Below are 57,255 nucleotides of genomic sequence, written 5' to 3'. Positions count from 1 at the left end.
AACCTTTCTGCATCTTAGGCACAGTGGGCTACCGGGTCACGAATTGTCCTCGCCTGAATCCCTGGTCCACGGAACATACACACTCAGCAACCATCTCAGGGATGTGCTCGTGGTCTGAATCCGATGCTGGACAGGCTTATAAGAAGCAGTTCTCTGTTGCTTGAATCAGGCCTGCTCAAAGGCTTCTCCAGGCTGGTGTCTAGTTCTGGGATAAGTTGCAAGTCTTCTTACTGACTCTGGAAAAGCCTTCCTTCTGGGGGCTTCCTTTTATAGAAAGGATAAAAACGGGCTAGGAAAATTACCCAAAGGAAACGAGCTTTGTAAGATCCTAAGAATTTTCTCATTTAATTACCCTAATAATTCTTAGGGGTTAATATTTTTCCTTCCTTCCTTCCTTCCTTCCCTCCCTCCCAGTTTCCTCCTGGAAAGGTGCTTGACCAATGTAGCCATACTAACTTAAACTGCCTCCACCTGAAAAATCTAGGAACTGTCTTTTTTAATTTTTTTATTTTGGTCCTGTGGCTGGAATCTAGGAGCATTCTACCTCTGAACTATGACCCTGAGCCCTTTGTATCTTTTCTTTTGAAACAGGGTCTTCCTAAATTGCTGAGGCTGTCCTTGAACTTGCCATCCTCCTGTCCCAGCCTCCCAAGTACTGGGATTATAGGCGTGTACACTGTGCCTGGCAATCTAGGAGCTTTCTTTCAGAAGCTAACACCTAGGAACTAGAAGACACCTACGTCCACCTTCAGCAATCAGAATTACCCAAAACTTCAGGACAGAGTCATGGTTTGGTAGAGCCCTTCTACTTCTGCCCGAGCGTCCTCCCATCCACCCCCTGCCTCACCCTGCCTCTGGCACAGAGTGCTCAATGGATGTTGCCTACTGGGGCAGATGCACCCTTGTTCCCTGCGCTTCCTCCCTCTTCTCTGCCACACCACCTGCTGAGCCGCTGGCACCTGTAGGATCTGGATCACCTTGCCGCCAGCTGGTTTTTTTTTTTCTTATTGTGCTTAACAGAAGGAAGTTCTTCCACGTGATCTTTTGCAGTACTCAGAAAGGGCGGGTTCAGCGTGTCCTGTGGTGAAAAGCTCCTGAAGGAGGAACACACGTTGTCCCCCCACATTAATGATATTCCTATTTAAGAACCCCACTTCCCACAAATGCCTCGAAATATTTTATGTGGGATTACAGTCTATGCAACAACGAGGTGGCCTTGAATAGCTCCTGAGCGCGTAGCACACCTGAAATCTTTTTCAAAAGGCCTTAGAAGAATTACTATTTAGTGTAGGTAGCCCCCCCCACCCCCCGGAAACATTCACATCTGCCTAGACCAGATTTTTTAGTATTCTTGCTTGGAAGCACTTTGAAACATAAAGGCACATTAAAAGCAATTGCTATGGCGACTGCACCGCCGCTCTGCACGTCTCCGAGTTCTTTTCCTGGGGTGCTCCAGCATCCACCCGGTGTCCTGGGCCTGCGGCTCTGGGGAAGGTGGGGGGCTGCCGTGCCGGCAGGGGGATGGGCATTTGGGACCAGAACTGCAAGCTGGGGTGGGCCCCCGAGGTAGGCTGCAGCCGCGGGCGGGTGGTCCTCGGGGTGCGCAGCCTCCCCCACCCGGGCTCGGCGGCCGGTGCAGAGACCACGTGCGGGAGCTGCGCGGGGAGGGGGCGCCTGGCGTCCCAGGCCCGGAGCTCAGGGCCCCGGTGCGAGTCCGGGGGGGCGGGCGGGGGGCGGGCGTGCACACGTGCGGCCTCGCCCGGGGCCCGCGCCGGGAGCGCGCCCGTGCGGGTGTGAGTGTGTGCGAGTGTGACAGCGTGTCAGGTGACTCGGGTCACGCAGCCTCTCCCTCTCGCTCCTCGGGGAGCCTCCGCCGCGCTCCGCTCGCTGCTCCGCCGGCGGGCGAGGGCGCCGCGAGCCCCCCGCAGACCCCCCCGGGAAGGCGGGCCGGGCGGCTGGCCGCGCCCGGGACCCCCGCCCGGGACGGCGGCCGCGGGCGCGATGAGCCAGGTGCTGGGGAAGCCGCCGCCGCAGGACGGGGACGACGGCGACGACGAGGAGGAGGATGAGCTGGTGGGGCTGGCGGACTACGGCGCGGGGCCCGACTCCTCGGACGCCGAGCCCGACAGCGGGGCGGAGGAGGGAGGTGAGCCCGGCCCGCGCCGCGGGGGAGGGCTGGGGGCGGGGGCGCGGCGCTGCGGGCCCAGGTGCCGGGGGTGGGGGCCAGGCGGGGCGCCCCGGCCCCCCACTCCGCCGCCCCGGACCCCCACTCCGCCGCCCCGGACCCCCACTCCGCCGCCCCGGACCCCCACTCCGCCGCCCCCGGGAGGCGAGGCTGCGGCCGCCGCGCCCCGACCCCTCCCCGGATCGCGGCTCCTGCAGCGGGGTCAGATGTCGAGGCTAAAAAAAGGCCGGCGGCGGCAGCTGCGGGCGGCAGTCTGGCCCCGCGCGGCCGCGGGGGGGTCGGGCCGCCGGCTCTGCGTGGGGGCCCCGCGGCCCGGGTGGTGGTCCCGGCGGCCCCGAGGGGGGGCGCCTCACCTGCGCTCAGGGCGCCCCCCGCCCGCAGGGCCTGCCCGGGCCGCGCGGGCTCGGGGATTCTTTGCCGCCGAAGCTAACTCTTTCCACTTCAAGAAGCGAGTTCTTAGCAGCCCTTCAGCCTGTGGGGGGCCTCCTGCCTTTTATTCTCGAGCTCCAAGGAAATCGAGCGCTTTTTAGGATTCCAGAAGGAATAGTATTCTTCAGTTTCCTCAAAAGCAAGCAGAAGGTCCTGGGTTGTAAGGTCATTTGTTAAGGTCAGGAGATCGAGGCTGTTTAACGTGACATTCTGATGAGTCTAAGTTCATCCCAGAGAAGGAACCGACTTCTTTAGTGGGACACGCCGGGGAGATTGTTCGAGGGGTAAAAGCAGCTTTGTGACTTGATGTTTAAGAACTTTCATGGATAGTCCACTTATTTAAAATTGTGCGTGCAAAGCCCTTCTCCGAGGACAGTTTTGACGATTCTACATCTGGTAGGCACTGCTTTCTTTCAATGACTCAGAAAGGGAAGAAAGTTAACTTAAGCCTGGGGCCTGGCCGACGGGAAAGCAGCTTTCCCAGTCACCCCTTTCCTAGCTCTTCTCTCCGGGGAGGATTTGTGCTCATTCCCCGTTTGCTTAAACTGGTGTGTGCACCCGTGGGCTTTTCTCTTTTGCACTGCTAATTGGCCCCGGAGTGGATCACATTTGTGTAGGTAAAGGCTTTCCATCCTTTTATTGGAGTCTCTAGGGCTACCTTTCATAATTAAATTGTTCAGTCGCCTCATTATTATTCAAATTGCATTTGTTAGCTCCTCCCAGATTCCTGGAGTCTCCGGGGAGAGGCTGAATGGGGTTGTGTTTGCAAGGTATTTAAAATGGTAGATCCACAATTGGGTGCAGGTGTGCTAAGTTTAAAAAAGAAAAGCGGGACCTAATCTGGGAGCGGAAAAAAAAAACAAACCAGTAATTTGATACTGTCCTGGGGGCCAGAGAGATTTCTGGAAAAGTACCAGACCTGTTTGTTTATTCTGTAGTTCTTTCAGGGGGAACTTTAAAAGTTTGATCTGGGGACTTGAAAATCAAGTGAAGTTAAAGCCTTGTCTGAGGGGTGGGATTCCCTAACAAAGATTTCCAGCGGGAGCCCAGGGAGCTGCTAACCTCCCTGTAGCTGATGTTTAGATGACCTCAGTAATAAAACCCTCCCTTGTGAGATCTTGGGGACTGTCTGGATTCTTACTGTAGAAGGACTGAGTATGTTAGCACACTAATTAGCCTTGGCATACACAGCTGAAGCTGACCTGGCTCTCTGGGGCCTGCTCTGGGGAGGTGGTCCGCCTCACAGGACTGCCTCCGTTATCTTTTGGCCTCTGTTCTTTTCAGGTTTCCCTGGCTTTGATTTAGAGGCCGTGGTGGGGAATCTCCATCAGGACATTTGTTTCCCTGTTTTCTACCGTAGCAGATTGGCCCCTCAGCCAGGGTTCTAGCAAGGCTGTCTCTGAAGACTGGCATTCCAACTGATACCGGCCTGGATGAGGTTGGGGTCGGGAGCCGTGGAGACAAAGGAGCTGTGACTTTTCCTGTGTTCTGTACAGGGCTGTTTGACCTGTTGCATTAGAATTCTGTTTTATTTTCTATGAAAGCTACATTTATTCATTCTTAAATGGAGCTGAGAAAAGATGGATATGGTACACTCCCTCCCTCACCCCCCCCCCTTGTAGTGCTGGGGATTTAAACCAAGGGGCATTCTACCTCTGAGCTATACTCCCAGCCAGTCCTTAAAAAAGAATTTTCTTTTGTTATCTGAGTAGGGTGGCACATGCTTGTAATATCAGTACATGGGAGGCTGAGACAGGAGGATTGCAGGTTTACGGCCAGCCTCGGCAACTTAGTGAGAACCTGTTTCAAAATAAAAAATCAATGTGAGACCTGGGTGTGGTGGCACACACTTATAATCCCAGCATTTGGGAGCCTGAGACAGGAGGATCAAGGTTCATGGACAGCCTCAGTTAGTTACTTAGGCCGTTTGCAACGTAGTGAGATCCTGTTTCAAAATAAAGAATAAAAAATAGGGCTGGGTGTATAGCTCAGAGGTAGAATGTCCCTGGGTTTCATCCCCAGTACCATAAAAGAAAAAAAAAGTTTGTTTTGTTTTGAGACAGCTTCATTGGTTTGCTGAGCCTACATTGCTGAGACTGATCTCAAACATGCATTTCTCCAGTCTTAGCCTCCCAAGTACTAGGATTACAGGCGTGCGTTCCCATGCCTGCCTGGTTTATAGTACACTTTGAACCATGAGCAAAGCATTTCTCTAGTGAACCTATCTCTCCCTTCCCTTTCATAACAGATTAGTTTAGTGCCTGTATCTAGCAGAGACCTGAGACATTCCCCATGAGGTTTAGAAATCTACCCTGGCAAGTGGGCTCCTGGGAGGGGGGTGCAGGAGCACTAGCATGACCAGTTAGTTGAAGGCAGTTTGTCAAGAGCCTTGCAAAAGAATGTGGACTCAGGAGGGTAATACAGTTTGCATTTCCCTTGTCTGTAAGACCTTTAAAGGAATCTCTCATCTCATTTTAAACGAGTGCCTTGTAAGTTTTACCACACTGCGCACTGAAAATGTTGTGCAGCTGAGGTGAGACTTAAGTTGCACTTTTCTGGCTTTGACTCCATATTTTATTCATGAATAGCAGGAGTGTTCTCTGGCACTTGAGTTCTGTTAAGGACAGATCTGAGCACTTCTTAGCCCTTCTTTTATTGTAGTTAATTACAGATAAGGGGACTCTCTTCAACCCCAATACCCTGGCAGTGATTAAGCCATTAAAAACAATTGCACAGCATGTGGGGCGTAGCTCAGTGGTAGAGCAATGAGCTGGAGGCTCTGGGTTCAGTCTCCAGCACCATCCTCCCCCAAAAACCCAACCTAATTATATCAGAATCAATATTTTTAGACATTTAGGAACAAGGAAAGCAGTTAAAAGGTCTTATTCAAGCATGTGCAAAGCTCTGGGTTCAATTCCCAGTATCCCTCCAATCATCTAATCAGACAATGAAATTATGTTCCCCCCCAAAGTCCTTCCCAGATTTTAAAGGGAAACTTGGCTAAGACAGACGCTTGCATTGGTTCGGCTAAATCTAGTCTATGTTTTTGTTTGTGTGTGGTACTGGAGATTGAGCCCAAGGGCATTCTACCTTTGAGCTACACTCGCAGTCTAGTTTTTACTTTTATTTTGAAGCAGAGTCTTGCTAGGTTGATGAGCATCTCACTACTTGCTGAAGTTGTCCTGGAACCTGTGATCCTTCTGTCTCTGCCTCCCAGGTACTGGGATAATGATGTGTTCTACCACGCCCGGCTAGTCCAGTCTGCTTTTCCTAGCAGCCTGTGTGACTTCTTCGAATCTGAGAAAGTGACAGGTTAAATTGTTCCTTGGAGGCACAAAAGACCAGGATCAGTAGGTGATCATTCTACGAAGGCTATACATATGTGAATCCATCATTTCCCATCTACCAATCAGTAGTGTTAGATTTCTTTTTTAAATAATAAATTATTGTTTGTGGTTCTGGGAACTGAACTAAGACCTCACACATGCTAGGCAAGTGCTCTAGCACTGAGCTATACCTCCGACCCAATCTCAAAATAACTAAAAATTTCCACTGAGCTTTATCTTCAGTCCTATTTTTGAAATAATTTTTTTTTCAGTACTGGGGATAGAACCTGGGGTATTCTACTGCCAAACTACACCCCCAGCCCTATTTTTTATTCTTTAGTTTTTGAAACAGGGTCTCACTGAGTTGCGATGGGCCTCACTGAGTAGCTGAGGCTGTCCACGAACCCAGACCCTCCTGTCTTGGCCTCCTGAATGCTGGGATTATAAGCGTGCACCACCATGCCCGGCTGGCAAGGGACTTTTCTGAGGCCATATCATGAGCTACAAGGGAATGAGGTTTAGAAGAAGGTCAAGGGCTGGAGACATACCTTTGGTAGAGCTCTTGCCTATCATTCCCTAGGCCCTGGATTCAATCTCTAGTACTGACAAGAAAAAAAAAAAAAAAAAGACACATAGAAGAGGTTCAAGTGTGGAAATATAAGCCCCTTTCCTTGAAATTGTCTTATCCTAAAAGGGTTGGGTTGACTATAGTCCTGGCTATAGCTAATCTCTGGCCATAAAATGATGTGATCATGTGATCAGTGCTTACTTCAGTAGCACATATACTAAAATTGGAATGATGCAGAGAAGATTGTCACAGTCCCTGAACAAAGATGACATGCAAATTCATGCCGGGCGTGGTGGTGCAGCTTGTAATCCCCTTGCTTGGGAGGCAGAGACAGGAGGATTGCGCAGGTTCGAAGCCAGCTGCATGTGCTCTGGCTTAAGAGACCCTGTTTCCAAAAATAAAAAAGTATAAAATAGGTCTGGGAGGGTAGCCTGGAGGTAGAAGGGTTTCCAGGAACCCCAGTACCACCCCCCTCCCAAAAAAGTGAGCTGGGTGTGGTGGCACATGGTTGTAATCCCAGCATTTGAGAGGCTGAGACAGCAGGATCCGGGATCGGGGCCAGCCTCAGCTACTTAGTGAGGCCCTCCACAACTCAGTGAGACCCTGTTTCCAAATAAAGAATAAAAAATCGGGTTAGGGGTGTAGCTCGAAGTAGAATGCCTCTGGGTTCCATCCCCAGTACTGCAAATTAAAAAAAAAAATGTGACCAAAGTCACATCTTAGTTAAGTCTTGCTCTAATACCTCAATGTAGCCACCAGTGTGATGGCACACCTGTAATACCAGTACTTGGGAGTCTGAGTGGGGAGGATAATGGGTCCAAGGCCTGCCTCAACAATGTGGTGAGGCTCTCTGCAACTTAGACACTGTTTCAAAATAAAATACATGATAGGGTTGAGGGGTGTGGCTTAGAGGTAGAACATCCTCGAGTTCAACCCCCCCAGTACTAAAACACACAAACACACACACACACACACATCAGATATGCTCCTTGTATATAGAGAGCATATTCTTACATCAAATGTTTAGTAAATGCGTGTCAGCGATTCAGAGTATCATAAAAATTTGGTTTTCTCCTTTTAGTAGAAATCTCTCTCATTTTAACATTAGACCTGACATAGGGTATTCTAATGGAAATGTGAGTCAAGAACAGCAGGTTCTGGATAAGAGATGGCCCAGAGTGTGAAAGATCCTCTTGTCTTTCAAAGATAATCGCACCTGCTCCAGAGTTTACCTCCACTTCATTCCTTCCTTCCCGAGCCCATAGCAATACGACAGTTTCCCTCCTACAATAGCCACTGCTTTCCTGCTCATTTTTCTCTGTCTTCTCTGCCTCTTTGTTCTTTTTATATCTTTTACATCTTTATCCTCCCTCCTGCCAAAGCCTCGAGCTCTGTGGTGACAGTGGCTCTGCCTAGTTGCTGTGTGCTCACATGGGCTTTCTACGCCCAGCTTAAAGTGTCCAGGTTGCTGGCTGCTTTTCTCCTTTTGCAGACCTCTGAGAACAGCTGCCCTTCCATTCTCGGGCTGTGAAAGGGGACTACATATAAGCAGCCTGGAGTCCTCAGAGCAGTTGCTAACAGATTTCTAAGAACACTTTTCCCTTTTTGTAGGAGCATTGGTAATGTCTTGGTCTACATTCTCGCTGCTAGAACCCCAAACAACTGACCACACAGCTGAGACAAAGGAAGATTTATTTGCTCACAGTTTTTTTTTTTTAGATTTCTGGGTTTAGTTCATATGAGTCTGGGGTCTATGGAGCTCAGGGTGTAGTAGTGGGAAGCAGAGAGGGAGAAAGGGAGAGTTCTGCTCTCACATCACGGAGGCCTGAAGCAAGAGAGTGCAAGCTAGGGGAATCAAAGACCAAAGCCCTGAAGGCCACACACCCCAGGGACACACCTTCCCCAGCCATACCCCAGGCCTAGCTTCCACCTAGTAGATCCATTACAATGGATTAACCCCATTGATTTAATTATATCAACTCTGAACATTAATTCACGGGCCCTTCAGGGGCCATGTTATATCTAATCATAACAGTAAATCATAACACATTAGAAATGTCATTGAATGCATGTGTCAGGGAAATATTTGTATATGGCATCACGGTTTTTTGTTTTGTTTTGTTTTGTTGTGCGGTACTAGGGATGGAACCCAGGGGCATTCTACCTCTGAGCTGTACCCCCTATTTTTTAGTCTTTTTTATTTTTGAAACGGTCTCACTGAGTTGGGAAGGGCCTCGCTAAATAGCCAAGGCTGTCCGCGAACCGTGATCCTTTTGTCTCAGTCTCCCAAAATGCTGGGATTACAAGTGTGTGCCACCACGCCCGGCTGGTATCATGTTTTTAGTTGCCTACCAGTGTTGATTTGAAAGAATTTCATTTAGAAAGATTTGGTCTTCACATATAAATAAAAAATCAAGCCAGGCATGGTGGTGCATGCCTATATTTAAGGCAATTGGGAGGCTGAGACGGGAGGATTGAAGATTCAAGACCAGGGAGAACCTTGCTTCAAAATAAAAATTATAATAGGGCTGGGGGTATAGCTCAGAGGTATAATACCTCTGAGTTCAATTCCCAGTTCTGGGGAAAAAAATCACATTCATGCCTTTGAAAAAATAAGTGATAGCCAGGCATGGTGGTGCACACTTATAATCTGAGTACTTGGGAGGCTGAGACAGGAGGATCACAGGTTTTTAGCCAGCCTCAGCTACTTAGTGAGCCCTCTGCAACTTAGTGAGACTGTGCTTCAAAATAAGGAATAAAAATAGGGGTGGAAATATAGTTTGGAGGTAGAATGTTCCTGGATTCAATCTCCCAAAACTACAAAAGAAAATTAAAAATAGAAAAGCTAAGTTCTGTTTTTAGTTTTTTTTTTTTTTGTTTTGTTTTTTTGTTTTTTGGTGGTACTGGGGGTAGAACCCAGAGGCTTTCTACCTCCGGGCTATACTCCCAGACCTATTTTTTTTTTAATATTTTATTTGGAAACAGGGTCTCACTAAGTTGCCGAGAGCCTCACTAAGTAGCTGAGGCTGGCTTCGAACCTGTGCGATCCTCCTGTCTCAGCCTCTCAAGCGCAGGGATTACAGGCATGCGCCACCACACCCGGCTAAGTTCTGTTTTTATTTCATTCTTTTTCTAAGTAGTTCATCAAATGGACATTAAGTCTTCATGGTTGTATATTCTCTTCCTAGTAATGCTGTTGTTATCACATGATTCATTCCCTTTTGGGTTGGACTTTCTTACTGAAGTTCTGAATATGTAAGTAGTTCTATTGATCAGCCCGTATCCAGAAGTGTAAAGGAACCACAGATAGTGTTGCAAATAGCAACAAACTAGAAGCTTCTTCCTAAAAACAGAAGTGTGCAGACCCAGCCCTCTGTTGACTCCACAGAATACTAATCACGAAGACATTCTGACTTCCTCTTAAAGTTGAGTGAGCCTCTTGCTGGAGTGACATTCCACAAAAGACCCTCTTGTTGCCTAGGCTGGGGGGAGGGAGAAACCAGCGCTGGGCACACAGGCACACACAGATTGAGACCGTGGAGGGGAAGTGAAGGCTGCTGGCCAGGGCACTCAACGGCCCAGGGGACTTGGACCCAGGCCCGGCACCAGTTCAGCTAACCCACTGCCACCACCTTATACGAATTCTTTCATTAAATCTTTGTTTTATTTTCTTTTGGGGGTCTGTTCTGGCTCTCTCAGAGAACTGTTTTTTCTTTTCTTTCTTTCTTTCTTTTTTTGTTTCTTTCTTTCTTTTTTTTTTTTTTTTTTTGGTGCTGAGGATTGAACCCAGGAGCATTCTACCTCTGAGCTACACTCACCAGCCCTATTTTTTAATTCTATTATTAATTATTATTATTATTATTATTATTATTATTATTATTTTGGTGGCACCAGGGCTACTGGAAACCCTTTTACCTCTGGGCTACACTCTCAGACCTATTTTATATTTTTTTTTATTTGGAAACAGCGTCTCATAAGCCAGTGAGGCTGGCTTCCTGCGCGATCCTCCTGTCTCTGCCTCCCAAGCATGAGGATTACAAGCATGCGCCACCAAGCCCAGCTTTTTACTCTTTGTTTTGAAACAGGGTCTAAGTTGCAAAAGGCCTCACTAAGTTGCTGAGGCTGGCTTCTAATCTGTAATCCTCCTGTTTTAGCCTCCCAAGTACTGGGATTCCAAGTATGTGCCACCATGTCTGAATAACTTAATTATAAGAGCTTTCCGTTATAATATGCCAAAATTTGTGAAGTACATTTTATACAATATCTCATTTTCCCAGAGAGACCCCTTGAGCTCAGGAAGGCAGGGCGTTTCCTGTTAAGAGCTCCATAAGAAGCCAGGCACAGTATGGCATGCTTGTAATCCCGGTACCTGGGAGGGAGAGGCAGGAAGATCCCAGGTTGGAGACCAGCCTCAGCACTTCAGTGAAGCTCTCAGCAACTTAGCAAGGCCCTATTTCAAAATAAAAAATAAAAATCGAGCTGGGGTTGTCACTTAGAGGTAGAATGCCCCCTGGGCTCAGTCCCCATAACACAACATATAAAGAGCTTCATAGGGAGGTGCACGTTGCTTTTCAATTCCCTTTTCCCCCTGACTTCTGTTTCCGCCTTTGTTGTGAGCAGTTTCCCACCCACAAAGCAGCCAGGCACATCTGCGAGGCAGCTCTGTGCTCCAGGTGATCATCTTTCTCTTTTCCTTCTTCTTTTACAAGGCTTGTTGGTTTTTGACAGGTTCTGCTGGTTACTGGATAATTCCAGATTAAGTAATTAGCCCGCAGGTGTTAGGAAGGGATGGCGGCCCAGTGAGAAGCCCCTCCCCCTGTTGCTGTACCCTGGGTGATTGTGTCCTCCTGGGTCTTCAGCGGTCTAGTTCCACCCTGGGGCCACTGTGGCGATTTGTCTACTGTCAGCAAGTGGAAGGTGGCAAGGTCTATTCAGTGCCCCTGGCCACAGTGGGGAAATTTTACACAGGCATGAAGCTAACCCCCGTGGTATCCAGTTCCATGTGCTGGTGTGGGCCAAAGTCAGGCATGAAGTTTCTTTTTAAACCTTTGGCTAATTTAGCTGCAAATTCTGTTTAGTTACTCATTTTAATTGTCCAACCAACATATGTCTATTAAGTGTTTATTATAGAAAGCACTGAGGCCTCAGTTTGTTTTTACAACAATTTTAATTGTATTTAGCTACAAATTGTTTGAAAAAGCAAACAGTGGTAATCTATACTTTTTGGTACACAGGCATTAGATCTACATTTTAGATCAAAGGGAAAAAAGACCTCATTTTTTTTTTTGGTAGTGTAGATTGAACTCATGAGTGTTCTACCACTGAACTGTGTTTCTGTTCTCCCTCTTAAATTTTGAGAGACAGGGTCCTGTTGAGTTGGCCAGGCTGGTCTCAAATTTTTGATCTTCCTGCCTCAGCCTCCCACGTCTCTGGGATTTCAGGTATGTGCCAATGTGACACTGTACCTGGCCAAAAAAAAAAAAAAAAAAAAAAAAAAAGCTTTCTTTAGGAGTGGCAGTAGTTCAGTGGTAGAGCTCTTGCTTAGCGTGTGTTGAGTCCCTGAGTTCTCGGCAGCATCACAGAAGAAGAAAGAGGAGGAGGAAAAATTATTAAAGATTTGCAGACAGGCAGAAGTCACCACACATTTCTCATCTCCCTTCAAATGACCGCCTTTTTCATTCTTCACATGTATGTGTAATAGCCCTATGTTAGTCTGCTTAACAGAGTGCCTGACAATAGGTACTTTTTTTTTTTTTGCGGGTCTGGGGATGGAACCCAGAGGCATTTGACCTCCGAGCCACACCCCCTGCCCTATTTTTATTCTTTATTTTGAAACAGGGTCTCACTGAGTTGCAGAGGGCTTCACTAAGTAGCTGAGGCTGTCCGTGAACCGCGATCCTCCGGTCTCAGCCTCCCAAATGCTGGGATTACAAGCGTGCGCCACCACACCCGGCCAGTAGGTACTTTATAAAGAAAAGAAGCTTACTTAACTCACAGGAGGCTGCAAGCCCAAGGTCAGACAGCCCCATCTGCTGGGCTTCTGATGAGGGCTCTGCTGGTTGTATAGCAGTAGGGCAGAAAAGTAGAAAAGGACATGGCACCAAGGATGTGGGGTGGCCTTGCTTGATAAAAACCCACCCTCTTGAGAGTTAACTTGCTCCATCAGACCAGCATTAATCTCTCCTGGGAATGGCCTTTCCAGTGTCCTAACCACCTTCCCCGAGGACGAGGGCCTGCTCTTGAAGGTTCCACCACCTCAACATCACCACACCGGGGACCAGGTTTCCAGTACATGAACCCTTGTAGGGACACACTCAGACCATCTCGAAACCTTAGCAAATGCCTTGAAAAAATGTCAGAAGGTGACGTTGACATTCGCAAAAGAGAGAGAGGAAATAACAGTTAAAATCAGTAAGGGTTAATAAAATCAGTTAGATATATTTTGGACCACATGATCTGTTGTCCAAAATGTACATATACATATACATTTGTCCCAGGTAAGACCTACTTTGTTGCCCTATATAGCTTTCTGCAAACATGAAGGTTTAATACCCGGAAATACCATAAGTATTTTGTGATTGGTTTATTTGTCCTCCTGTTTACCGCTTGATGATTTTAAAAAACGTTTACTGTTTACCAGGCATGGTGGCGCACACTTGTGATTCTAGTACTTGGGAGGCTGAGACAGGAGCACAGGCTCAAGGACAGCCTCAGCAAAGAGTGAAACTGTCATCAACCTAGTGAGACCTTGTTTCAAAATAAAAAATAGGCTGGGGGTGTAGCTTGGAGGTAAAATGCTTCTGGACTCAAATCCCCAGTACCTCAAAAAAAAAAAAAAAAAGGTTTATTATGATAAAAACATCTAGCATGAGATTCCCCTGTTGATCCTTTTTATTTTTATTTTTATTTTTTTTTTGCGGTCCTGGAGATGGAACCCAGGGGCATTCTACCTCTGAGCTATACCTCCAGCCCTATTTTAATTCTTTATTTTGAAACGGGGTCTCACTGAGTTGCAGAGGGCTTCACTAATGTTTAAGCAGAGAGCGCATTATTGCTGACTGTGGTCCAGCGTGGCACAGCAGATCTCTAGAGCCTACTTGTCTTGTTTGACTGAAACTTTTTTTTTTTTGGTGGGTCTGGAGATGAAACCCAGGGGCATTCGACCTCCGAGCGACACCTCCTGCCCTGTTTTTATTTCTTTTTTTTTTTTTTGGTGGTACTGGGGTTCCTGGAAGCCCTTCTACCTCCGGGCTACGCTCCCAGACCTATTTTATATTTTTGAAACAGGGTCTCTTACGCCAGCGCGGCTGGCTTCGAACCTGCACGATCCTCCTGTCTCCGCCTCCCAAGCGCGGGGATTACAAGCGTGCGCCACCACGCCCGGCTTTTATTTCTTTTTTTATTCTTTATTTTGAAACAGGGTCTCACTAAGTCGCGGAGGGCCTCACTAAGTAGCTGAGGCTGTCCGTGAACCGCGATCCTCCGGTCTCAGCCTCCCGAATGCTGGGATTACAAGTGTGCGCCACACGCCTGGCTTGAAACTTGTCGATTAATTAATGTTTGGATGGGAGGACCTTATGTTTATTTCTGTAAAGGACCAACGTAACTAACTGAGGGGTAAAGATGCTGTGTAGGTGGTCACTACATGGTAACTGCTGGTGAGTGATAGGTTGAAGTGGGTTAGTTTGAACTGTTTCACTGTGGCCAATGCTAGAACTCCTCAAATATGCCCTCACCTTCAGCTAACCAAATGGGGGAAGGACCAGCAGGCACGGCTGACCTCAGCAACCTCCATTTGTGCCTTAGGCCTGGGCATCCACACCTCTTATGCCCGCCCCCCAGGCCCCATCCTTTCCTCACAAGCACAGACCCTCAGGCACCTCCCACTCAACCAGTCCAGACACCTGCCCGCATCGCATCTTCCCCTCCACCATGTTGGTGAAGGTGGCGGCCAAGTCAGGGACCCAGGGCTGCTTCTCCCTTGTTCCCCTCATCCCCGTGGCCACGGTTGAGTGGCTCGTAGACCCACACATTCTGCCTCTTTGCACAGCCTGTGCCTTGCTCCCGGATTTCACATTTATGTTCTAGCACGACCTTCCAGCGCCTCCGCACCGAGCCTCCTGACGTTGCCTGTTTCTGGAAGGCGTCTCCTGAAATGTAAATCTGATCGTGTTAGCCTGCCCTTACAATTCTTAGTGCTCTTGTCATGGCTTTTGGATTAAACTCCAGACTTCCTAGTGTTGCATTTGTGAGCTAGGGTGTTAACCACCGTCAGCTAATTCATTCAATGTATTTACTGAATTTCAGCTACATGCTACATTATGTTTTGCCTGTGAGAGAGACAATACATAAGCAAACAAGACAAAACATACAAAAGGAAAAGAAAAAGATAATTGTGAAGTGATCAGGATATTGATGGATTGATTGATTGATTGATTGTGGTACTAGGGATCGAACCCCGGGGCGTTCTGCCTCTGAGCCACGCCCCTGACCCTATTTGAAACGGGGATGGGGGGCTTGCTAGGTTGCGAGAGTCTTGCTTCATTGTCGAGGCTGTCCTCTTGGCTGCAGTCCTCCTGTCTCAGCCTTCCAGGTACTGGGATTACATGTGTTTGCCACCATACCTGGCTATTTTCTTCTTATACTGGGGCCTGAACCCAGGGATGCTCTACTGTTGGGGTGAGTTCTCGGCTCAGGAACTCGGGGTCTGCAGGCTAACGTGACGGAAAAGAATTTCAGCACGCGCCAGTTAGAGACACAGAGGTTTATTGGGGAAAAGGAAGGAAATACACATTCAAGAGAGACTGAATGCAGGCCCCTCAAGATGAGGAAGGCATATTGGAAAATTCAGGGTTCTCTTCTTATAGGGGACTTTCGTGAGGGGTGGGCTAGAGACGGTATGCGAGGATGAGCTCAGTCCGGTAGTCCCAAGGCGGTTTATGGTGGGCAGGTGGTCTGGTCGGCCTTAGGGTGGATGATCTCAGTCCAGTAGTCCTGAGGCGCTTCCTGATGGTCTGTGGTCTGGTCAGCCTTAGGGTGGATGATCTTGGGTTGATTGGGGTCCTCATTAGTTGATTGGCGGATAAGCTATGATATCCTAAATTATAGGTTTTCTCAGAGATACTGTTAACTCTAGGATCTACAGGTTTCCCAAGAATTTATGGTAGAGTCAGCCTGGGAAAGAGAACTGGTTTGTGGACTAGAGGCTGAAGCACTTCAGCTCCAGGTTCTTATATCAAAGTTATATTTTTTACTTTTCCTTCCTGTCTGTCTCCTTTCTACCTACTTATTCCTTCTATCCTACATCACTACTATTGAGGTGCATCCCTGCTCCTTTATTTTACTTTGAGACAGTCTTGCTAAGCTGACCAGGCTGGCCTCCAAACTTGCCATCCTCCTGCCTCAGCTTCCCAAGTAGCTAGCGGATTACAGATGTGCACCACTGTGCTTAGATGTGCTTGGGACTTATTTAAAAAAGACAGAGTCGCTAGGAGCAGTGGCTCACACCTGTAACCCCAGTACTTGGGAGGCTTAGACAGTAGGAGCACAGGTTTGAGGCCAGGCTCTGCAACTGAATGAGACAGTTTCAAAATAAAATAGGACGGGACTTGTAGCTCAGAGGTAGAATAATGCCCTTGAGTTCAATCCTCAGCACCAAAACAAACAAACAAACAAACAAACAAAACAAAAAAACAGAGCCAGGTGCAGTTGGACACACCTGTAAGCTACTCTGAAGACTGAGGCAGGAAGGCTCCCAGGTAGAAGGAGAGCAAGTCAAAATCCTGAGTGACTGGAAGAGAAGGAAGGGGGCCAGGTGTGAGCAGGAGGCGGCCCTGTGACCCCCTGGGGAGAGGAAGGTCACATGGGGTTTGAACAGTGTTACCCTTTCTTGACTTCAACCTGTGTTCCTGAATGTCCACTTCCCTTACCTTGCCAAGATGTGTTTCTGGGACCTTTCTCTTCTTTTATGCCTCCTCCTCCTCAAGAGTCAGATACTCTGGTGCCCAGAACCTGGGCTTCACTGTGCGGGTCACGCTTCCCCTCTGATTGTGAGGGGTGCCCCATTTTCCTTTGTGTCTGCAGCCCCCGCTTGGCAGGTGGTCAGGGAGCCTTGAGAACTGAGAACAGACCCCCCTCTTAGGAATTTCACTTCAGCAATACCCAAGCCTCCTGGGCATTCTTTTTTTTTCTTTTTTTTTTTCCCCCCAGTACTGGGGATGGAACCCAGGGGCATTCAACCTCTGAGCTACACCCCCTGCCCTATTTTTTTATTCTTTATTTTGAAACAGGGTCTCACTAAGTTGCAAAGGGCCTCACTAAGTAACTGAGGCTGTCTGGAAACTCCGATCCTCCTGTCTCAGCCTCTCAAATGCTGGGATTACAAGCGTGTGCCACCACGCCCAGCCTCTCCTGGGCATTCTTAGAGCCCAAGTCCTTGTGTAGCTGGTTTCTGATTTCTTTTTTATTTTCTTCCAGTACTGAGGATGGAACCCAAAGGCATTCAACCTCCGAGCTCTACCCCTGCCCTATTTTTTATTCATTATTTTGAAACAGGGTCTCACTGAGTTGCAAAGGGCCTCACTAAGTAGCTGAGGCTGTCCACAAACCATGATCCTCCTGTCTCAGCCTCCCAAAAGCTGAGATTACAAGCGTGCACCGTGACACCCGGCTTGATTTTATATTTTCAAAGCCCCACCCTTGATTGCCCCTTTCAAAGCAGCTTCATGCTTTATTCTCCTTAACAGTTCCACCTTTCCTGGCTGCTCTGACTAAGCCCGATACTGCAGACCCTCTCAGGAGGTGTTGGTGGACATGTCCAACCTCCTCCAGGAGGCCGAGAGGCTGAGGCCCTTCCTGGTCAGAGCTTTCAACCTCTGCCAGGCCCACCATGGAGTGCAACCCTTTGGGGAATGCAGAGCTGCACTCTGGGCACCTGGACAGGTACTTGAACCACAGAACCTCAGGTGAGAAGTCTTAGGGCTCTACTGCTGGGCTGCCCAAGCTCTGTGGCCCTTTTCTTTTAAATTGGAGGTTGAACCCAGGGGCATTCTACCTCCAAAGTATACCCCAAACTCTTTTTAATTTTTTATAATTAATTAGTTAATTAATTAATTTGTGTTACTGGGGGTTGAACCCAGGGGCTTTTCTACCTCCGGGCTATACTCCCAGACCTATTTTATACTTTATTTGGAAACAGGGTCTCACTAAGTTGCTGAGAGCCTCACTGCGTAGCTGAGGCTGGCTTCGAACCTGTGTGATCCTCCTGTCTCAGCCCCCCAAGCACTGGGATTATGAGCGTGCACCACTATGCCCGGCGAACCCAGGGGCATTCTGTCTTCTGTGTTTTTATTAAGTTGCTGAGGGCCTCATTAGGTTGCTGAGGATCACCTCATTATTTTTACTTTTTGAAACAGGGTCTCAGTAGGTTATAAAGGCTGACCTCAAGCCTGTGATCCTCCTGCCTCAGCCTCAGCCCCCCAAGTTTTACTCGCATTACAGGCGAGTGCCACCATGCCTGGCTTCTGTTGCATTTCTTAAGCAGAGACACTTGAGGACAGGTAGGAGGATTAGAGGGGTGGTCTGTGTGAGCAGTATTTCTGTGATGTAAAAGAAACTTAATCTATTGCAGAGGGCTAGTGTACACACACACACACACACACACACACACACTACTAGAGATTGACTTGAGGGCCTTGCACATGTTAGGCAAACACTATTCCACTGGGCTATATCCCCAGTCTTTTTTTTTTTTTTATGGTACTGGGGATGGAACCAGCGGCATTCCACCTTCGCACTACACCCCCAGCCATATTTTTATTCTTTATTTTGAAACAGGGTTTCACTGAGTTGCAGAGGGCCTCACTAAGTAGCTGAGGCTGCCATGAACTGCGATCCTCCTGTCTCAGCTTCCCAAATGCTGGGATTACAATACCTGGCCCCAGTCCTTTTTAAAAATATTAAGGTATTGATGAGCTGCTGAGGTTGGCCTTGAACTTAGGATCCTCTTACCTCAGCCTCCCAAGTAGCTAGGGTTATAGTCATGGGCCTTACAGATTTGTATGACTGTGGTCCACGTAACAAACATTGTTATGAACCAGTACCCACATGTGTGTAAATAAACCTGAGTTTCACTAGACAGTATTACTCTTGCCATGAACAATGTTCTCTATTTTCTAGTTTCTTTGTTTAATACTTATTTGTTCTTGTTTAATGTTGTTACTATTTATTTTTTTATTATTTATTTATTTAATTTTTGGTGGTACTAGGGGTGGAACCCAGAGGCTTCCTACCTCTGGGCTATACTCCCAGACCTATTTATTTATTTATTTATTTATTTATTTATTTATTTATTATTTGAAAACAGGGTCTCACTAAGTTGCTGAGAGCCTCACTAAGTAGCTGAGGCTGGCTTCGAACCTGTGCGATCCTCCTGTCTCAGCCTCCCAAGTGCGGGGATTACAAGCGTGCGCCACCACGCCCGGCTATTGTTGCTACTATTTAAAGGCCACTAATTGATTTTGTTTTCATAGATGTGTTCTGACTTAAGGTTTGGAAATCATAGACAGGATGGAAATCATGGATATATATATATATATATATATATATATATTATAGATTGGCTATTTGAAGTTAGAAGCTTCTACAGCTGAAATGAAGCTACTTTGTAGAACAACTCAAAGGAAAGTCCAGTGTAAATTTCAACGAATGACATATGCAAATAGACTGTATGTAAAGTGACAGAGCTGACTGGTGGCTCCGGCCCTGGGCAAGCATCTGGCCACATACCAACCAGCTCTGTGACCTTGGGCAGGTTTCTTCCCCTAGATTCCTCAGGTGTGAAGCTGAGTCACCTCCTTACTGGTGAGGTGAAGTTTGTAGAAGTGTTCAGGCGGTCCCTGGCTCCCAGCCAAATGTGATCAAATGCGCCTGCAGGAGCCTCAGGGTCCCCCCCAGTTGCTGGCACCCTTGCCGCTCTGGCCAGCAGTTTCCGTGCTGTTGGCAGTTGGCCTTGCCCGAGTGTGGTAGGCAGGGAAAAGGAAATATTTCCAGCTATATTTACAGCTATACGTGTATTTCACCTCCCAGCCACTCTCTTTTCATGATGGGTCCTTCAATTCTGGGTCCTCAGTGAGGGCACCTCTGCAGCAAACCAGCGTTGATGATCATGTGTAAGAGACTTGCAGACTCCACCAAAGAGAAGTCAGACTTCTCCCCACAGTCTGACAGCGCAGACTGGGAAAAGAATATTCATGCATGTGAGTGTTCTTGGACTTAGATGTAATTCCACATGGAGCTTGCCTCTCATTAAGGGAAGCAGTGTCACACATCAGAAAGAATGTGCGGCCTTTGGTTGGGCCAGGGCTGGTGTGAATGTCACTTGACACTCCTGAGCTGGAGTAGTCCCCTGTGGAGTGGAGAGAATGATACCTACTCTTGAAGGAGTGCGAGTGGGGTGGAGTGAGGACTACGTGGAGGAGCGGCTGCCCATGGAGGCCCCTTCATACACGATCGCTGTGTGTTTTAATCGCAGGCGTTTTTCTGCTCCACCAGAGCTATTCTGCCTTTGTTTACATTTACTTTCCACTCTTGGGTGGCTCTGCCCCCTCCTTCTCTCAACCCCATCCAAATTCTGCAACACTGTAAGTCTCCATTCATAGCAGGGTAATCATAGCTGATTTCCACCCAGCTCTATAGGCTGGCCTGCAGGGTCGCCTCTGCTCTGCATTGATCCAACACTTGCTATTTGAGAAGTGATTAAGAAGCAACTAGGGCTTTTTAGGTTTTAATTTTTGTCCTTAAGTTTTTTGGTTTTTTTCTAGTATTGGGAATGGAACCCAGGGGCATTCTACTTCGAGCTACACCCCTAGCCCTATTTTTTATTTTTTATTTTGAAACAGGGTCTCACTGAGTTGCAGAGGGCCTAAGTAGCTGAAGCTGTCCGCGAACCGTGATCCTCCTGTCTCAGCCTCCTAACTGCTGGGGTTACAAGTGTGTGCCACCACGCCCAGCTACTTTTTGAGACAGGGTCTCGCTGTGTTGCACAGATTGGCCTTGAACCTCTGAGCTCAAGCAGTTCTCCTGCCTCAAGTAGTGGGACTAAAGGCATATGCCACCGTGGTCTACTAAACTGAATTTTATTGAAATAAAAATTTCTAGCTTATCATGGTGGCTCACTTCTGTAGACTCAACTGTACAGGAGGCTGAGGCAGGAGTATTGCTTGAGCCCAGGGGTTTGAGGTCAGCCTGTGCAACATAGTGAGACCCTGTCTCAAAAGAAAAAGGGCTGGGTGCCGGGTGCATCGGCACATACCTGTAATCTCAGTACTTGGGAGGCTGAGACGGGAGGATCGCAGGTTTGTGGCCAGCCTCAGCAACCTTGTGAGGCCCTCTGCAACTTAGTGAGACCCTGTTTCAAAGGAAAGAATAAAAAATAGGGCTGGAGGTGTAGCTCGGAGGTAGAATGCCCTGGGGTTCAATCCCTAGTACCACACAAAGGGAAGGAAGGAGGGAGGAAAGAAGGAAAGAAAGAAGAGAAAGAAGAAAAAGAAAAAAAGGGTTGCAGCTCACTGGTAGAGTGCCCCCCTTCAATGTCCAGTCAGTCTGCAATCAATCAATCAATCAATCAGGTCATATTTTTATAAGAAGTTCCTGTTCTTTACATTTAGGCCTATGATAGATTTTAATTTTTATATATGGTATAAGATCTAGATTGAAATCTTTCCTTCTTGCCTCTTTCTTTCTCTTTCCCACTTTCTTTCTTTCTGTTCCATTTCTTTCTGTCTGTCCCTCCCTTTCTTTTTCCTCCTCTTCTCAAGGGCATTCTACTTGCAAGATACACCCCAGCCCTTTTAAAACATTTTTTAAATTTTGAAACAGGGTCTTGCTAAGTTGCTGAGGCTGGCCTCAAACCTAAGATTCTCTTCTCTCAGCCTTCCAAGTACTGGGATTGCAGGTGTGAGCAATCCCGCCCATCCACTGGTTCTAGTGCTGTTTGGTTAAAATGACCTTCCTTTCCCTATGAAGTTGGCTTTCTCTTTGTTGAACTCAGTATCCAGGTATGTGTTTGTTTCTGAGCCCCTTGTTCTGTCTCAGTGATCTCTTTGTATCTGTGACTCCACATCCATTGTTTACACTAGATTTTTAAGTTTCTCCAAGATGAGTATGTCCAATGAACATTTACCAAAGCAATTATTTTGGGAACATTAGCCAATTTATTTATTGTATCCATAAAACAGAAATCTTAAGACAATCATTTAAAGAGAAAATGTAGAATTGAAATTGCAATGTGAGGAGTATTTATGTGCTGAAAATTTTGTGTTTGGCATACAAAGTCAGAAGGAATTATCAAAGGCTCTGTGTGTGTGTGTGTGTGTGGTACTGGGGTTCCTGGAAACCCTTCTACCTCCGGGCTACACTCCCAGTCCTATTTTTATATTTTTATTTGGAAACAGGGTCTCTGGCTGGCTTCGAACCTGTGGGATCCTCCTGTTTCCGCCTCCCAAGTGCGGGAATTAAAAGCATGCGCCGCCACGCCTGGCTTCAAGGGTTTTCAGTAAGCGCACACATCTTTGGAATTTGACTTATAGGCTGGAGCCTTGTAAAGGAAAACGTGAAACAGTGCATCTATTGTCTCTCATGTTTCTCCTTTCTGTGGCCTCTTGGCTCCTTATAAATTAAATTAAAAAACTTTTTTCTTTCCTTTTCTTTTTCTTTTTCTTTCTTTTTCTTTCTTTCTTTTTTTTTTTTTTTTTTTTTGGTGGTACTGGGGTTCCTGGAAGCCCTTCTTACTCCGGGCTACACTCCCAGACCTATTTTTACATTTTTATTTGGAAACAGGGTCTCTTAAGCCAGCGCACGCGGCTTTGAACCAGCGCGATCCTCCTGTCTCCGCCTCCCAAGCAAGCGCAGGGATTACAAGCGTGCGCCACCACGCCCGGCTTCTTTCCTTTTCAAAACCAGTTTTAATTATATATTTGTGTGAATATATTTTGTTTTTTAAATTAAAACCAAATTCCCTTTCACATCTCCCTGAAATCCCTCTTCCACCCACACTACTATTTACTGTATAACATTCTGGACTCTTCAAATACATTTTTTTTTTTTTGCACAAATTGATATTCTTTTCTGGTTTCAAGTATCCTTAAAACAAAATTAATAGTTAGCTATGCTTTTTTGTGGGGCTGGGGTTAAACCCAGGGTGTTATAATGCAGGGGCTCTTCCCGCAGCCCACACTCTGCATTGCTCAGTGTTTTCTTACTTACCTCTGCCTTAACCAATCTTTCATGTCTACAGTGACAGCGTCTATAATTTTAGATTCTAGTTTTTAGTAAAAAATTTTAATTAGTACTTACTTAAATTAATAGTTTTTACTAAGAAACCTTTGTTTCCCATTGCTTACTGCATGGCAGTGCATGCTGGGTGGATTTTTCTTTCAGGACTTCCTCCGTGAGTATGCTTTCAAAGAGCGTAAGTAGACAATAAATTGAGTGCTTCGCCGTCTGTGAACATCTTCACCCCACTCTCACACTGAAAAATAGTATAACTGGCATATAAATCTGAACCAAAAGGTATTTTCCTTCAATCTTTGAAGATACTGTTCTTTTCTCTTCTTACCTCTGTATTATAATTCTGATGTCTTTCTATTCCTTTGTAGGTAATTGCTATACCCTTCTTGGTGTTTTAAAGTTGTGCTCTTATTTTTTCAGGTGTGGCTTGCTGTTTTAGTTTACATTTCTCCTTTTTATCTGGCAGGCTTGTTTATTTTGAGTTTCCTCCTTCCTTAACTTGGGACAGGCTTTATCTATTATTTGGTTGAATAGTGTCCATCTTTCACATTCTGCATTCTTTCCTCTTTGGAACTTCTTTGGCTGGATAATGGAACTTTTGAATTTTATTCCTGATTTCACTAACATCTATTTTATACTTTCCAGTGCTGTATTTCTTTGTACTACGATCTGAGGGAATTTGCTAGTTTCTCTTTTTCTTCCTCATCTGCTTTCTTCTTCTTCTTCTTCTTTTTTTTTTTTTTTTTTTTTTTTTTTTTGGTGGTACTGGGGTTCCTGGAAACCCTTCTACCTCCGGGCTACACTCCCAGACACCTATTTTATACTTTTTTATTTGGAAACAGGGTCTCCCAAGCCAGCACGGATGGCTTCAAACCTGCGCGATCCTCCTGTCTCCGCCTCTCAAGCCGGGGATTACAAGCGTGCGCCACCACGCCCGGCACCTCATCTGCTTTTCATTCCATACATCTTCTCTCCACACTTAGATTTTTATTTCCAAGGTCTCTCTGGTCCTTTCTCATGACTGCTCCTGCTCTGAAACTTTCTGTTCTTGTTTCATGAATGTCCTATTTTCTCCTATGTCTTGAATACTTTATTTTTAAATTTTTTTTATTTTTATTTTTTGTGGTACTAGGAGGTGGAACCCAGGGGCTTTCTACCTCTGGACTATACCCCAGCCCTATTTCTATAATTTATTTGGAAACAGGGTTTCACTAAGTTGCTGAGAGCCTCACTAAGTAGCTGAGGCTGGCTTCAAACCTGTGTGATCCTCCTGTCTCAGTCTCCCAGGTGCTGGAATTACAAGCGTGCACCACCACACCTGGTGCCCAATACTTTAAGCTTGGAAGTTTGCTATGATTCTTCTATGAATTCTGTTTCTTCAGGTGTATATTTACCCATCTGTTGAGTATGTGTTTTTCTGTTTGTTTGTTTTTGTGGTACTAGAGATTGAGCCCAAAGGCATTCTTCCCTTGAGCTATACCCCCAGCCCTAGATCTCACTAAGTTGCTGAGGTCCTCACTAAATTGCTGAGGCTGGCCTCAAACCTGTGATCCTCCTGCCTCAGCCTCCTAAGTATTGGGATTACAGGCAAGTATCACTGTGCCCTGCTGCATATGTATTTTCTTAGAAATTAAGTGGTTGTCTAGGACTAAAGAATATTGTGGAACTGTGTAGTTCTAACACAAGAAAAGAGGGAGCCTTATAGGATTTTGAACTTTTACACCTACTCCTACTTTTATCCAGTAATGTTAATCCCTCTAGGGTTCTTGGCAGAGGTTTTCAGGATTAAACTATTGTTATCAAGAATTAAAGTAGCCGGGCATGGTGGCGCACACTTGTAATCCCAGCATTCAGGAGGCTGAGACCTGGAGGATCACGGTTCGCGGACAGCCTCAGCTACTTAGTGAGGCCCTTTGCAACTCAGCGAGACCTGGTTTCAAAATAAAGAATAAAAAAAAAAAAAATAGGGCAGGGGGTGTAGCTCCGAGGTTGAATGCCCCTGGGTTCCATCCCCAGACCCGCAAAAAAAAAAAAAAAAGAATTAAAGTAACACTGACCTATAGCACTTTCTTGGGTGATAATAATGTTCTGTGTCCATATTGTATAATATGTTAGCCACTTACCAGGTGTGGCTGTTGAGCTCTTGCAGGGGTAATGAAACTGAGGAGCTATTTTTTTTTTTAGTGTGGCAACATATGCATAATATACTATTTCTCATTTTAAACAATTTTTTTTGGTACTTGGGATTGAACCCAGGGGCATTCTACCTCCAAGCTGTACCCCCATTCTAATTTTATATCTTATATGGAAACAGAATCTCATTAGGTTGCTGAGAGCCTTGCTAAGTTGCTGAGGCCAGCTTTGAACCTGGGATCCTCCTGTCTCAGTCTCCCAGATACTAGGATTACAAGTGTGCACCGCCACACCTGGCTCATTTAAACCATTTTTGAGTGCACAGTTTCCTGGCAGTCAGTATGTTCACACTGTTTTGTGCCCATCCTCGCCATCCATTTCTAGAACTCCTTCAATTCCCCCAGCTGAAGCTCTGTACCAGGCAAACACCGACTCCTCATTTCTCTCTTCTCCCGGGCTCTGGAGATCACCGTTCTATTTTCTGTGTCTATGCATTTGACTACTCTGGGAACTTTATAGACGGAGGATATGAATTCCTAATTTTAATTCACTTAGCTCTAAATAGCTACAGGTGGTTAGGGGCTACCTTATTCCATGGTGCGGGCTAGAGGCAGGGCCGGCCTGGGAGGATGCGCTCTGATGCATCTGAATCCTGGACATGTCTGCACCCTCATTTTCTAACCTCTGTGGCTGAGGGAGCGCTGACATGGGATGTGGGAGAGGTGTAAGTCACGCAAACAAGCATCTCCAGCACAGGGAGACCGCTGATGGTGCAGAGCCGGCCTCCCCCGCGATGCTAAGACCTGGACCCTTTCCAAGGACTGTCTGCTGTGCGACCTCTTGCTTCTTCACATTCCAGAGTCCCAGCTCGGAGTGAAGAACTGCATGTCCAAGTGTCTGTCTGTCTGTCTGTCTGAGATGGCGTGAGGTCCTGGGACGGCATTCTTTGGTATTTTGCACCCCCCCCCCCCCGAGAGGGGTGCTGTTCTTAGCGCCATCTGAGAGTCATAAATCACATTGGAGTGGAAGTGAAACCTCTAATTAGTCACTCCTTAACCGCGGTGAAGTGGCTCACCCTCCCCCTTGTTTTGTGGTTTCTCCAGTTCTGGACTTCAGCGACCCCTTCAGCACCGAGGTGAAGCCGAGGATCCTGCTCATGGGCCTGCGGAGAAGCGGCAAGTCCTCTATTCAGAAAGTTGTGTTTCACAAGATGTCTCCCAACGAGACCCTGTTCTTGGAAAGTACCAACAAGATCTGCCGGGAGGACGTTTCCAACAGCTCCTTTGTCAATTTTCAGATTTGGGATTTCCCGGGACAGATTGACTTTTTTGACCCTACGTTTGACTACGAGATGATCTTCCGGGGGACAGGGGCGCTGATATTTGTCATCGACTCTCAGGTACAGCTGAGCTCCTAGTGTGATGGGCCTGCGGCACTTCCCTCCGCTCCTTTGTGAAGGTGTCTGTTTGGTTTTTAAAATTGAGAATAGGAACCAGATGCCGTGGCACCTGCCTGTAATCCCAGTGCTTGGGAGGCTGAGACTGGAGGATCACAGATCGAGGCCAGCTTCAATAACCTAGTGAGGGTGTTAGCAACTTAGCCAAGACCCTGTTTTTAAATTAAAAAAATTTAAAGGACTAGGAGTGTAACTCAGAGGTAGAATGCCTGTGTCCATTCCCCAGTAACTAACACACACACACACACACACACCCCTATAAGAGGCCTTTGTACCAAACAGGGGTTGCTTAGTTAGCACTCTCAGATTTTTCAAAGGAGAAAAGGCTCCCTCCACCCAGCTCCAGCCTAGAAGACCAATAACCAACCTACCCACCTTTAGGAGCCAAGGACAGCAAATAGGTGTCAAGCCCCCCACCCCCTTCCCCTGGGCGGACGTCCACGCCATCACTTGGCAGAGATCACAGATTCTCTACAACAAAAATCTGATTATAAACTCACATTTTAAAATGTTTATTATTAGCTGGGCGTGCTGGCACACACTTGTAATCCCAGCATTTGGGAGGCCGGGACAGGAGGATCCCGGTTCGCAGCCAACCTCAGCTACTTAGTGAGGCTCTCTGCAACTTAGTGAGACCTTGTTTCAAAATAAAGAATAAAAAATAGGGCTGGGGGTGTAGCTTGGAGGTAGAATGCCCCTGGGTTCTATCTCTAGTACCGCAAAAAAAAAAAAAAAAAAAAAAAAGTTTATTATTTCCAATGAAGATAAAGCTTGAAGTGAACATTTTTCTTCTGCATCAAATTATTGCAATTATTACTAACATGCAACTAATGAATGCAACATAACTATTTTACAAGTTTTCTAGATAATTATTAAAAAGTAAAATTTGAGATAAATATCTCTCTTAAGAAGGCAAATACTGGCCAGGTGTGGTGGCTCACAATTGTAATCCCAGTACTTGGAGACTGAGACAGGAGGATCGAAGGTTTGAGGACAAACCTCTCAACAAGTCGTGAGGCTCTCATCAACCTAGCAAGACCTTGTTAAAAAATAAAAATAAGCCGGGAGGATCGCGCAGGTTCGAAGCCAGCCGCACTGGCTTAAGAGACCCTGTTTCCAAATAAAATGTAAAATAGGTCTGGGAGTGTAGCCCGGAGGTAGAAGGCCCCTGGGTTCCATCCCCAGTACCACCAAAAATAAAAAATTAAAAAATTAGGGATGGGGATAAAAATAAAATAAGGAGGTAGAATGCCCCTGGATTCCATCCCTAATACCACAAAAAAAAATAAGTAAATTAATAAATTAACTAAAAAATAAAATTTAAAAAGAGAAGGTGGATACTTGGTGTTCTTCCATTTAAATCATATGTCCAGCCAGGCGTGGCAGCGCACGCTTGTAATCCCTGCGCTTGGGAGGCAGAGACAGGAGGATCGCGCAGGTTCGAAGCCAGCCGCGCTGATGTAAGAGACCCTGTTTCCAAATAAAAAACATAAAACAGGTCTGGGAGTGTAGCCCGGAGGTAGAAGGGTTTCCGGGAACCCCAGTACCACCAAAAAAAAAAAAAAAAGAAAGAAAGAAAAAAAAATAAATCATATGTCCATATTAGAAGAAGCCAAGATTTGGGTCAATTCTATTTTTGTTTGTTTGTACAGATCTTAGTATTGTGAAACTTTGTTCACATAATTAGGTAGTGGATACAGGGTAAATTTTGCTAGTAGCATTTGTCCAGTTATTTAGAATTCTTCCAAGTTATATTCCCTAGTTATCCAGTCACACCCTGCTTAGGTCCTCCTTCCAGCTTGCTGGGAGCCAAGAATTGGGAACCCACTGACCAGCTGTTTCCCCAGCCCTCAGCCATCGCCTTTATCAGATTCACAGTAGCTTCCAAACAGGCTCCTTGACAACTGGATTTTTATACTCTGGGGCCTTTCTCCTTTAGCCTTGTAAAGGAGAGATGGGAAAGCAAGGCAGGGGGCTGCAGGTGCACCTCAGGCAGACCAGTTTTAGGGAGACTTGTGGTAGGATTGGGGCATTGATTCTCTGCAGACACTTAAAAAGCGTCTGTGATTATGGCCGAGACTGAAGCCTCTCCCAGGGGATCTCGGGGAGTAGAAGGCCACAGGTCCTCCAGGCGTGGGCTGGTGTGCATCACCCAGCCCCCAGGAGTCCCAGAGGCATTGGGAAGGAGGGCTATGGAGACACTTGGCTCTCAGAGTTCTACGAGCATGCTTCTCTCTGAGAAGACCACTCATGCCTGAGAGGATCAGGAACTAGGTGCTTGTTTATATAATGCAATTATGAAGCCAGGTATGGTAGTGCACACCTGTAACCCCAGTACTTGGGAGGCTGAAACACCCCAGCCTCCCAGTTTAGCAAGACCCTCAGCAACTTTGTGAGATCCTGCTTCAAAATTTAAAAAGGGGGAGACTAGGATGTAGCTCTGAGGTAGACTGCCCCTGGGGTCAATCCCTACTTCACACACACACACACACACACACACACACACACTAATAATAATAACCCAGCATGGTGGTACATGTCTGTAATACCAGTGCTTGGGAGGCTGAGGCAGGAAAATCACAAGTTTGAGGCCAGCCCCAGCAACTTAGCGAGGCCCTCAGCAACATGGTGAGACCTTGTTTCAAAATTAAAAAAAAAATAATAATAAGGCTCAGAAGTAGAATGCCCCTGGGTTCAATCCCCAGTTCCACAGAATGAATGAACGAAGGAATGAATGTAAAAAGTAAATAATAAAATTTTCAGTGGAGCCTTTCAGTTCCAAGAGGTTGCATCGTATACTTGTGTAGCTATGGGAGCATGTGGTTAGAAGGCGTTCTTTCGTTTATGGTGGGGCCGTGGAGGGGGGGATTTTAAGTCCTGTGCCTGACCTGTGGACAGCAGTTCACTCTTCCCGGAGGGCTCAGCCAGGACGTATGTGCTGTGCCTGCTTGAGGACACCTGCACCGTGTCCAGGGCCTGCTGTCAGCAGCTGCCTTCCTGGCTGTCCCACTTGTACTGACCTGTTTTCCGGCCCATCTGTGACTTTGGCAGTCTCCCCTGCTTTCCTATCTCAGGTCTGCCAGCACCCTAAATTAGAGACCTTGGAGCACGTGGGGAGCGGCTAGGGTATCCCCCAGGGATGTGGGGATGTCCTTGCTTGTAAGATCTGTTTTCTTTGTGATTTACCCAGTGGTGTTTCTGTAGTTGTTGACCTGGGTAGGAAAAGTAGGAGTCCTGCCCTTGAGGAAGTAGATTCCTCCCAGATGACTCAACATTTCAAGACGGGCTTGGCAAATACTGCAGTACTGTGTTGTGGTTGCATAGAAGGTGTTTATATTATCACTGTAATTTGGCTAAAATAGGTATACTTGCTTATTTTTTGTGTGGCACTGGGGATTGAACCCAGGGGCATTCTACTTTTAAGCTATACCCCCCAGCCCTGTTTTATTCTGTATTTTGAAACAGGGTCTCAATAAGTTGTTGAGGGCCTCACAAAGCTGCTGAGGCTGGTGGTGAACCTGCAATCATCCAGTCTCAGTATTGGGATTACAAGTGTGTGCCGTGATGCTCAGCCATACTTGCTTTTTAATTTTAATTTTATTTTTTTGCAGCACTGGGGATGGAACCCAGGGGCATTCTACCTCTGAGCTACACCTCCAGCCCTATTTTTTATTCTTTATCTTGAAACAGGGTTTCACTGAGTTGCAAAGGGCCTCATTAAATAGTTGAGGCTGTCCTCGAACCGTGATCCTCCTGACTCAGCCTCCTGAATGCTGGGATTACAAACGTGCAGGCATGACCATGCCCAGCCTTGCTTATTCTGAATTGCAGCTTTTTATTTTTTTTTTGGTGTTGGTATTGGCGATTGAACCTAGGAGCATTATACGTCTGAACTATACTCCTAGCCATATCAACCTCATTTTACTTTTTGTTTTGAAACAGGGTCTCACTAAGATGCTGAGGCTGGGCTTGAACCTGTTATCCTCCTGTCTCAGTGGCCCAGGTACTGGGATTATATGCCCAGTTTATAATTTGTTTGTTTTTTTTTTTTGCGGGTTTGGGGATGGAACCCAGGGGCATTTGACCTCCGAGCTACACCCCCTGCCCTATTTTTCATTCTTTATTTTGAAACCTGGTCTTGCTGAGTTGCGGAGGGCCTCACTAAGTAGCTGAGGATGTCCGCGAACCACGATCCTCCAGGTCTCAGCCTCTGGAATGCTGGGATTAGAAGCATGCGCCACCACGCCCAGCTTGTAATTTGGTTTTAATGTTACCTGAACATGAAAGGCAGGCCTTCCATTTACGTTGGTAAATGTGTTTCTTGTTTTTTAGTTTTGTTTCTTGAGGTTTTGTTGTTGATTTTAAGTTACACTTTTATTTTTTTATTATTATTATTATTTTTTGCAGTTCTGGGGATGGAACCCAGGGGCATTGTAACTCTGAGCTACACCCCCAGCCCTATTTTTTAGTCTTTTTTTTTTTTGCGGGTCTGGGGATCAAACTCAGGGGCATTCAACCTCTGAGCTATACCCCCTGCCCTATTTTTTAATTCTTTATTTTGAAACCGGCTCTCACTGAGTTGCAGAGGGCCTCACTAAGTAGCTGAGGCTGTCCGTGAACTGCGATCCTCCAGTCTCAGCCTCCCGAATGCTGGGATTACAAGCGTGCACCACCACGCCCAGCTTAAGTTACACTTTTAAAAATGACTAGGGGACATAGAGGTATAACTCAGTGGTAGAACACTTGTTTAATATTCTTGAGGCCCTGGATTCAATCCCCAGCGTTGCCAAAAAAAAAAAAAAAAAAAAGAAATACTCTATTGAGTGCTGTTGTTCACTAAAAATAAAGAATAATTTAAAAAGCAGTTTAATGTGGGAGATATATTTCAATCCCCAACACACACACACACACACACACACACACACACACATACACACACACACAACTAACAATGTGCAGTTTCAGAGCCTATGTACTGAGAGCAGACTCTGAAAATCCTGTTTGCAGGAGTCATTACATGATGTGATTGCAAGCGGGGCGGGGAGAATGGGACCTGGGGGAAGCGGCCCAGCAGCACCCGAGGGTCCTGTCTTTCCTTCATTTCTAAACACTGCTCTTCTGGTCTGAAACCTCATATTTTCATTTTTTTGCCTGTGAATTTCTCACAGTCACAAATTGCTAGATAAATGTAGCCCCAAGGAGAAAATATATCTTTGCAGAATGTTGTGAAATAAAAAATAATGAAAACCAGAGTGATATCCCCTGAGCTACGTGTGTGACGCTCCTGCCTCTGCAGGGACCACAGAATGTACTTCTCCTAAGGCCATTTGCCGGTGTCTTGGGATCCCTGAGAGAGTTTCCACTTGATCGCTGTTGGTGGTGATTGTGACCTGCCTAGATCTGAGCTCAGAGTGGAAACTACTAGTACATTTTCCCCTCAGACTTGTCATAGAAGACAATAACAAGGGGAAAGTCACTGCAGCCCCTCCGTTCTAATAAACCAAGTTCTTTCTTTCTTTCTTTCTTTCTTTCTTTCTTTCTTTCTTTCTTTTCTTTTTCTTTTTTCTTTCTTTCTTTTTTTTTTTTTTTGGTACTGATGATGGAATCCAGGGACCTTCTACTTCTGGGCAATACCCCCAACCTATTTTATAGTTTATTTGGAAACAGGGTCTCACAAAGTTGCTGAGAGCCTCACTCAGTAGCTGAGGCTGGCTTTGAACCTGTGCGATCTTCCTGTCTCAGCCTCCCAAGTACTGGGATCACAAGCATGTACCACTACACCCGGCATATTTTCTTCTTTTTAATATCATTTTTTTGTTTTTGTTTTTGTTTTGTGCTGGGGATTGAACCCATAACAAGTAAGCCTCATGCTGAGCACATAGTCTACCGCTGAGCTCTGTTCCCAGCCCTTCATTTTTAGTCCTGGAAGCTGTGTGCTGTTTTATCAGTTAGCGGTAACCAGACCATTTGATATGCTTGGCGGGGAGTTGAAAGTAGCAGTTTCTGATAATTTGAGATCTGATCCTCTCTGAACAATGGGTAATTTTGTTCACAGAACTGTTCCCTTAAGTTTTTTGAGACGTAATTTGCATGCAATGTAATGTATTTAAGTACACAGTTTAACAGGTGTAACCATCTCACATTCAAGACAGAATGTTGCCAGGCATGGTGGCACACACTTGTAATCCCAGTACTTGGGAGTCTGAGACAGGAGGATCACATGGGTTCGAAGCCAGCCTCAGCTACTTAGTGAGGCTCTCAGCACCTTAGTGAGACCGTTTCCAAATAGAAATATAAGATAGGTCTGGGAGTGTAGCCCAGAGGTAGAAGGCCCCTGGGTTCCATCCCAGTACCACAAAGACAGACAGACAGACAGACAGACAGAGAGAGAGAGAGAGAGAAAGAAAATATATTTCTACTCACCAAAGGTCCCCTGGGCCCTTTCACAGACATCCTCTATAATGCCCAACTCCAGGCAGCCACTGATGTGCTTCCTGTCACTAGTGATTGGTTGCCTTTTCTAGAGTTTCATGTATGTGGAGTTGAACAATAGTAACTTTACTTGTGTCTTTTTTGTTGTTGTTGTTTTGTGGTACTGGGGATTGAACACAGTGTTGTACCACTGAGCTACATCCTCAGCCCTTTTTATTTTGAGATAGAATTTCTCTAAATTGCTGAAACCAATCTGGAACCTGCAATCCTCCTGTCTTAGTCTACCAAGTACTGGGATTATAGGCCTGTGCCACTCTGCCTGGCGACTTTAGTTTTTATATTTATTTTTATTTTTATTTTTATTTTCTTGGTGGTCCTGGGGGTGGAACCCAGAGGCTTTCTACCTCTGGGCTATACTCCCAGACCTATTTTATAGTTTATTTGGAAACAGGGTCTCACTAAATTGCTGAGAGCCTCACTAAGTAGCTGAGGCTGGCTTCGAACCTGTGCGATCCTCCTTTCTCAGCCTCCCAAGCATGGGATTACAAACATGGGCCACCACACCCGACTGATTAATTGATTGATTGATTGTGGTACTGGGGATGGAACCCAGAGGCATTCTACCTCCAAGCTACACCCCAGCCCTATTTTTTATTTTGAAACAGGGGCTCACTGAGTTGCAAAGAGCCTCACTAAGTAGTAGCTGAGGCTGTCTGTAAACCACGATCCTCCTGTCTCAGCCTCCTTAGTAATGTGGGATTACAAATGTGTGCCACCACGCCCGGCATGTTTAATATTTTGATTTATCTAGAGACTACGGCTACATTTTTCTTTATTTTGGAAAAACAGAGTATGAAAAATATCCTCTGTTAATTGGCTTTCTGTGGTTTCCAGTTTTGAAATCTTAAGAGGTGGGGGATAGCCGGGCGTGGTGGCGCACGCTTGTAATCCCAGCATTTGGGAGGCTGAGACCAGAGGATCACGGTTCGCGGACAGCCTCAGCTACTTAGTGAGGCCCTCTGCAACTCAGTAAGACCCGATTTCAAAATAAAGAATAAAAAATAGGGCAGGGGTGTAGCTCAGAGGTTGAATGCCCCTGGGTTCCAATCCCAGACCCCCCCCCCAAAAAAAAAGAGGTGGGGGATAGTGTGTATGGTGGGGGTGAAAAGTGCTTTAAATTCCTTCTTATGGGTACCTTTCCTTTCTTTGCTGTAAAATCAAGACCTGTCCACACCCCTCAAAGTGGCAATAATTCAGAGACCTGACAGCACCAGGTGTCGAGGTTGTAGAGCTTAGGCGTGTCACTCGTTGCCCAGTCCTGTCTGAGGTGCTCCGAACCAAGAGCTAGCAAGTCAGCCTTCAGGGCACGCCATGTGTATGTGAGCCCGCTCGCATTATCACTGCGCTAACACATCCTTGGAAACATTTGGAATGTCCATCAGCAGGCAAGTATATGATAAATGAAATTCCATGGAGTCCTTAAGAGAAATTATGTATTTGAGTTACCTCAACATAGGTCAGTGTCCTGGACAAAAGGTTGAGTGAGAAAGGTGTGCATATGACTTGATAGTTTTTTGTTTTTTTTTAATTGGTGCTAGGATTGAACCCAGGGGCATTCTACCTCTGAACTATATCCCCAGCCCTAGTTTCATTTTGAAACAGTTTCACTAGGTTGATAAGTGTCTCGTTTCTTTTTCTTTACTTTTTTTTTTTGCAGTATTGGGAATGGAACACCTGGGGGATGGGGGGAGGATTCTACTTCGGAGCTATACCCCCAGCCTTATTCTTTATTTTGAAACAAGGTCTCACTGAGTTACCAAGGGCCTCACTAAGTAGCTGAGGCTGTCCACAAACCATAATCCTCCTGTCTCAGCCTCCCAAGTGCTGGACTTACAAATGTGTGCCACCATGCTGGGTGAGAGTCTCATTTCTTGCTGAGAGTGTCTTCGAACCTGTGATCCTCCTGTCTCAGCCTCCCAGGTACTGGGATTATAGGTGTGTGCCACCATGCCCAGCCTTTTCTGTAACTTTTAAACAATGTAAATGGATGCTGGATGTTGTTTTGGGATTTGTGTGTGGTGAAAAGAGATTGAGAATAAACACTAATGGGGGTAGTGGTTGCTTCTGAAGGGTTGAGGTAGAGGGATGGGCTGGGTTGGGAGGACGGGGAGAAATACACAGAGCTTTGGTGTTAATGCTCTGTTTCTTAAACAGAGCGATGGTTACGCAGGTGTTCATTATATTATTATATAGGTGTAGGAAGGAGAAAAATAGGATTGTGCTGTTTGGGCGATTATTCTACACTAGGGCTCAGCAAATGTTCTGTAATGGGCTAGAGGATACCAGTTCTGGCTTTGCAGACTGTACTGTCTCTGAGGAGATTCCACATCCACAGAGGAAAACTACTTAACCCCTGTCCTTGTGGCACAAAAGCTGCCTTAGACAGTATGCAGAAATGAGCATGGCTGAGTTCCAATATAATTTACAAAATCCAGGCAGGGGTCTGCAGGCCATGGTTTGCAAACTTCAGCTCTATACCAATGTTCTTAAAATTGTTCCTGGGCTCCTCCTCCATCCTCTGGCGACCCCTGCCACATCTCCATCTCTAATCCTTCCTCAAGCTAAGAGACTTGAAAAGCTGGGAGGAATAGCTTTCCAGGGAAGGACCTACGTGGTACGTTTCTCTTGGGATCTTTGTGGCTGTCATTGGCGTTGATCATCAATTAGGACCGCCTCAGCTAGGTGCACTTTGTTATTAGCCTTTTCTCCTCTGTGCTGACGTGGGTTTCTGAACTTGAATTCTGTGAAGCCAGGTCTTTGGGGGAGCCTTTCCGAAATATCTTAGGGTTTTTTTTTTTCCGTGTGGTTCTAGATGAAGAGTGTGTATACAAGGCCCCAAAGTGAAGTGCCTCCTCTCACGGGCCTCCCCTTTGTTCCCAGGACGACTACATGGAAGCCCTGGCCAGGCTGCACCTCACGGTGACCAGGGCCTACAAGGTGAACACTGACATCAACTTCGAGGTGTTTATTCATAAGGTGGATGGTCTGTCAGATGACCACAAAATTGAAACCCAAAGAGATATTCACCAGAGGGCAAACGATGACCTAGCAGACGCTGGACTAGAAAAAATTCACCTCAGGTGAGAGCAGACACCCCAGTAAAGGGTGGAAAGAAGCGGGTTTCAGCACCAGATTCACCATGGTTGGCTTGGTCAGACAGTAATTTACCTTGTTTGCCTTTTTTTTTGCTATGGATATTGAGATAGGATTTAAGAAAAAAATGACTTACTAATTCTAGTCTTTAGTAAAAGTAATTTTTTGCTTTAACATGTGATCAAAGCTAAGCTTCTTTGTTGTTTTTTTTTTGCAGTACTGGGGATGGAACACAGGGGGACTCTCTGAGCTGCACCCCCAGCCCTATTCCTATTTTTTATTCTTTATTTTGAAACAGGGTCTCACTGAGTTGCAAAGAGGCTGTCTGCGAACCGGGATCCTCCTGTCTCAGCCTCCCAAATGCTGGGATTATAAACATGCGCCACCACACCCGGCTTACCCTTATTTCTTGTTTGAAAAACACAAAGAAGAGCTGGGCGAGGTGGTGCATGCCTGTAATTTCCGCGACTCAGGAGGCTGAGGCAGGAATCTTAGTGAGCTCAGATTCTTAGTGTCTCAGAATAGAATATGGGCCAGGGAATGTAGCTCAGTGTTTGAGCACCCCCGGGTTCCTTCCCCCATGTCCCCCCCCCCACACAAAAAAGAAACACTCCTAACAAAACCAATGGATCTCATCCAGGAAGTTAATTGATGCTGAACTTTCAGTTCTTGATAAATACGATAGTATCTGTAATCAGAAATAAAAGACTAGTCTGAAAATAGTTCAGATAGAAATACCCCCAGAGGAAGACAACTTCTCTGTTACTCTTTTGTGGGGTCAGCACATGCAGCATTCATTTTATAAATTGTAAATTGAAAAAAAATATATGCTTTAATGTCATTTTAGCAGGTGGACAACTGGAGGCATATGTAAAGATAGACGTGGATTCTTTGCAGTATAAGGAAGCTGGGATATGGTAGCACTTTTAAGCTCTCTAGTCAGATGAGAACAGGCCCAGTTCTGGTATTTGGGGAAGTGAGAAAGAATGGCTCAAGATATCTTCTGGGCTAGGAATGTAGCTCTGTGGTAGACTGCTTACCCAGCATGCGTGAGGCCCTGAGTTCAATCTCCAGTACTGAGAAAAAAAAAAAAAAAAAAGAGAGAGAGAGAGAGAGAGAGAGAGAGAGAGAGAGTGAGTCATACTTCTTTTTTTATTTTTATTTTTTATTTTTATTACCAAGGTCCCTATAGATTCTGAAGGGGCTAATATGTGTATGTTAGGACTATGGATACTGAAGGGGGATTCCTGGTATAATGGCATGCCTAAGCAAATGATTCCTCAGTCAAAGGAAAATATGAACAAAACATTATTTTCTCTTTCAGCTTTTATCTGACAAGCATATATGATCATTCAATATTTGAAGCTTTTAGCAAAGTGGTTCAGAAACTAATCCCACAACTCCCAACTCTGGAGAATTTGTTAAACATCTTTATCTCAGTAAGTAAATAATTTGTTCCTGTTGAGAGTCATTTGCAGATTTTGAGAATAACATTGCAAAAGCTAAAAAGACTTTATTTCTGCTTGCTTCTGCATCGTTTCAAGGCCACTTAAGAATTAGTTTTGAAGACTACGCCTATGTATCGTTTTGACTCTTTAAATTTAACTTTCAGAATGTGTACCTCATCTGGTGTACTTGGAGTATTTATTCAATATTGATGATATAAGCAGTCAACATATATATATATATGTATATGTATATGTATATATGTATATATGTATATATATTTATTTGGTGGTACTGGGGGTGGAACCCAGAGGCTTTCTACCTCCGGGCTATACTCCCAGACCTTTTTTATATTTTATTTGGAAACAGGGTCTCGCTAAGTTGCTGAGAGCCTCACTAAGTAGCCGAGGCTGGCTTTGAACCCATGCCATCCTCCTGTCTCAGTCTCCCATGCAATCCTCCTGTCTCAGTGGGGATTACAAGCGTGCACCACCACGCCCGGCTAGTAGTCAGCTATATTAACAGAATTCTGCCAGAGGCAAGAAGCGTACTCCTTGGCCCTTCAGTAACTTCAGTAACTTTATATAATTTATGTGTGTTTAGTCTGAATAAGTAATGTGGCAAATTAGTCTAACAACTGCCAGCTCAGAGCTAGGAAATACTGACCAGCTTACATTCTCTGTAACTCAGTTTTTTCTTATTCATATCTTCTATTGGGGATGGCATCTAATCTTATATAACCATCACAGGGTCTGAAGTCAGCTATTGCTTTAAGGCCGTATCCTTTTGTTTCAGAATTCTGGAATTGAAAAGGCATTTCTATTTGATGTGGTCAGTAAAATTTACATTGCAACTGATAGTACTCCGGTGGACATGCAAACCTATGAGCTCTGCTGTGACATGATCGACGTGGTTATTGACATCTCTTGTATTTATGGGTAAGTAAACATTTGTAAAGGCCACAGTCAAGCCATCCTTTCCTTTCATAACCTTTGGGGCATTTTGCATTTACTTTTCATTTGTTTTAAATGACTAAGATCTATAAGGCTATTTAGCATGTAATAATTATTGAATAAATACCTGGCATTATATTAATAACTTCATTGCATACCTCCTATAATTTAATTCCCCTCTATTTCATGAGGCAGGAATTGTTAGACCCATTTTACAGATGAAGAAACTAAGGTTCAGAGTAGTTAAGTTTCTCATCACTGCTCACACTGTCAATAAGGAACAAAAACAAAATTTGAACTCTGGTCTAAATGATTGCTGATCCTCTGCTGAAAGATCTGTCCACATTTTATATGATCTTGTGGGGCTACAACTGGATCCTTCAACTCTAAATATCTCATTAACATTTGTTTGTTTGTTTGTTTTTGGTGGTACTGGGGATGGAACCCTTCTACCTCCAGGCTACACTTCCAGACATATTGTATATTTTATTTGGAAACAGGGTCTCTTAAGCCAGCGAGGCTGGCTTCCAACCTGTGTGATCCTCTTGTCTCAGCCTCCCAAGTGTGGGGATTAGAAGCGTGCACCACCACTTCTCATTAACATTTCTATTAATCCTCTTTGTTACAACAATTAACTGCTTAAGTTAAATAAAAGACCTACTTTTGATCATCTGTGAGCAGCAGAGAATTATAAAACTAAGCAAACAACATCATCTGCTTTTTATTAGTAGTTATTAATCTTACATTCTTAGAAAACAGAACTTCCTAAACAATATCAGATAAACCAAGAGTGGGGAAAGTTGATTGTGTTGCCAGAGATAGAAACAGTTCCACATTAATTATGAATTTGCCAAACAAGTATTGTTCGGAGTGAGTGTGAATAGCTGTGTGTGGTATTGGGGATGGAACCCAGGGGCATTCTACCTACAAGCTACACCCCCAGCCCTAATTTTTATTCTTTATTTTTGAAACAGAGTCTCACTGATTTGCAAAGGGCCTCACCAAGTAGCTGAGGCTGTTCCTGAACCTGCGATCCTCCCATCTCAGCCTCCCAAGTACTGGTATTACAAGCATGTACCATGCCCGGCTTGATCTATCTTATGATGTCAGGTGTTACTGTCTGTTTCTATCAGACCCTTCGTTTTCATTCAGTCATGGATGAAGTAAACTGGTTTGTCTTCCTCTTGACTCACACCGGACCTGCCTCACACAGCTCGACACTCTTGTCTCCTCTGTCAACTTCTGTGGGAGTCTCAGTCTCACTATTTCTCTTTCACTCTGAAAACCCTTTGCCCACTCAGGTTAGATTCTCTTTGTTAATTCTGTTACTTACACACACACACACACACACACACACACACACACACACACACACACTCCCTTCTGTTAGGAAATAGAGAAAGCAGAACTTACCTCCCAAGACTGATGAGGATGGAACTGTTAGATCCTTGAATGTGTTTTCAGCAGTAGTCCCTGGATAAATTGTAGCCACCATAATTTATTATTACTGTTATTATTAAACTCTGCCATCTGACCTTAGAAATAGATCTTATTACCAGGCATTACTGGCACATGCCTTGTAAGCCCAGTACTTGGCAGGCTGAGACAAGAGGATTGCAGTTTTGAGGACAGCCTCAGCAAATAGTGAGACTCATCAACCTAGCGAGACCCTGTTTCCAAGTAAAAATAAAATAGGGCTGGAGGTGTAGCTCAGAGGTAGCTGGCTGGGTTCAATCTCTAGTACAAAGAAAAAGAAAGAAAGAAAACGGACTTTATTTGCGCCCTGCAGGATTATATATTTTTTAAGCCAGAAGTGGATGACCTTACAATAGTCATGGGAGCTGAATGAACCCTGATTACACTTAGGCTGCTGTGGTAATCATGTACAGTGAACAACACAATTAATCTGGCACATATTTAATGATATGTGTGAGCATTATTGTGCCATATGGTAATTAGATGTAAGCGGTGAGTTGTTTGTGTAAGTGATGTTAATCAGAGTTACTTTCACCCAGCTAAAACACAGGGGAGGGAGAAGGCTGGCAGGAAGAAGTGGGCTTCCCTGCGCCAGGTTGTTTTTCTGTGGTGGAGGGCCAGGTTCCTGAGAACCCACAGGATTCAGTAAGAACCAGTCTGGGTCACAAATGTTTTGTGGGCTCTGGGGTTTCCTTAGGTTTGCTGGAGCAGCAAGGAGCCAGCCCAGGTGACCAGCAGGGGGCAGGGAGGGACACGTGAGGAGCCTGGGCCCTCAGGCAGCCAAGGCCAGGTGACCTTGTTACTCTGAGGTCTTGTTGCCTTTTCCCAGCTGCCCAAGGGAGGCCACAGGCCCTAGAATCAGGAGACCTGGCACCCCAGGAATCTCAGCTGAGGTTCAGCCAGACAGGAGCTCTTCTCTCTCTTCCTCCCTCCATATCTCTCTCTCTCTCTCTCTCTCTCTCTCTCTCTCTCTCTCTCTCTCTCTCTCTCTCTCTCTTTCTCTACACACACACACACACACACACACACACACACACAAAGTATCTTCCACCTTCAGGTGTTTTCATTACTTGAAGATGAAACTTGAATAGTACGACATGGTAGTAGTTGCAAAACCTCACCAGTTTCTACTTGGTTTGGGTCTAATTTTTTTGATGTTTACTTTTTATTTATATTTTCATTGTGAAAGTAATACATATTATTGGAGGGTATATACTTTTATGAAAGTATAAAGAATAAAATTAAAATAACAACAATTTAAATAGCCTATAATTCACTAGAGATAAGTCATTTGAAAATTTTGAATGCAGTTTCTTCATTGAGTAAAATTTTTTGGGGGGGCAGTGGGGATGGAACCCAGAGGTTTCTACCTCTGGGCTATACTCCCAGACCTATTTTTATATTTTTATTTGAAAACAAAGTCTCACTAAGTTGCTGAGAGCCTCATTAAGTAGCTGAGGCTGGCTTCAAACCTGTGTGATCCTCCTGTCTCAGCCTCCCAAGTGCGGGGATTACAAGCGTGCGCCACCACGCCCGGCTAGGTAAAAAATTTTAAATGTTTCAGTTTATTGTTCTCAAGCCAGGAGTGGTGGCGCACACTTGTAATCCCAGCATTCGGGAGGCTGAGACAGGAGGATCGCAGTTCGAGGACAGCCTTAAACTAATACTTAGTGAGACCCTTTGCAACACAGTGAGACCCTGTTTCAAAATAAAAAATTAAAAAAATAGGGCTGGGGGTGTAGTTTGGAGATAGAATGCCTCTGGGTTCCATCCCCAGTACCGGAAAAAAAAAAAAAAAAAAGTAGCTAAAGCCCGGAGTGGTGGCACACACTTGTAATCCCAATACTTAGGAGGATGAGACAGAAGGATTGAAAGTTCAAGGCTAGCCTCAGCAATTTAGTGAGGCCCTCTGCAACTTAGTGGGACCCTGTTTCAAAACTTAAAGCCAGGCGTGGTGGCACACGCTTGTAATCTCAGCGCTTGGGAGGCTGAGCAGGAGAATTGCACAGGTTCAAAGCCAGCCTCAGCTACTTAATAAGGCTCTCAGCAAGTTAGTGAGACCCAGTTTCTAAATAAAGTATAAAATAGGACTGGGAGTATGGCTCAGAGATAGAAAAGCCCCTGGGTTCCACTCCTGGTACCACAAATAAAATAAAATAAAATAAAATAAAATAAAATAAAATAAAATAAGCTGGGCATGGTGATGCATGCTTGTAATCCCAGCATTTGGGAGGCTGACACAGGAGGATTGCAGTTCGAGGACAGCCTCAGCTACTCAGTGAGTCCCTTTGCAGTCAGTGAGACCCTGTTTCAAAATAAAGAATAAAAAAATAGGGCTGGGGATGTAGATCAGAGGTAGAATGCCCCTGGATTCCATCCCCAGTAACACACACACACACACACACACACACACACACACACACACACACAATAAAATAGAGTTAGGCGTGTAGTTCAGAGGTAGAATGCCCCTGGGTTCCAACCCCAATATCGAACACACACAAAAATAGTAGCAAAACACAATTCAATGGATGTTAAGAAGTCTGTTAAAGTGTCTTTGACATTGAGATTCAACACAAGTGGTTTTTTGTGTGTGTGTGTGGTACTGGGGATGGAACCTAGGGGCATCTACCTCCAAGGTACAACCCCATCCCTATTTTTTATTATTTATTTTGAAACAGGGTCTCACTGAGTTGCAAAGGGCCTCACTAAGTAGCTGAGGCTGTTTGCGAACCACCATCCTCCTGTCAGCCTCCCAAATGCTGGGATTACAAGCGTGCGCCACCACGCCAGGCTAAGATTTTCTTTAACGTTTTGGTAGGTTATAGTCAGTTGAATTACTTAAAAACAAACAACAAACTTCCCTAAATTTCTTTCTTCTTTTCCTTTTGAGACAAGAGTCTCAATGTGCTGTCCTTGCTGGTCTCAAACTCCTGGGTAGCTGAGCTTTAAAATTTACTTTTAAGTAGCCATGTAGATGTCAGTTTGAATTCCTTTCAAAACTAAAAATCCTACTTTACTCTAAAATACAGCGCAGGCTCTGCACTAAGTCAGGATTGTCACCGAGTCCTCGCATAGTTACGAGGCCAAGACATTGCTTTGATGTGACTCCGCTCTGTGCTTTACTCCAGGCTCTACTTCTTCCAACCCGATTTGCCCAAATTGTCTTATTTCCTCCCAGCCTCAGTTTCGTCGCTATCTAGCTTAAAGATTCTTCTGGCTGACAATAGATAGTGCATGGTAGGAACGAAGAATGGTGTGTGTCACATAGTAAATGTTTTAAAATGTTAGTTCTTAGGTGAAATTGGTAAAATTTAACATAATTCCAAGTAAATAAAAACTCTGGTCCGTTAATCATTGATTTAGAAAATGAATATAAATCAGAATATTTATGTAGTTTTGGATAAAAGGGAAAATGCATAGAGAGATGTTTTTGTCTATGAGGAAAGGATTCATAACTCTTTGCTTATCCAGTGTGTTTGGTGGGTCCAGTTGCTATCATGAAAGCCATCGTAATTAGCATTCATTGTACATTTTATATGTTCTCATCTTTATACTTGGTGCCATGCATGCATTAATTCACTTAATCTTCATTAAGAAACCTTGAAGAAACTGCTGGAAGTATATAGATGAGGAAACCGAGGTTCAAAGAAGTTACTTAACTTGTCTAATCACATAATAAATAAGAGCTGGGATTGTGTGAGAGCAGATCACACATTTTCTTAAGAAAATAGGGCAATGCCGGGTGTGGTGGCGCACGCTTGTAATCCCCGCTTGGGAAGCAGAAACAGGAGGATCGTACAGGTTCAAAGCCAGCCATGCTGGCTTAAGATACCCTGTTTCCAAAAAAAAAAAAAAAGAAAAATAGGCCAATATATTAATTTGACTAGTTTGAAAATAGTTGAAATCTATACTAAATAAATAAGAGTACTAGAATGGACTCCTACATACCCTACCAGTTTTTGCTCATTTGCCATTTTTACTGTTTTTTAAAAAATATATTTGATTTGTCTGTTTTTGCTGAACCATCTGTCAGTCTTTCTGAAGTCTTGATTCTTTGATTCTGCCCACGTGAGCATGTCTCTGTTCAAGGACGAGGACATTATCCTGCAGGATCGCTGTTTAATTATCAAATTAAACAGTTTATAATGTAGTATGACTACATTACTCTGTTATCTAATATACAGATCATATTCAAATTTTAACAAAGCTCTCAATTTTGTCTTCCATAGCAATTTTCTCCCTGGTTCATGCCAGCATTTGGCTGTCACATGCCTTTAGACTCTTAATTCTTTTTCAGTCTGTCTTAGTCTGTGATCAGACCATGCTTTTGACAGCCTAGCTAGTCCATCATGAGAAAACAAGAAGCCTTTGGCAATGGAGGGGAGAAGCATTCATCCCTCCATCCCTCACCTGGGTTCCTACGTACCTGGAGAGTTGCCGAGCTACCACAGTAGCGACTCCTGCATCAGTAGGAAAAAGACTGTGGTGGACTTATGTTCCAGTGGCTGTGTTACTGAGACCTTTTGCTGAAGGGGACTGCAAGTGTAAATGGCTTACCATTATGGCTCTCATTTTCTCTGTGTGTGTGTGTGTGTGTGTGTGTGTGTGTGTGTGTGTGTGTGTGTGTGTGTCTGTGTTTTAAGCTGGTCTCTGTCATTGAGTTGCAATTTGTAGTTCTTTCTCAATGGCCAAATACATTTTGGTTTCTGTCCCCTTTTAGTCTCAAAGAAGATGGAGCAGGAACTCCTTATGACAAGGAATCAACCGCCATTATAAAGCTGAATAATACAACAGTTCTTTATTTAAAAGAGGTGACAAAGTTCCTGGCTCTCGTTTGCTTTGTCAGAGAAGAAAGCTTTGAAAGAAAAGGTAATTTTTTTTTTTTGGGGGGGGGGGTGATTTAAAAGAAGCATTTCAATTCAGACTGTCTTTGTTGCTTGTTGGTTGGGGGTGGACCACAGCATGCGCTGGAAGCTTCCAGACTGGTCACAGCTCCTTGGGGTAGGCCAGTGGGGGGTGGGCTTCTTCTCTCTTAGTGAGCCTGCTGCCACCTAGTGGTGTGGCCAGAATTGCCGCGAGGTGGAAGTCAACCCCAGGGCTTAGCCTTCTCAGTACAAGGGAGGCCTCTACCTGCTCCAACCTTTAGAAGGTCTTAGGTGACTGTGACTGTTCTCCTCCTGTAAAGGAAGGGAATCACAGGACTCAGACAGCATTGAAGCTTGACAGCACCCAACTTCTTTTTAGCCATAACATACTCATAAATCTTCAAGACACAAGGATGATACCATGATTCCAAAAAGAGAAGACGAGAATATGCTTAATAACTTTACCAAATATCTTCCTAGGACCAAATTCAGTTTTATTTAAAATAAAATCAATTAACCACATTTCTCTGTACACTACACTGAGAAATACCAGCTTACCAATGTAGCTGAGGGTTTTTTGTTAGTAATTAGGGTATGGTTTACCAATCTGTTGGGTAAAAAGTTCCCAGAAAAGTGGCAGTAATTACTTTTACTGGAATAGCCCTGTTTTTCCCCTGAGAAGTAATGCGTGTTCATTTTGAAGATGCTTTCAAAATTTAGGAGGATCACAGGTTTGAAGATAGCCTCGGCAACTCAGTGAAGCTGGCATCAACTTAGGGAGACTTTGTTTCCAATAAAAAATGAAATAGGGCTGGGGTGTAGCTCAGAGATAAAACCCTTCTGGGTTCCATCCCTAGCACAAACACAATAGAGAATTCATGGAAGAGGGGCCTGGGTTTGTTAGTGTTTCGAGTTCCCTGAGTGCTTTCTATTGTGTCTAGGGTTGGGAACTGCGGATCAGAAGATGTGGGCTGTATTATATTAGCCTTACATGATGGTATTTATCCTGTTCATGTCTCTGTTCTTGCATTTTCAGCTGTGTTTAATGAAAAGGTTGATAACACTTTTTATAAGTGCTTAGTTTCCTTTAAAAACTTCAGTTGTGAACTTTTTAAACCCCAAACACAGCAGGATTATTGTTACATTTTGAAAGTGAAGATGAGTTAGTTGATTTTTCAAGAACTATAATAGGATGCCTCTGAAACTTCCTAAGTTGAACATTTAATTGTATTCTTCTGTGAGCCAAATTCCTTGAGCTAAACTTTCTTCCTAGGGCAGTTTATTGTACATTATAAGCAGGGAATTTTTTTTTTTTTTTTTTTTTTTTTGGTGGTACTGGGGTTCCTGGAAGCCCTTCTACCTCCGGGCTACACTCCCAGACCTATTTTTACATTTTTTTAAAATTTGGAAACAGGGTCTCCTAAGCCAGCACGCGCGGCTGGCTTCGAATTTGCACGATCCTCCTGTCTCTGCCTCCCAAGCGCGGGGATTACAAGCGTGCGCCACCACGCCCGGCAAAAGCAGGGAATTTTAAGGGTCTCCTATTCAAATTTACACTAAATAAAACCATTTCTTGGTTCCTTGTTTATTTCTTAGTACTTTCCTGATTGCCTCGTTGTTCTTGTCTTGAGGAAATCTCAGCTAGTTTACCTCCCTTTGGTTCACTATCTGCAGGAGCAGCAGAGGGCACTGCAGAGAGAGGACTCCTGCTCTAGAAACTGAGAGGGTTGTCCGTGTGTGTGTGTGTGTGTGTGTGTGTGTGTGTGTGTGTGTCTGTCCCTGTGCACTTGCAGTTAGTTATATGACTAACTTGAAGAATTTTGTCTTTGGCTGGAATCCCAGAATAGGGTTCTGGGAGCATCACCAGAGAGGTGGAAATTATTGTTGGGCCAATTAATTTAAAGATGGCAACCACTTTATCCTAATTGGTGTAAACATAATGTTTCTCTCAACACTTTTACAAATTAATGGTGATGATGAAAAATGTACCCAAGAATTGGGTCATCTTTTATTCTATCATATTTTTCTGCTACCAACTTATGTCTGAAAACACAAGAAGAATCTCTTCTGCTGTTTCTCCATTTAAAATTTACTTACTACTGTGGCACTGGTTGTTGAGTTCCTGAGCTTGGAGTTGACATGAAGTGACTGACTGTTACCATCTTGGAATCGTTGACTTTGCTTGCCCTAGGGCATAGGAGAATGGTTTAAATATCATCATAAATATTGATTAATCATTTGATAGTATGACTTTGGTATCTCAGCTGCACCCCAAATTAGGGTCTACCTCCACTTAGAGTCAATTTAATAATGCCCTTTTGGGGGAAGTTTTTTGTTTTGTTTTGTTTTGTTTGTTTTTTTGGTGGTACTGGGGTTCCTGGAAGCCCTTCTACCTCCGGGCTACACTCCCAGACCTATTTTATATTTTTGAAACAGGGTCTCTTACGCCAGCGCGGCTGACTTCGAACCTGTGTGATCCTCCTGTTTCAGCCTCCCAAGTGCGGGAATTACAAGCGTGCGCCACCATGCCCGGCTTTGGGGGGAAGTTTTTTGTTAAAGATTTCTCTCAATTGAAACCAATCTTTAATTCTGTGCTGTAAAAGAATGTGTAGTTGCCGGGCATGGTGTAATCCCAGCATTTGAGAGGCTGAGACAGGAGGATCGCAGTTCTCCCACAGCCTCAGGTACTTAGGCCTTTTGCAACTCAGTGAGACACTGTTTCAAAATAAAGAATAAACAATAGGGTTGGGGGTATAGCTCGGAGATAGAATGCCCCTGGGTTCCAGCCCCAGAACCAAAAAAAAAAAAAAGGAATGTGTAAAGTGGTTCTTCAGATCTTTGATCATGAAAATGTGGTGAGAATCTGCCTTTACAAGACTGCTTGCCACCCCTGTGCTGCTGCTGGGTTCCCCCATAGAGATCTGGCACCCCCTATTGGCTTGCCGTGACAATGGCTAACATGAGATTATTATAAATCTCTTTCCCCCCTTTTCTCCAGGGCTAATTGACTATAATTTTCATTGCTTCCGGAAGGCCATCCATGAAGTTTTTGAGGTGAGAATGAAAGTGGTGAAATCTCGAAAGGTTCAGAATCGACTACAGAAGAAAAAAGGAGCCACCCCTAATGGGACCCCGAGAGTGCTGCTGTAGGTGACATCTCAGGAACATCTTCTGAAAGTAGACCTTTTCAATGAGGCTGCTCTACCACATTGCACTAAAGGAAGAGGAAGAAGGAGATTGGGACACATGACATGAATTTGTTGTAAAAAACAAAAAAAAAATCCCTGCAACCCTCTTGATCTTCACTTTTTTAAATAAAGTAAGCACTTTGAAGCAAAAACTTGTATATTAACAATGAAGTGAAATCCACTGTACTTTCATTACACAAATGTAAACTTCTATGGTCTGTTGTCAGAAAAGTCGCGTGTGAGACCTGCCAGGAACTGTACATATTTTGCACTTTTTCACATTTTCTTCTCATTGAACTGAACTTTGATAAGATGACTTTTCTAAGCTCTTTTCTGTACTTGGTGTCAAGGACATGCATACTGTAGTCTGTGTTCATATGGCAATCAGAAATTAATCCAAAATGATGTATTGGTAGCAACTTTTTATAAATTTGGGAGTCTTTACTACCAGTTGTTGAGAAAAAAAATCATTTTTTAGTGGAGCTGGAATAGATTGGGGCTGCGAGCTCCAGGAGCAATGAGAACTGGCTCCTATTTGTAACAGGAGTAAACAGTTTTTTGTAGAATATTAGAACCAAATTTACCTACAAATTTCTGTCACCATGGCTGTGCTTCCCTACTCAAGTTTTTATGAATCTCTTTACCTCAACACACACCTGGATAATCACTTTATGGAGACAGGTGATTTCTTTTTGCTGCATTACTATTTGGAACCTTTGGGACCAGATTTCCAAAATGGTGCCGATCCTGGGAAAGAAATAGGAATGTCACTGAGGCAGGGTTTCTGGAGGCTTCTGTTTCTGCCACTTGGGACTTAAATAACATCAGAGGCCAAAAGATTTCCCAAATGTAGGTGATTGGCAACTGCTAACTAAATACGTGTACACACACATTCATACACAATTACGAATGTTTGGCTCCTGTGAAATGGCCTATTGTTGTGTTACATTTAAGATCTTTAGGTAGGATCAGTTAGAGTTGTTATTACTCAATGACCACAGTGCATGGAGCAGATCTCACATCTCCACCACAGAGCCAATGCTGCGATTCCATTGGTCAGTGGAGTCACCTTTTCCTCTGTGATAATGAGCCTGTGTCCTCTGCCTTTTCCCCACCCATGTCTAATTCATGGCTCAGTTCATCACTGGTATGCTCTGCAAAGCTGAAGAGCTGTCCTGAACCCTAAGGATGTCCAGAAGAGGCATTACAGTTGGCTGTGTAATTCTTCCTATGAAGTTAAATTGTTTATGTTTATTGTTTATGTTTATCTTAGACTAGCAAGAAATTCAGAGTCCTTAATCAGTCAATTAAAATCAATCTCTTCTTTCCTCTCTCTTCTCTCCTCTATCCTCTCTTCTCTCTCTCCCCCCCCATGGGTTACTTTACCACTGAGCTATATCTCCAGCCCTTTTTATTTTGAGATAAAGTCTTGCTAAGTTGCCTAGTCTGACCTTGAACTTGCAATCATTGTGCCTCCGCCTATTAAGAAGCTGTGATTATAAGCGTGTGCCACTGCACCTAGCTGAGTCCTAAATCTACCCTTATGCTCAACTTTTCCAAGTAAATAATTCCATGTCTTGTCTCAAAGGTTAGCATTCTATATAGCATGCTTGTGGGGCATTAGGAAGTATATATTTTTAAGCAGAGCTTCCGAGGGACATCAAAGTTGTCCCTAGCAACATGTTAAGTCCCTAAAGCGTGAGACGCTCCTGCTTTTCTCAGTAGCTTCATTCCAGCCTCTCTCCTCCCTCTCCCCAAGTCCCATTCTCTTGCAGCTAGCAGCTGAAATGGAAGATTGTAGTTGATTGGGGGTTAAGATTTGAGCCTTTAAAATTCTGTGCATTTTGAAAGGAGATTTCCAAAACTCACGCAGGCACCCTAACTCCCTTCCTTATGGCACCTTCTCAGAAACCTGGATAGGTAGGAGCCCAGGGTTCCAAGGAAGTTTTTCCCCTAATTTCTGGAGCTATCCCCTGTTGGACATTTGCCAACAGGACTGGCACATATGGGTTATTCTTATAAGTCTAATTCTCTAATATTTTTACGGAATGTTCCTCTGAATAAGCAAGTAAAGAATTGAGTTTCTAATATGACTTTATCCTCAAGATAGACACACTTGCCTATCTGGCAAATCACACATAACTTAAGTATAAATATTGTAACCAGGTGGAGCTTCCATTTTTAAGCTAGGTATGTGATGAGTTTTTGTTAAAATGTGCCTTAAAAGCCTATTACTTCAAGGGTAAGTGATTCTTTGGGGGAAAGGCAAAAATAACCCTATGACATAGGGCCTGAGTTCGTGGTAGTAAGTACACTCTTTGATTAATCACATGCCAATACAGATTACTGCCTCAAACCCTGTAAGTGTGGCCATGACTTCTTAAAGGAAGATACAGGAGTTATGTCTAGGCGTTCAGCTTTTCAAGTCTGTGCTATTGGAATTGAAACATCTCTTCGAGTCCTTTTGCATTCTGTTTCTGATACGGGAGTCAGCTTTTTGCAATGTGTATGGCCACGTTTTTTTGCTCAAATGTGGCTCTAAACAATGGTCAAACACAGGGCTACAGTGACTGTACTAGAACATTTGTGTTTAGTTTTAAGGGTTAAGAACTTGGCTGCAGGTTTCCAGAGCAGGGCAGTCCTTTACCTTTTGAGTCAATTAGAATTTTTATATATAGGTGAGATTGTGAATTATCATCTTTGGTTATTTTTGGTAATGTAGATTGGTATGAATGACCAGTATGGAGTGTTTTTGAAGGAATATAAATAAAAAATTGGTTAACATTCTCATGAATAGTGTTATTTTGTGAACATAATATATTTTGGACTCTTAAATATAAAATGACTAAAAATCACAGCAATACTATTATGTATAGGTTACATGCCAACACTGAAACAGTTCAGAAAAACAGCTGAATTGTCATGATTATTAAAGTATAGTATACATTCAACTTGTACAGACTGGATTTAATTTGTAATCAGGTATGTGTATTTGTAATCATCTTTTTTTCTTTAAGCAGTACATCTTTTATAACCATGTTAAAACACTGCTTTCAGCCGGGCGTGGTGGCGAACGCTTGTAATCCCAGCATTCAGGAGGGAGACCAGAGGATCACGGTTCATGGACAGCCTCAGCTACCTAGTGAGGCCCTGTTTCAAAAAATAAAAAGACTAAAAAATAGGACCAGGGGTGTAGCTCGGAGGTAGAATGCCCTGGGTTCCATCCCCAATATCGAAAAACAAACAAACAAACAAACAAACAAACAAAAAAAAAACCATTACTTTCAGGAATGTTAACTGCCAATTGAAAAGCATGTGTCATATGTTCATAAGAAAGACTAATCTTATTTCAATAAAATTCATAACAGCTTTCTGGGAGAAAAGTGGCCTCTTTGGTTAAAAGGAAATGTGACCTTTTATATTTGACAGTTGATTTACCATACATACATATCTGTTTCATTGCCCTGTAAGTTCATTTAGTAAATTTCCTTATTTTGTTACTTTTGAGGTGAGGTCTCACTATGTTGCCCAGTCTGATCTTCAAGTCCTGGGCTCAAGTGATCCTGCCTCAATCTTCCAAGTACCTGGAACTATATGCGCACATCACTACACCATCTATTTAACTTGTCTTGATTTACCAGTTCTTGTTTTATGGAAACAAGGACAAATCATTCTGCTTACATTGAACATATGCTTTTACTTATTTTTATATTTTTTGGTACTGGGGATTGAACGCTGAGGCATTCTCCCTCTGAGCTACACTCACAGCCCTATTTTATCTTTTATCTTGAAACAGCTTCTTGCTAAATTGCTGAGGGCCTCGCTAAGCTGAGGCTGGCTTGAACCTGTGTTCCTCCTGTGTCAGCCTCCCAAGTACATACTTTTATTTATTTATTTATTTATTTATTTAATTTATTTATTTATTTTTTTGGTGGTACTGGGGTTCCTGGAAGCCCTTCTACCTCCGGGCTACACTCCCAGACCTATTTTATATTTCTTTATTTGGAAACAGGGTCTCTTAAGCCAGCGCGGCTGGCTTTGAACCTGCGCGATCCTCCTGTCTCTGCCTCCCAAGCGCGGGGATTACAAGGGTGCGCCACCACGCCCGGCATTTCTAAAATTTTTAATCAGGGATGATATTGAGTTTAAGAGAAAAAAGTGTTTAACAGGATTATGTAATAATGATAAATATTGGTTGCCTGCACATGGTGTATTAGGCACTGCTCTTAAGGGCTATGACCTGACTGATCCTCATAAACCCAAGAGATGAACTGTTAGCATTCTTTCTGTTTGTTTGTTTCAGATGAGGAAACCCAAAGCCAAAGAAATAAGCAACTTGGTCAGAAATCTGACCCTGGAGTTTACCCTCTCTGGCTATAGGCAGCTTCATCGAACGTCTCCTTAATGCCTTCCTTTCATAGCTATAAAGAGGGGCACGTGGAGTTTATGATTTACTAATGCATGAGTTTAAATGCTGGGGTGTTTAAGAAGAAATATTTATTCTTATGTGTATTCCTTGCATATTTATAGAACCAATATGAATTTTTTTTGGTATGAGGGATTGAACCTCTGGGCATTCCATCTCTAACTTACACCTTTTAGCTCTATTCTAGTTTCATTTTGAAGCAAGTCTTGCTAAGTGCTGAGGCTGTTCTAGAACCTACAGTCCTCCTGTTTCAGCCTACACAGTACTGGGGTTACAGGGGTGCCCAACCAACCCTGGCTGGGACAGTCTTCTAAATGCAATTTACTCAGAGAAGATATTCAACAGAGTTTATTCATGTTTTTTCCTAGCCTGTTAAATAATGAATGCTCAAAATAATAGTTTAAATATCAAGAGGAAACTTAAAAATAGTTCATAGCCATTTAATTTTCTAATACAGCAACAGTATATCAAACTTTGGGAAAATCAAGAGAGAATAGGACTTGGTTTTAGCTGTATTTAGCCTTTTACCTTGAGTTTTCAGACTGTAACAACTGCTTAGAGAAAACTCAGAAAAGTTCATTTCAATCCTAATCTTTTCTTGAGTTCAGACCTGTATTTTATTTTATTTTATTGGCGGTACTGGGGGGTGGAACCCAGAGACTTTCTACCTCCGGGCTATACTCCCAGACCTATTTTATATTTTATTTAGAAACTAAGTTGCTGAGAGCCTCACTAAGTAGCTGAGGCTGGCTTCAAACCTGCGCGATCCTCTGGCCTCAGCCTCCCAAGCGCGGGGATTACAAGCGTGCGCCACCACGCCCGGCAAGACCTGTATTTTAAATTCCACTCGCATACCTGTGTTGGAAATCTTCTATAATCTTCTCAAATCTGCTGTGTTTAAATTTGGCTTTCTTCTTGCTCGCCCTTTTTTGCCGTGATGGGAGCATTCCCTCCCTCGAGTCCTGCCAGAGCGAGGGCCTGGTTCCTCACTCTTCCCTTCTGCTCAGCTCCTACGCTCCCTCACTCCGTTCTTCCAGCTCCCTGACACATGTCCATTGGATTTGTTTTCTCCATCTCTCCTGCCACTATCCTGGTTTGGACCACCATCTTTTCTCATTTGGATCTCAATATCTTTACTTCAACCATCCATTCCATTTTCCACACAAAACTTAAAGTGACCTTTCTAGCTATTTTTTAATGGTCCTGGGGATAGACCCAGAGCCTTGCACATGCTTGGCAAATGCTCTACCACTGAGCTACATCCCCAGCCCTTCAGAGGGACCTTTCTAAACCACAACACTTCTGACCTTCTCGTGCCCTCGCGCAGGCTCTCCATGACTCCTGGATATCAGTCCTGACTCCTTGATAAAGTTGGCAGGACCCTGCCTCCTGGCCCTTGTGGACCTCCCCAGACCTGGCCCGTCCTGCCTCAACAAAGTTGTATGGACAAGTTGCCCATATGGTATGTCATAAATACAAGGAGCTAGGAATTTATTCCTTTGTCCATCATTTTCTGAGGGAAATTACAATTTTCTTTCACCCAATAAATATTTATAGAGTGCCCACCATATGACAAACCCTGCTGGTAAAATGGCTAATGGAAAGGATTTTAATGTCTAAAAGTAACAGAAAATAACCTAATTTTAGTGAGGCGTTTATAGGTGCTAGTTTTTAAAACTACAGTTGAAGAGCCAGGCGTGGTGGCACATGCTCATAATTCGAGTACTTGGGAGGCTGAGACAGAAGGATCGTGGCCAGCCTCAGCCTCTTAGTGAGGCCCTTTGCAACGCAGTGAGAGCCTATTTCAAATTAAAGAATTAAAAAATAGGGCTGGGGAGGTAGAATGTGTCTGAGTTCCATCCCCAGTACTGAAAAAAAAGTAAAAAAGTAAAAAGGTAAAAGTACAGTTGTCTAGTACTTTACCACTTTCCAGCAGAGACTAAGCATAGTAACAACTAGCATTTGAGAAGTTGAATTAATCAGCCAATAGCAGATCAATAGTTATATTTAATACTGATTTAATGTAAGGTTAAATATAAGATGGGGTGTAAAAGAGGAAATGTTAATTGAAGTAGTGCCTTGTAATTAAGCGGTGAATTGTCTTAAAGGTGCAAAGTTTTAAACATTAGTTGCTTTATTTTTTGTGGTTTTGGGAATCTAACCCAGGAGTGCTCTACCACTGAGCTATACCCCCAGTCCATTTTTATTATCTGTCTGTCTGTCTGTCTATCTATCTATTTATTTATTTATTTATTTATTTATTTATTTATTTGGTGCTGGGGATTGAACCGAAGGGTGTTCTACCTCTAAGCTACACCACAGCCCCCCCCCACCCCCAGTTTGGAAACAGTCTCACTAAGTTGCTGAGGCTGGCCACCAACCTGCAATCCTCCTGTCTTGGCCTCCCAGGGACTGGGATTACAAGTGTGTACCACCACAGCTGGCTTTATTTTTTATTTTGAGATGATCTCACTAAGTTTAGCAGGCTGGACTTAAACCTGTGATCCTCCTGTCTCAGCCACCTAAATACTGGGATTACAGGCATGCACCACCACACCCAGCTAAATATTTGTTTTTTTTTATTTTTGTGGTACTGGGGATTGAACCCAGGGAGAGTTATACCACTGAACCACAAACCCAGCCCTTTTTATTTTTTTGCCTTGAAACAGGGTCTCACTAAGTTACTGTGCATTGGCCTTGAACCTGAGATCTTCTTGTTTTAGCCTCCCAAGTACTGGAATTGAAGGTGTGTGCCACCACACTCAGCTTGAATGTTAGTTACTTTAAAGTCTATAACTTGAGCTGGGTGTGGTGGCACACACTTGTAATCCCAGTACTTGGGAAGCTGAGACAGGAGGATCACAGGTTTAAGGCCAGCCTCAGCTGCTTAGTGAGGTCCTCCGCAACTTAGTGAGACCCTGTTTCAAAATAAAGAATAAAAAATAGGGCTGGGAATATATTTCGGAGGTAGAATGCCCCTTGTTCAACCCCCAGTACTGCAAAAAAAAAAAAAGAAAAGGCTGTGTGTGTGTGTGTGTGTGTGTGTGTGTGTGTGTACAAACACATCAGTATCATTTCCACAAGATATATTCTGTAAGTCTATCTTACTGTTTCCAGTCTTTTCAACCTGCTCTCCTGTTGCCTGAAGTGGTAGCTTATGTTCTCTTAGTGTTGACATGAGGAATAGTAGATGAGGTGAGAAGGGTCTGCTGTAGAATATGGCACAAATGCAGAGCTAACAGATCATTTAAAAGTTGACAAGTATGGGGAGTATTTTAGAATACACCAGGCTTAGTCAGGCGTGGTGGCGCACGATTGTAATCCCCGCGCTTGGGAGGCTGAGGCAGGAGGATCGCACGGGTTCGAAGCCAGCCTCAGCTACTGAGTGAGGCTCTCAGCACCTTAGTGAGACCATGTTTCTAAATAAAATATAAAAATGGGTCTGGGAGTATAGCCCGGAAGTAGCAAGCCTCTGGGTTCCACCCTCAGTACCACCAAAAAACAACAACAACAACAACAACAACAACAAAACCAAAACAAATAAAGTATAAAATAGGTCTGAGAATATAGCCCGAAGGTAGAAAAGCCCCTAGCTTCCACACCCAGTACCACAAAAAAAAACAAAAAACAAAACAAAACAAAAAAAAACACCAGACTTGCCTGGGAGTCCGCCAAAGGTCTACTTTTTATCGCAAGTGACAGGTAAGTTCAGACAGTGATCTTACTTCTGTTGTACCATCAGCACCTTTGCAACTTTCCATCATAGTCACAGCAAAGTGAAAATAAGCTTTAGTAGTAAGTCTGTCATGGTTTAAAAGATACTTCAAATTTACCATATCAAGGAACCAATGATTACAAGAAGAGAATTGAAAACATCTTTATGAGCTAGGTGTGGTGGCCCACACTTGTAATCCCAGTACTTGGGAGGCTGAGACAGGATTGGAGGTCCGTGGCCAGTCTCGGCTAGTTAGTGAGGCCCTCTGCAATTTTGTGAGACCCTGTTTCAAAATAAAGAATAAAAAATAGGGCTGGGGGTATAGCTTGGAGGTAGAATATCCCTGGGTTCAACCTCTAGTACCACCAAAAAAAAAAAAAAAAAAAAAAGAAAAGAAAAGAAAAGAAAATCTTTATGACTAGCTCAGTAAACACCATTTAATATTCTTTCTTTTAGAATATTATTGCATTTTTGGATAGGGCTGGAGGTGTAGCTTGGAGGTAGACTGCCCTGGATTCCATCCCCAGTACTGCCAAAAAAAAAAAGAATATTATTGCATTTTTGGTTTCAATAAATGACTTAGCTTCTTGAAGTCAGTATGGAGTCTGGTTCTCATATTCAACGTGTGTGTGTGTGTGTGTGTGTGTGTGTGTGTGTGTGTGTGTGTGTGGTGAGTATCAAACCCGGCTTCACACATGCTTGCCAAGTGCTCAACCACCGAACTACATTCCCAGCTCCTCTTACTCAATCTTAAAATTATACAAATTATCACAAAAAGTCCATACCTGTTTGAACGTTATATAAAACTGCCATGGGACAGAACTATAGTAGTCGATCCTTTATGAAATCTACTTTAAGCCTGTGAGCCACAGAAAATGCAAATTGCAAACTCTCACACATACTTACAAATGTTACTTTAAAATATCTCATAAAATATCCTATGTACATTATGAAATGCATTCTGGTATTTTTTTCTTTCATTTCCTTTTTTAAAAGATCTCACGACCCGCCAATGAGTCACAACCTAAAGTTCGGAAGGCAATGCTGGGTGGATCAGAGATACCTAAAGATTTTCTTTTTATCCAAAGATAATTTCGTTCCCCCTCTGTTAAAAGTCCTACCAATTTAGGAAGGGCTGAGGCAGTCCCTGAATTTGTCTTTCATTTGAACTCAGGGGGCTTTCTACCTCCGGGCTACACTCCCAGACCTATTTT

General features: G+C 44.2%; 1 protein-coding gene across 1 annotated transcript; it reads left to right on the top strand.

Annotated features, from left to right (window-relative positions):
* Positions 1 to 2,001: 2,001 nt before the first annotated feature.
* RRAGD (Ras related GTP binding D) lies at positions 2,002 to 47,862 on the top strand (the record flags this gene model as incomplete). The annotated part of the gene is made up of 7 exons (XM_080700370.1): positions 2,002 to 2,146; positions 26,032 to 26,327; positions 35,757 to 35,956; positions 37,294 to 37,408; positions 38,211 to 38,353; positions 44,568 to 44,716; positions 47,711 to 47,862. The coding sequence occupies 7 exons, from the start codon at positions 2,002 to 2,004 to the stop codon at positions 47,860 to 47,862; spliced, it is 1,200 nt and encodes a 399-aa protein (XP_080556496.1).
* Positions 47,863 to 57,255: the final 9,393 nt, after the last annotated feature.

This window comes from Muscardinus avellanarius (assembly GCF_963383645.1).
Source record: "Muscardinus avellanarius genome assembly, chromosome: 8".
NCBI classification, from domain to species: Eukaryota; Metazoa; Chordata; class Mammalia; order Rodentia; family Gliridae; genus Muscardinus; species Muscardinus avellanarius.
This window is presented reverse-complemented; position numbering and strand designations above follow the sequence as displayed.